The 72,089-nt window shown below is 33.7% G+C and overlaps 1 long non-coding RNA gene across 1 annotated transcript; it reads right to left on the bottom strand.

Annotated features, from left to right (window-relative positions):
• Positions 1–36,249: 36,249 nt before the first annotated feature.
• Positions 36,250–39,168, bottom strand: LOC128546343 (uncharacterized). Its single transcript, XR_008365961.1, has 2 exons — positions 39,103–39,168; positions 36,250–36,371 (listed from the first exon to the last, which is right to left on the bottom strand). It is a non-coding gene; the product is annotated as an uncharacterized LOC128546343 (long non-coding RNA).
• Between the last annotated feature and the right edge of the window lie 32,921 nt (positions 39,169–72,089).

Below are 72,089 nucleotides of genomic sequence, written 5' to 3'. Positions count from 1 at the left end.
GTATACACATTATTTACAGCAATGGTTTACTTAGTTCTGACATGTTTATAGATCAGAAGTGTATCCTAAATTTTCTCCCAAGTAAGCTGTTAAAAATATTTTATTAGGATTTAACTTGTATTCTTGAACAATAGTAATTGAATTTTAGAACAACTTTACTTTATTTTTGTCCAGCTGCGAAACAAAGAATAATAGCGAAATACTTAAATTTATTATACTTTAAATGATGTTATTGAAACAGTACTCAAAAGATCTAAGTTTTTCTTATGTAGGCTTTGTAAAACGCGCCCCAGACCGTTTCTATGTGTCATCTCGTTTGATACTGTAACAATAAATATCAACCAGATTTATACTATACACCCAGTTTGCGAGATAGAGATTTGGTTGCGTTGGCTTTGGTCAAATCTTTCTTGAGAGCTGCTCGCCGTGAATACGATGATAGTCTCGAAATCGTAAATTTGTATAGCAGATTGAAGAGTTAATTGTGATCAACTTCTTTTAAGATCCAGGTTGTCCTTTATTTCGACTGTTATATGTACTATTTGTGCACTTTTCCAATATGAACAATGAAAATTTAAAGTAGGACTTTCACAAGCGTGGTTACAGATAAACTTAAAAAATGTTCATTACAGTTTTGCTAAGTACAATTCGAACTATAGAAGCAGAGTTCCAGATTTGATATATCTGAGAAAGGATGATCTACAAATATTTTTTACGTTTTGTTTTCATTTATCTGTGTCATTAAAGCATATGTTTATTAAATATTGCAAAATGTGTTTAACCTAAAACATGAAAATACATGTATTTGTACATTATCTGAAATACTTGTTATGATATAGTCAAACACTATCTGACATGGTTGATCAATGGCATAAGAATGTATATTCGAAACAGAAATTCATAAAATATATTAGTTACACAGATAACATTTCAATGCTTTCAAAGACCTATGAAGAATGAAAACTTGTGTAATTATGTCTCCCACCACACAGTGGTGTGGGAGACATATTGATTTACTCCAGTCTGTCTGTGTGTCCGTGGATCTGTGTGTCTGTGTGTGTGTCTGTCACAAAGCTTGTCCGCACTCTAAGTCGAACATTTCTCATCCGATTTTCACCAAACTTGAACAAAATGTGTTTGAACATAAGACCTCGACCAAGTTCGATAACTAGCCAAATCGGTCCAGGCGTCTTGGAGTTATGGCCCTTGAATTACCAAAAATCGGTCTTTTTACTCTTGTCCGCACTCTAATTCGAATATTTCACATCCAATCTTCACCAAACTTAAACAAAATGTGTTTGACCATGAGACCACGGCCAAGTTTGATAACTAGCCAAATCGGTCCAGGCATTTTGGAGTTATGGCCCTTGAATTATCGAAAAATTGGCCTTTTTACTCATGTCTGTACTCTTAATCAAACATTTCTCATCCGATCTTCACCAAACTTAAACAAAATGTGTTTGACCATAAGACCTCGGCCAAGTTCGATAACTAGCCAAATCGGTCCAGGCATTTTGGCGTTACGGCCCTTGATTTATCGAAAAATCGGCCTTTTTACTCTTGTCCGCACTCTAAGTCGAACATTTCTCATCCGATCTTCACCAAACTTGAACAAAATGTGTTTGACCATGAGACCTCGGTCAAGTTCGATAACTAGCCAAATCGGTCCAGGCATTTTAGAGTTACGGCCCTTGAATTACCGAAAACATCCGTCTGTTTACTCTTGTCCGCTCTCTAAGTCGAACATTTCTCATCCGATCTTCACCAAACTTGAACAAAATGTGTTTGGCCATAAGACCTTACCCAAGTTCGATAACTAGCCAAATCCGCCCAGGCACTTTTGATTTATGGCCCTTGAATTACTGATTTGATCCACTCATCCAGACCATCTAATTGGATCCACTCGTCTAAAACATCTCTAGAGAGAAACTAACATTTTTCATAGGGGCAGTTGTGGGAGACATGCGCTTTTCTCAAAAGAATCTCTAGTTGTATCTAATTTTAGCTTATTAGACAGCTTCTGCCACTGATCTTAATTTGTTACGCCGTTGAGTGATAATAAAGTTTCGCTAAATATAGCATAAAACTGTTGTAAGACATTTTGTCCTAATGCTTTAAAATTTCCTCTATCAAAGTGAATTGAGACGTCTTACAAGAACCTGAGGACTAATTGTTATTCTAACATAGACTTCCAATGATAAGAAAAGGGACAAACAATCTGCTATAGTTCATTGATCAGAATTCTTGTGCGCATATCACATTTAGCATTGCTCTTATTTAATGTGTTTTACATTTGTGATATACTCGCATAGGCCCTCTAAAGAATTTTATTCGCACCTTTTTTTAACAGCAGTGATTAGTTTATTTCAGTCACGGACCTTCATAATTACGGATATCAGTTACTCAAATAATAACGCACAATTCAGAAAAAAGAATAAACACGAATTTTGCGGATAATCCAAGCCTTACCCACCATTATAATAAAATAACTACTTATACATATAGGATATAATAAATTACAACATTTCTCTACAAGACATTTTCCGTTTGTTGAAAAATAAAGGCACATCGGAATTGATCCATAAAATAGTGTTGAGTAATGTATAATGTTTACACAGAATGTAAATTATGTGAAACTATTTCTTACATTAAATGATCCGAGTCAGCTGACGCATTGTATATTCTATAAACAAATGTTTAGCTGTGTTACCTGAAATTTAATATTCGAAAACATACCTACTGTGGAGGTAGCCTAGATATATTTTGTGAAAATTGCTTTTCCACTATAGTTACACCAATGCCGTTTATAATTTCACCGTTTTAGCCATGTGCGTACGCCGTTGAATGAAAAAGATGAGGACACATATAACAAAAATATATTTTATACTTCCAGGTCCTGTTCATACGATGAAATATTTACACCGAGTGTAAACTCAATGCATAGGCACTCTTTACATTTCTATAACTTTCCATAATTTGGAAATCTTGTGTAAATCACATTTGTTCGACACTAATTTTCTACCGATTGTATCTTTTTCCATGAGAACCAAATACAAACGCAAAATGGTTCGCCATTTATTTTATTTCAAGAATGAATGCTAATGCATATGACCTAAAAGAGAACTTTAAAAAGTCAAAATATGAGCCTTTTATAATAAAATCTGTTTTCATGTTGTTGCTTTAGTTACCTACTGAAAATATTTATTTTTGCAATGATTTTGAAGTCCAGCGCCACAGACATGAAACATTAGTATATTGATATTAATATATCAGTTTATAAATAAAACATATTTAACACTGATGAATTGTTTTAGCCAAGTAATGAGGCAAATTTGCGTGCGCCCACAAGCAGTTTACAACATGTGAACCAGATTTTTCATCAGGGTGAAAATGACTGATCATGTAAACAGAACTTTAGTAATTTAGAACATTTTGTTCAAAAATAAACATAACATGTATGAGGTATGTTTATATCTAAACGTTCCACGTAGCCATTTGTGTTCCGAAATTTAAAATGGAAACAGTGGTTTGGCAAGTGTGCTGTATTGTGGTTCAGTTTTTCAGACAGATACTAAGTATTCCTGACATAATATGGAGATATAGCTATATATAGACTGTAACAGTGTAAAACGTTGCAGAGAACAGCTCAAACAATATAATATAATATAAATATACATTATCTGAATAGTATGATCTACCATATAGTAAGATTAACAATATAGTAACGTCTACCGCATAGTAAATGTCTACCGCATAGTACATGTCTACCACATAGTAAAGGTCTATCACATAGTAAATGTCTACCGCATAGTAAATGTCTACCCATAGTAAATGCTACCACATATAAATGCTCCCATAATAATGTCTACCCTATATGTCTACCAAATAATGTCCACATGTAAGCTACAGCTAGTAATCTACCATAGTAAATGTTACCAAGTCATCTACCACATATAATGTTCCATAAAAATGCAAATACATGTCTACCCATAGTAAATGTTACATAAAGTCCACCGATAGTAAATGTCTACCAGCTATGAAGTAAATGTCTACCACATAGTACATGCCTACCACATAATAAATGTCTACCGCATAATAAATCTCTACCGCATAGTAAATGTCTTCTGCATAGTACATGTCTACCACATAGTAAATGTCTGCCACATAGTACATGCCTACCACATAATAAATATCTGCCGCATAATAAATGTCTACCGCATAGTAAATGTCTACCGCAAAATAAATGTCTACCACATAATAAATGCCAACTGCATAGTAAATGTCTACCACATAGTACATGTCTACCACATATTAAATGTCTACCACATAATAAATGCCTACTGCATAGTAAATGTCTACCACATAGTAAATGTCTACCGCATATAAATGCCTACGGCATAGTAAATGTCTACCGCATAGTACATGTCTACCACATATTAAATATCTACCACATAATAAATGCCTACTGCATAGTAAATGTCTACCACATAGTAAATGTCTACCGCATAGTAAATGTCTACCACATAGTAAATATCTACTGCATAGTAAATGTCTACCGCATAATAAATGTCTACCACATAGTAAATGTCTACCGCATAGAACATGCCTTCCGCATAGTAAATGTCTACCGCATGATAAATGTCTACCACATAGTAAATATCTACCGCATAGTACATGCCTACCACATAGTAAATGTCTACCGCAAAATAAATGACTACCACATAGTACATGTCTACCGCATAGTACATGCCTTCCACATAGTAAATGTCTACCGCATAATAAATGTCTACCACATAGTAAATGTCTACCGCATAGTAAATGTCTACCGCATGATAAATGTCTACCACATAGTAAATATCTACCGTATAGTACATGCCTACCACATAGTAAATGTCTACCGCATAGTAAATGGTCTACTCGCAAATAAATGACTACCACATAGTAATGCTACCCATAGTAATGCTTCCAATATTAGTTAAAATTCATCCGATAATAATGCACCACATAGTAAATGTCTACCGCATAGTACATGCCTACCACATAGTTCATGCCTACCACATAGTAAATGTCTACTGCATAATAAATGTCTACCACATAGTAAATGTCTACCTCATAGTAAATGTCTACCACATAGTAAATGTCTAACTCATAGTAAATGTCTACCTCATAATAAATGTCTACCACATAGTCAATGTCTACCTCATAGTAAATGTCTACCACATTGTAAAGGTCTACTGCAAAGTAAGATCTACCAAAAAGTAATGGCCCACCATATAGTAACGTCTACCACATTTTAAGGTCTAAAATATCATCCTTGATATTGAGAAGCAAGTATATCCTTTATATAAAATATTTTCTTGGTTGGAAATCGCTGTACTAAGGCTTGCAAATGTCAGACAGAGAATGCTAAACTTAGATATTTGTTCTTCTAAATAAATTGGCTCATTTGATAAAAACAAATGAGAAAATATTATAGACATAAAACCAATTACGTTACAAGTATTGTAGTGTTAATTTATTGTTGGCTTTAGGCCTAAAAATGATCATTGCAGGTATTTATATTTAGTGTACTGCACCTTTTATATCTATACAATTGCATTTCTTTCCGTAAATAACAGTTAAGAGATATTGTTAATATTCTGTAACGGCCATGGATGTTTTTTGATGGCTCTATTTGAGGTAAAAATAATCAGACAGAATTGTCTTATGACGAAAACAAATTACATAAATTTGTACACCTATTGATAGATATAATTTATTGATGGTGTAATTATGCGAAATGCATCACAGGGTTATAAAAGTGTAATATGCATAATTTTAACGCATGGTTTCTAAGAGTCCAAATTAAACTTAGAAAAAGATAAAAGGTAAGGGTAGAACTCTTGTTCCGAAATATTCGCAGAGTGGGTGTTCCCATGTTCTCATTATCCAAATATAAAATTCGTAGATTCTTAATAAGAAAATAATTTTGTCTAAGTATGTTTCTGTTACATCGCACTATCTGATTTGCATTGCGAGAGTTTTTGTTACTGCGTAAAATGAAATCAAGATACATATCCTTGCACTGTGCAATTTCCTTTTGGATATTTACCATAATTGTTGTTAAATCACTTAGTAATACCCAGTCTTAGACTGCACAACGCGTTACTATCTCTCATCTTTGGAAAAGCTTTATTCAGGTATATATGTTTAAGTCGTTACAGAACTGAACGATAAATGAATTCACCATTACTTTCAATTGTATAAGGTTTTAATAGAAAAACGCAACGTAATTCAAAACGTTCATACGGTGGTGTCAACTCTTGATCTGAACCTGTCTAGTATACTGTCAGTAACGCTCTCATATCTTGGTAACTGGTATTGGAATTTAAAGCTTTTGTGAATAGCCCACTGTTAACTAGAATGAAAAACAATTACAATTTTAATAAAAAGACATCCTAAAATTTTAAAACTACGATTTTTCCAAAGACGTTTGATTGATAGTTTTTTCAGTAGTTTATTGACTGTAGATTATATGTGAATTTCAGACTTGCAAACAGTGGGGCTTTCATTTTATAATTTCACTGTTACGGAACTACACTAAATCGAGGAAGAGTATGAGTTACGTATACTCATAGTGAGTGAGTTGTTTTTACGGCGAATCGACACAAAAATCGCCGAGAAAATCGTAAATTGTAAAGCCTCTCTACAAAATAAATATATAAAAACGTTTAAAAGTGTAAAGGGTTAAAATTATCAATGGCAAACAATATGTGACCAGAAATATATGGTATTCAGATTTTGTGATAAACGCCTATCTGCTTTAAAAAGGATAAAATATTGCCCATTGAAAACTTTTTCAAACAACTCTTTTAGAGACTGAACGTCATAGTATGTACTGCGCTTGGAGTGAAATCCACAAGGTTACGAATTGACTGTAAAACAGAAAGTGAGTCGAAAAAGATAATCAGTAGCTTTTGCATCGGCTGAAAATATTGTTGCATTATTTAACAAACGTAATTTTGATCGATGAAGGTGGCTGACAGCGGCAGAGCCAACCTTTAAATAATTTTTTTTTCAACCGTCTGTAAGTAAATTGGGAAAGAATCCTTGTAAGTTTACTCGATAATTCTTTCCAAATCATACATACATATAGACCTGTTTAAATACCTAAGAAATCATAATGTGCTTCACTATATTAGATTGAAAAATCAAATCTAAAGAGCTAAAAAAACCAAGCTATTTAACATTTTCCCCAGTATGCATGTTTTGACGTAATGCTTTTGCCTGTGGCGTTGGTTGCTCGATGAATATGACGTTGCTCCGGTAAAAGTAGTATAATTGTTAAAGTCTTGAATTTGTTCTAACTTTAAGTTCGAAATAATTTCACTCTTGAAAAACATCTGAAAGTCTCAGTCGTGGCTGTGCCTTTTGTGAAAATATTGGTGTGATGTCCTCTCAGTGATAGATATTTTGATATAAAAGCAATACATATCCTATATCTAATCACATCACTACAACATATCCAAACATTTTTTTTGTGAAAATGCACTGTGTTTATTTTGTATCATGAGCTCTACGTGCACATGTGACAACAATCAAATTTCTAGTATCACAGATGAAACCGGCATATTTCACAAGGAAAAATGATAAAATAGTGAATATCATAACATGTGCATACAAGTTGCAAGAACAAAAATATTGCTGTATGTAGGCGGTGCGTTTTAAAGTCTTGACCGTAATTAGTTTTCATATCACAAAACGTGTCCCAGCAAACACAATAACTGTTTGATCGATATGATAAAATATATATTATTGTAACAGACAGAATAACATGCAATTATACGAGATCCCGTGTCGTGGCTTTAAGTCTTTTACTAAAAATAGCTTTATAAGGTAAAAGCTGTTACTGGTCTCGGTGATAATCGAGTTTCACAAAATTGTCATAAAATTTTACAAGACATAATGCCTTTATCGTTTCCTTAATCGTCGTATAATTGTGACATATAGCCATATAGCAAGCACTTGCAGACAAATAGATAGGTTAACATAACCTGTAAATGGTTAGATGGACGATAACAAACCTGGTTCGTTTCAGCCATTACTCTGAAGATATTTCCTTCCAGTTATAGACGTAGTTATCAATTTATCTGAAACAAAATTCCGTATTTCAAAGCAGAAATGTTAAAAACCTTTACTCGTTTAAAAGTTGAAGGGGTGATGCACGAACACCCATACTGTGATATTTTTAACAAATGAATAAATTTTAATATATATTTACTCAATATTTACCATATTATCAATATTACTACTGTTTATGAAATGTGCAAGTATAACAAAGAAATCGTTGAGTAAGGTCAAGGTAAAGTCATTTACGCAACGTCAACAAAATATCATAAACGATTTCCAGTCAACAACTTTGAACTGTTTACAAATGAAGTTGTCATTTGCATTGTAAAATCATTTGATATAATTTGCTGGAAAATTTATCTATCCATAAAGCCCCAATCACACTGTCAGGTATTAAAGGCTAAGTATAAATACGTTTGTAAAAAGTGGTAAAACAACAATATACGTTGTAAAGTAGTAGATATCCATGTATACAGGTAACGAACGTCTCTCCAGACATGTTAATTTTTTACTTTAAAACAGAAATGTAGAGTTTCCATATATGTAACATATACCTACTCAGACGTAGTAAAACGTATACAAGAACTGAAACGTATTTATCCAAACCTGACTGACATCTACATACTAATACGTATTATGAAAGGTTAAAAGACAACTATAAAACGTTTCGCCACGTTTTGGTAAGTACTGCTTGGTACATGTATCATTTCTTATCAGTACTTATTACTGCGAATATATAACTTTTTAATCCCTTTTCGTTTTTGATTTTTTGGCAAGTATCACTTTGTATTTGGGTTTTTCTACCTAGTGATCCCTAGTAAAAGCAAACTGAACCGTAGTAAAACGTAGTGCATCGAAACAGACAACTAGTAGGACGAATTCATAAGTAGCATTGTGAGCCACTTTGGTAATCGGCCTGTCGCATGATAGACCTGACAGTTCGTAGAAAGAACGTAAAAATACTAGAAACGTAGGTGAAACTGAATATCTTAATATCCCCGAAACGGGGAGAAGATCCGTAAGGGTGGTAAACCGTAGTAATACCTACCCCTTAATACCTGATATTGTGAAAGGGGCTTTATGCAACCAAACACCTACATATGTGGCGGAGGTATGTAATATCTGGCTTCAGTGTTTAGCAAAGGAATAAAATACATAGACGACATTTATGTTGGTAAGTGACAATTAGGCAACATCTTATGACATTTAGGAGTGTTCGTATCTTTTGTTAGAGAGCTTTTTCAGAAACAAAAAGACCCATTTTATAGGATTTCCTAGTAAATATTGATCTAGGAGCTGCATAGTGTAAACTAAGAGGAATCAAAGAAAACGGGATGGAACACGATGGATAACTACTTAAAAAGAAATGCTGGCACATAACGTTATGTTGAGGTCTTGTCTTGTAAACATGAACTAAGACATCAAGTCACTTACTGTGCTCCAGTCAGTAAATGGAATTACATTCAAGCAAGATAATTGATTATATTTATGATAGGCAATGAAAGAACAACACACAAAATGATCAGACTGTTGGTTGGTGCAAGTTCAGGCAGTCAATGAATCATTCTTTAGAGCTTTATCATTTTTCATTAGCTTGCTTGTCCTGCATAGGATTGCCTTGCGGTACATGACTCGCATATCCTCTCCGCCCCTGTAACGTAATAAAATGTATTAGCGTCTGATGGCCCTTTCACTCTTTCGTAGAATCAACATTTATGATACGAAATTTATTTTGAAACTATTTCTGAAATGTCTAGGTCTGCAGCTCTCAAATAAATATCTAACATCCAAGGCATACACGGACACTTTTAGACAACATCAAAATGAACCTTTTGAACGATCTGACGAAGTGCTCCGCGCATACATTTAAATGAGGTGACCCCTGCACATGACCCCTGACTATAGACAAATGCAAATGCGATTTTAGTTTTCAAGTTTAACATGTTTACTTTCAATTTCTTTACTTCCGGAAAAAGCTGATGGTCATCTGACGTCATTTTTTGTGTTGTAATAAACATATCTATGCCTGGCGAGATTGTAAAAATGTGCCAGTCGTCCTAAGCCTGTATTTTACGATAGCACACTGATTAAAGTAAAATGTTACCTGGCCGCTGTTTTTCCAGAATGTTCTTCGTCAGAATGCATTCGGTTTGTAAATGTTATGTTTAGTCCGTTGCAGCAGAAGATTTTCAGCTGCTACGGAGTACTTTCAAAGACATAAACAGGAGGTTATTAAAAAACGGAGGGAGATTTTCTTGTCAAAAATAAATTCCAGCACAGTAAGAAAATGATTCACTGATAATTTTCAGTACTTTACCAACTAACATTAAATAAAATCTTATCTAGGAATAAGATTTTAAACAAAACCTGTGCTACAACACAGCCACCAAAGAAAACAAAACAAAACTTGAATAAAAAGACCAAAACAGTTTTTTGTTTTAAGAAAAGGGAAATGGGGAAATGATTTCTTTCTTGCAGTGGCAGATAATGCAAAATGTAATACGTCATAAACATGTCATAAAGCTGGCAGATATGTTGTGTTTACCCTTACGTTATTGACAGACGTTATTAATTTGAAAGAATACATCGTCATTTGTAGAAACAGAAAAGAAATTGATATAATTGATTTGATCCTGTCTTCGCCTACGTGTATTTGACAACTTTCTTCAATATTTTTGTCTTTGAAATTGAGGATAAATCTTCAGCTGCAGGGGATTCTTTAAAATATTCAATATTTGAGTGTTCAGTATAAGAAATTAATACTGTAATAACTTGGTTCCCATTGTAAATTATGTTTAAAGTTTCTCAAGGCTACCATAGTTTGTTAAGTTAAGGTTTGTCCAACCTAATACCACAGTCACATACGGCGCGGGTAGCTAGGTTTAGCTACGGATAGAAACGTAGTAATGCGTACCGATCCGTACCGGAGCCGTACGGATTGGTACGGATTGCTCCGGGTTACTACTTTAAGGTACGGATCGATACGGATCGATACGGATTACTACGTTTCTATCCGTGGCTAGACGTAGCTATCTGCGCCGTATGTGTGACTGGGGTTTAATGGTGAATATTTTAAATGTTCAAAACAATTTTACAGCAATATACTGTATCCAGTGTGAGACTTGTATGCAAAATGTAAACAACGTGTCGTTTTTTTTTTTTACAAAGTTTGTATAATTCATGTTTCCTAAAACGCAAGTAGAGACAAATTTCAAAGTTATGGCCACTGTCCAAAATCATTATACCATTAATTTTGATAACAGAAACGTTAATACAGTTTTTACATTGTTGCTACTAGGACCAGTGTGTCTTACAATCATAATGCAGGCACGTACTAATATTTTAAATCAACTACATTGATGAAGACAGAATATAAAAATAAACAGGTTTATTAGAATATTTGTAACTGTTTAACCATTAATTCTATTAAAGGTATTAATTGTATTAAATGTATATTGCACATGTAAAAGCCGTACTTTTACTAGCAAACACGTTATTATACGATTGATATTATGACAACAAACAAAAATAAAATATAACTTCAAAGATATCATGTCATGGCTTTCATAGAGGAACAGAATAAAGTTTTTTTTCATGTAATTAAACGAGAGCCATGTTTCTAAATCTGTAGGTATTTATGACAAATGATGTAACTGACTCTAATTTTCATTTGTTTTACGTCAGTTAAAGATAATCAAGTTTTGATGAATGTGCAACAGAATGTTTGCAAGACATTCTGCTCTAATGCGTTTTCTCGATAATCATAATAATTGTGGTATCTAACAATGAAAAACAAGAGTTCGCTGTTACTATGGTTCATTGTCATTAAATGAGCTATTTCGGTTACACTTGTCACGTTTGTTTGTAAAGGATTTCAACGTTTCATGAGATAGCTTGGATAAATCTGGGCAAAGTTTGATTTTGTCAGATGATCAGTGCGGTTTGATGTATGTATACTGTTCAAAGTCAGTCATTTACAATGTCTGTCTTGCGCGTTTTCTGCAGACTAGTACACAGTGTCAATTGACATAACAAATTTGAAAAAATATGTTGAAATATAAACTCAAACCAAACGGCGAAAGAAACAAACAAAACACAAACATACAAACAAACAACGAAACGTATCACCTTGATATGACCCGTTGCAAACACAAGAAACATAAACTTTTAACAAGTTATTTGGTTTTAATTAAATGCTTGAAAACTATTTCCATCTAATTCTACAAATTGATATATTTGTTATACCCATGAGTGCATATTTACACATTTCCAGACATTTTATCACGCCATAAGAAACTACACTGTAAGGAGTAACGGAAGCATGCCTGTATAAGAGGCTTTGTTGTGCTTGTTACATCATATATTTTGATTTTGATTACAGAAACTTAGTCATGTTTATATAATGTCGTTTCAACTATTAGATAGTTCCTGTCAAGTAGAAGATAAACCTATCAATATCCCAGAATAATTTAGAATAGAAAAGCTCATTAAATGTAATGCAATTTACGTTTATATGTAAGATGTATATTTTTTAAAAAGACATTGACAACAGATAATTTTCGCTGCGGTAGGTTTCTATTCATTCATTGCTATTATTTGTATTTTATGTCCCAGACACAAATCCTAACACACAACTCATTAAGGGTCATAAGGAAGGAAGGAAACATAAAAAACCAATCATACAGAATGATTATATGATACATAATGATTATCTGTCTTGTATTTGCAGATAATGTATTTGCAGGTAATGCAAAAAAAGATATACAATAAACGTGTCAAAGAACTGACAGATATGTTGCATTTACATTAATGTATTGACAGATGTTGTTAATTAGTTATAATGAAATGTCATTTAGGAAACAGGAAGGAGATGGGTTTGGGCTATCACTGCTCCTATGTATCAGATAGTTTTCATTGCATTTTATTTTGATTAGGGTTGATGACGGTAAATGAATTGTGCTTGTTATTGAGATTTTAATAGGAGCTTTATATGGTAAACCCAGCTCGAACACAATCAAAAGATTATATAGAACATGATTTAAAAGGACTAAGAATAACAAACTTTTGATGTATTTAAATTGTATGACGAGAAGTTAAACACAAACAAATTAAATATGTCATATTTATTTATTTTATTTATTCATGTCTCATCACATGTACAGCATATATTAATTCACATAATACAAGCAACAACGTACATATGAAGCTCTATACAGAGCTATAAGAGACAGAAGACAGAATACAATTCTCAGTATAAAACACTGACTTAAAATATCACTCTTTATAAAAAGGGTAGAATAGTTACACTAGACTACAATAAACTAAAACCTAGTCACATTGTGTACAAGAATTTATAAATATTTGTTTTAGGGTTTCTATAAAACGAGCAAGGTACGGACGGTATTTACAGATAAGAAAATAATATCTATTTACAAAATAAAATACTTTTCCTACATTTTAAAATATAAAAGCAGGTTCTAGCAGCGTATTTAGTTACTTCATTATTGGAGAAAAGCCAAATAAACTTATCCTAGTCATTCATGTGTTCAAACGTATCAAAAATATCTTTCGCAGCATTGTATAACTCTTCTCTTAACTGCTTCTATAACGGATAGTAAAGTATTACATGTTTTTCAACTTCCACACAGTTCTTACAATGAAAACAATTTCAATGGAGCTACACCACATCGAAACTTTGCCATGGCTCTTCTAAAATGAGACGGAATAGTGGATTTCACATAATTTTCTGTACCAAAATCACTTTTAAATGATTTGTATGTCCGAAGTTTGTTATATTCAATGAATCCTTCCATCCCTGAATCTCTACCATTTTTCTCTACTGCTTTAACACAACTTTTAACATTTGGTAATGGCAAATCTTTGTTGTGTGAAAGACTAGTTTGTTTCTTTACTCATATGAAATACACTATTTGTACAGTTACAGGACGATTCATTCTCAGCCCATAAAACTGTTTTCTTATTGACACGATTATGAGTCATATTCTTAAAAGGACAAAACTGACGAGTGACTGCACCCCATTTTTTAACCTTTGTTGGTATCCAACCCATTTCTCCATTGATTGCAATATTTGGTGTGTATTCACCAACCCCAAGAAAATAACTCATTGCACGATTTTGTACAGCTTTAACACAAGATAATTCTTTATTCCCCCAGATAGCTGCAGAGTAATTTAAGGTTGGCCACTTTATGGAGTCGTACAGTTTGGTGAACGTAGAGCATTGGAAGCCACCAAATGTTTTACTTTTAGATATTACCAGGCCTAAAGCACAATGTATAATGATGTGTAATAATATATTATTTTTTATTTATATTTTATGCGTTTCGCAAGTAATAATAGTATGCATGACTAAGATTTACAAATAATTTCAGTTTAACCTTTCGTCAAGAAATGTAGTTAAACGATGTTTAATGATACTTTACAAATAACTACATCTCTCCTAATGTTTGTAAAAGAATAAAAAAGAAATAATTCATAACTGATTTCTTTCATCTCAGTAGAAGATGGATCTGAAACTGCCAGTAATATTATATGATCCGTATCTGATCCCATTTCCAGGTCAGGATTTGTTTATTCTGTAAATTTTGAAGTATCATATTTCAACATTGGGGAAATATCCACAAGGCTTTCTTGTATATCCCTTTTTAATTCCTAATATTTATATTATAATTATGCTTTAGACCTAACACGCTTATGTTTTTAAAGAAAAATCTATATGTTACGTACATGTAATACAGCCACAATATCTAGTGGGCTTAAGATTTCAAAAGACAAAAATCGATGAAGATAAGTTGACTGAAGACTAAATTGATACTTCGTAGATGATAAGACTGTAGATTACTAGGGATTACAATTGAAACAATTGGGTTAGTTAGTTTGCATCCAAGGAAACATGTGTTGTCTGTTGCTTGTTGGGGTGGGGGCACTAAGAGGCGTTTTTTTTATTAAAAATAATTATAATTCAGTAGTGGGCCACTAAAATATCACTAAATTGATTTATTATGTCAACACACAATTGCAGTTAAAACGACATAAAAATCTACTGATTTTGAGCAGAAATATAGGAATCACGGTGTGAAAATGCTAGAGTATTGGGGTAGGTAAAACAAATGCCAATAGATCTGATAATCATTATGTCAACAGCACATTCGTATGCTTCTGGTCGCCTGTATAGTTGTCTTACTTAAACATTTCACCTTACAATTAACAAAATAGGCAGAATTTTGTTGTCTGTGTCGAATAAGTGTTGAAAGAGAGACAGTAATGGTGCCACAATTCCACCGATTCAGTGATTCAGTGCCTGTAGAACAGATACTTACACTGAACAAATGTCAGGCAACTTTTTATATTCTATTTTGAATGTTATTCCATTCGTTAGTTACAAAGAATCTCCTCTCCTGTGGCTTCTATCTGGTTATTAACCAGTCTCTATGTGTTTTTGGTAATACGATGAGATTTAGTGCCTTGAAAAGTAGCAAATAGAAGCTGTGTAAGTCGCATTTCTTAATGAGACAAGGTCGAAGGCACTGCGTTAATGAGTAATAATGTCATGATTCGTTTACAAAATCACATAAAATTGATCTCTAAACTTATTGAAATATTAACGTAAAGAGAACTGCTTGGTTGAGATGAAATGTGTTTTGATAATTTTGGAAAGAAAGAGAACTAAACTAAAATCATTTTCTCCAGTGCTTACTTAGTAGTTCGCTTTCTGTATATTTCGTAATTTCGTCCTGTTCTACGTAATATCTTTATAAAGCGTAATCAAATGTACGCACATTTTTCTGATTGTAAGACATTAGTTAATCTCCATAATATATTATTATGTGATATAATTAAAATGATTGTTTATTTTGTGATTAATCACATCTCTTGGAGTTCTATCAGTCGTACTCACTTTTATAAAGAATGTATATTTATATATGAAAGGAGGGTTAGAAAACATCCAAGAAGTATGACAGAATTTACGACATCACTTTGTAAAGTTGTCTGCGATATATCTTTAGAAATATGAAAAAAAATCTACAGTATATGCTTTATCTAGTAACAATAATCACAATATTAAGTGGTAACTTTTTTGTGTTAAATTGATAACGTCAACTTAAAATATTAAATTGATACGACCTCAGTGTAAAACTGCTCAATGGACAGGTTAGTAATACACATTCACTAACACTAACCAAATTATTCACAAATGTACATCAGTTATTATCCATTCTGATAATTCAGGCCAATGCAAGTTTAAGATTAAAAAATGAAGTACATCATGTCAGAGATCTTATTTTTCTGACATATTAATCTGACAGTGTACATGTGGTGATGATTATCTTTGTCACAAACACTACTCAACAAATTTTCACACCTGGTTTTTTGTTCAGAACATTGTCAAATATTACCAAAATTGCCGGGAAAATATGACAACATGTTTAACGATTCTTTTTCAGTTTAATAAAGCAATTAAAGAATAAGCCTCGGGCGAATATACATCGGGCCATATCAGTAACCTTAAAATCAAAAGTCACATAATCTGTAAATCACTAATGACAGCAGTAAAAAGTAGGGAATCGATATAATATATATATCATTTCATACTCAGGTTTCAACCGTCAATATTTTTCATATTAATATATGAATTTCATAAATGGTTTGTAGCATTATAAATGACACTGTATCAATAGGTGTCGAGGCTTTAAAAAGTACACAGTTGTCGGTAATATTTTTCAGTCTAAGGAAGTACTAGTAAAAGTGTACCATTCCATAAACTAAAATGAGCATGTAAAAGAGTTATTATTAACTTTGCGTCGAAAAATACACTACATTTCCCAGATTTATATTCCCACACTCTCAAATTTGTCAATATCTCCTCTACAGATTTCATAAAATCTTAAAACTTACTAATACACACGAATAGTACTCCATGTCCGAGTAAGGGTTTATTCTAGGTCTAAGCAAATGTAAATTTGACCAGACAGTTGTTTAATTCTGCAATGACATTACTTGCTGATAGTGGTCAGCACGACGTTTTACTCATTTTATTATTCTTTTTAAAGGATACCTTATTGTAAATGTGAAAATGCAATGAAATCATGTCCAACTCATACTATTCATACGTTATAGTACTTTAAAACAATGACAGAATAGTGTGACCAATTTTACTGAAACATGTCTATACTAAACAAATAATGCAGGTAGAAAAATTGTTAAGTTCATATGAACTTATAATTATCAAACTCATTTTGGCATTCGCAGTATATAAGTCTGCACCGCGTTATTACCTCTGTACGTTTATATACTTGTACATGATCAAAACAAAACCTTTCTGTTGCTGTACCTTGCACACGATTTCTAGTAACTAAGTTATTAGGCAATAATAGACTAACTGCATACCGCCGCGTTAGCGCAAAACTAGTATATCTCATACTTAATTAATGCACAATTGCAGAAAGAAGCAAAAGGATATCCTGAAATAACACCCCATCTCCCACCCCCAAAGACAAAGATCAAAAATAAAAAACGTACGTATTGATGTGTAAATGCTTGGTTTTTACACAAAAAAAATAGAGTACTAATCACTTATGAAAGTTACTTACAAAAATATTAACGCTGTAACTACTGACAAATCTTTGTAGGAACGATAGTTATATTCATTCATATCAATTATGATTTTTACATTTTGGCACCAACTTGGTGCAACCAGTGCCAAACGTTGGAATTGAAGCGCACCAAATATTCCCTTTACTTTGTCATGTTTCAAAGTTACATATAAATTTTAATAAATGTTATCACAGCCAGATGAAACACTAACACACGCTTTGCTAACAGAAGAACTCAATTCAGAACTTTTCATAAATAAGTCTTTGAAATTACAAAGCTTAAATAGAAAAAACCAGTCGTACTTGTTTTTGTTTTATTCATTCCAGACAAGGGACCATACAGTACACACATTTTGCAAGATTTGTTGAAACAAAACAATTACAAGTTAGAGACATTGAACGTGTTTGATGGTTCTTATTGTGGACGAAAAAAGCAAATGTTATTGCCAAATCAAATCACAAACTGCCTGCACGAATTAATAACAATAAGCGCAGGTATGATTAATTTACCTATTTTAATGTATAAGTAATCTATCATGCACAATTGAACATATGTTTTAAATCTAGTTTAAATTGCAAGGATTTCTAAGGAAAGAACAGAATTTTCAAACGTGCGTTGCACATTTAATGCTTCAATTAATTTACATTCTTGCTAACACAGACAAATTCGAATATCAAAAGATGATTGTTATATTGCCATAGAGCAAATTAAGCTCACGGAATATGTATACTCTAGTAACTATTAATCACACATAGAAAAGCTGAACTCTTCTTACTCAGCTATAAGGCAAGGTTGGCAGGTTGGTTACTTTACAGTTGGAAGTTATTGTATTAGAGTGACAGGTTACCCTACCCTAAAAAGTTTAGCTGAACTCGAGAATTATTTATTCTTCTTTATTACATATTTCGATTGACTTTACACTGGTCCGTGGGCCAAGGCCAAAAAATTTGAAAGTCGTAACCCAGAAATTAGGCAAAGGTTGAGCTATACCATGGTGTTATACTATCATTCAGGAAACATTTAAGGGTGGATGTCGGTCTGAGCGACATGTCAGTAAAATTTAATGACGATTTTAGAAACGTTGGTGTCTAATAAATACGATTTAGCATTGCATAGGGATATCGCCGATTTGGATGGTAAAAGAGACATTTATGCGGCATTTCTTATAACAAATCTTATCTTTTAATGTCTGAAATAATCAATAATTTACTTGTGTTGTCAAAGAATGCTACGATATGTATTATATACTGAATAAAATGTAAAAAGTAGGGGTTGATGTATCCCACCCACCACATTAGTACATATATTTATGCGGGAAATCTTTAGAACTTTTAATCCTTTATAAAGGAACAGAATCCTAATGTTTACAGTAATGAAAACGAAATGAATGAATAATTAACTAAAATTTCAGACACCTTTACACTTTAATATCAGTTGGCTAAACCTATGGTTTATGTTTTATTTCTGTGCGAATTGCATACTGACAGACCTATTCTTTGCTAGTGCAGTAAAAATGATGAAAGTATTGCAAAAACTAAAACGACCGCAAACGTTTTATGGAAGTTCCCTATGGAGAACATCAAAATGGAAGCAGATCCAGCAATATAAGTCTTTATTCAAGATGACAGCTATTTCAGATTAATCCAAAATTATTATACATATGAGTTAATGCAACAACAGTTTTTATATTTTGATGACTTTAGTTCTCTTCTAGCTTAGGCCTTCTTAGTAGTCATTTTGTACGTAGTTATCAAATCACCCAAAATTTATGTTTGTTAAACTACCAACAAATTAGGTTATTTAGTTTAGCAGACTATACAAATTTAGACGGCCACCACTTTCCAAATTTCCAAATAACTGCTTTAAATTTGATCACACATGCACATATGAAAGAGGCGTAGCTCTTTAAAAGTAAAAACTATAACACGAATCACTTGATATTGATTGAAACATGTTACAGAGGATTTTACCGCTCACAAAATGACCACCTGAAATCAGCTATATGTACAAATATTGATGAGCTACTACTGTTTAGATATTCAGTATTATAAAACAAACCAAATAAGTTTCCAAGGATTGAAGTTTGGTTATCCAGATCAATCTAATAAAGATACTGTCCTGTCATTTTCAAACTGGTCGCCAAAAGTAAGTTTGCAAACATACATATGGATAAGATTTAAGTAATCATTGCTGTAATAGAAGTTCAAATAATTTCAATTGAAAACTACGTTACCAGTATGAACTACTTCTATTGTTTTAATTACGATGGCGCCATTTTCAAAATGCGTACCATAAAAGACATAACAGTAATATGATTTAAATACTGCTTTTATTTCTTTTAAATCTAAACATGTTACTCTCAATTTTCATTCAAAGGATTTTGAATGTAGTCAAAATGTAATATTAATTTGTATCAGAATGGCTGCCTGATAGATGTTACATATACAGTGTATCCTAGTGGAATAATGAGAAATGGAGAATGGAACTTATCATGAAATTGTCACTTTCTTCTGAGGTAGTGAAAAAGATCATTGTACAAACACTTATGTCTTTTTAAACATTTTAAAGGATTTATAATGTTCAATTGAAAACTACGTTACCAATATGAACTACTTCTATTGTTTTAATTACGATGGCGCCATTTTCAAAATGCGTACCATAAAAGACATAATAGTAATATGATTTAAATACTGCTTTTATTTCTTTTAAAACTAAACATGTTACTCTCAATTTTCATTCAAAGGATTTTGAATGTAGCTAAAATGTAATATTAATTTGTATCAGAATGGCTGCCTGATAGATGTTACATATACAGTGTATCCTAGAAATGAGCATATACAGTTCTAAACCTATCAAAGCAATTAAAGATGCATATATATTGATGTACCTTTAGGTTGTGCTTGAAAGTTTTATCTGTTTTGTTTGAAATAGAAATAGTCAGATATATCATACATCATTCAACAAAATCCTTTCAATGCGTATTCCTCTGAAATAGTGCCAAACTGTTATGAATATATATGTAGTCATGCATTTGCTTGACATAATGAACAGGTAGTACAGAGCTTCGCAGCTATAAATTGAGCAAGTCCTGGAATCAAAAAGTCGTGTATCGTATCTGTTTTTTTTTATTTGGTTGTATGAGCAATAATTATTGGTATTGTTGTAATTAATATTTAAAGTAACGTATGTTTCAATCCCTTTTAGGATGTAGCTTAATGATTTTACTACGGAATAAAGCACTTAACTAAAAAGAGTTTTTACAGATATGTCATGAAGATATCAAATTACCACTGGCGTTTTCCAAGCAAATAGTACAGACTCTGTAAGTATGTACATATGCATTTATACGTGTATGATGAACTTATTCTGATACTGATACCGAAAAGTGACTTCCACGCAACCTCTCATATCAAAATTTAGAGTATATTTCTGTCATATGGTGTACATAGGTGTTATAATGTGTCCTCTTGTGTAGTTCTGAAACATACGTTACCGAAATTAGATTAAGGTAGTTACTAGACTTAATGGTTGAAACACAGTTACATACCAAGGTAATCTAAATGTAACAGTTGAAATACACCAATTTTTGAACGAACTAGTTTCTTTGTATTTGTTAATAGTTTTGAAAATAGAATATTGAATTTTAGTAAGAACGCAGAACTGACAATAATGATACCACAATCAGGATATGAATAAGGAGTCTTATCTATGTTTCCGTTAAGGGAATGTAATATGAATTCATAGTTCAGTAATTCCGTCCCACATTTTAAGTGATATTTGAAAATCATCATGGTCAGAAACAGAACTATTTTAAAAAGCATGTTTTACAAAAAGTGTCATTTGTTTCACTACATGTACCCATGTTGTACTGTATATGTATGATGCTCCATAAGTTCAAAATGTGCCGTGTTTATTTACTTCAGGAATTATATCAGCAACTTTGAGCACATAATGCATATAAACCGATAATTTCAGTGATGAATACAATCTTACCTTCCGTGAATATCAAAACAACGCATTAAAAAATATAAAATCCTCTGTCTTGAAACCGCCTAAGTCCATCGAAACCCCAAAACTATAATAGCTTTAATGTTACTTAATGTAGCTTTAATATTACTTAATGTTCTGTGTAATCTTGGTAACGTATGTTTCATAATATATTATTCATTTCATCTTTGTAATGCTGTAAAAACTGACTGAGTTGGTGCTTTGCGATGCCAGTAAGCGTGATTTATGTATTAGCCTAGAATAATTATATACGAAATATAAAATTGAATAGGTGACCTTTAAAACCTAGGTAGGAGAGGTGGTCTAGTGGATAAGGTGCCGGCCGCTCAATCCAGTGGTTCTGGTTTCGAGCCTCACTAGGATCACGACCATGACCTCTCATATGGCACCAGTATTGGTTTCTCCAGGAAGCGGACTCAAAGAGTGTTTTCAAAAGTCTTGAAGCTTTCATTACAATCGAGCTATAACAAATAAGTATAAACTAAAACCTAGGTAACGTACATTTGATTCTAGATACCCTCACGTTCTGTATTTATTTTGAATGAAAGACAAAAATATTAAGACTGCGTACAAACGTAACCAAGTCTATTGTTAATTATCAATATGCTATCTTTTGAAGCAGAATCCATAAAATGCTATTAAATCTATGCTTTCTTTACAGTGATGCTGAAAGAGGCACCGTTGTTTTACTGTAGTTTGTCGACATCCTATAATTGAGAATAGTTACAGGGTTAAGTCCAACAAAATTATAACGGTCATGTGTGCATAGTTTATTTTAATTAAAAGCATACAAATGCAATTGCTGGAGTATTTTCAATGTTGCTAATTCTTCAAGGTGGAAAATTTGAGTGGCGGCTGTTACGTATGTTACATTTTAAAGTATCTTTATCAAATAAAGGTTAAAATTATACATGTAAGCTTACTTTGACATCTAAAATAGAAGAAAATTATTGGTACCCAAAACCTTTCTGAATGAAACACAAATAGGCTTGATTTATTGAGAAACAGCATGTGATTTATATGTATTACATTTGCATGCACGTTGTCTATAACCTAAAGTGATTGCAATATTTCATATTTTCTCATGAAAATATATAAAATTGTGAATCTTAACACAATTATTTGATGATGTCTTATTAAAAAATATAGTAATTTTGATAATTTTATGAGTTATTTAAAATGGCAAAAATGTAGCTCGGGTGGGTGGGGTATTTTGACCCCTAAATTTTGGTAGAAATCGTCAAAATTTGGAAAACTTTGTTACAGTGAAGCTTTAATTGATTTAGAACAGTTACATAAGCAAAACTCTAATATCTGAAAGTCAGTATTGAAACAATCTGTTAAGAATTCGTGTGTAGCCAACAATACTTTCAAAGAGAGAGAATTCCGCATTTTTCATACACAAGGTTTACTAAAATGTGTATAATTTTTATTTGACATACGGTAGAAAGCGACATCCGGTCTTAAACAATCCCGGAATGAATGTATTAATGGCTGAAGTGGATGAACCTTTGCCTAATTTCTGGGTTACGAAATCGAAAAACTAGAGGACTTTCAGAAACTGGCCCACAGACGATTTCCGAGAGGAAAAGAGCACTCAAAAAGACACGGCCATAGAGCCATACATCGCAAAGTAGGCCCGCAACAAAAACAAACTGTTAAAGAGAAAAATACAGGAACAGACCTAAGCGGTCACAAGTATTAAGAAAGCATTTGCCTTAAGCAGACAGACTTCCTGTATTGACTTTTTGTCTCATTTCACCTAAAGCAGCCACCTGCCTTAAACAGCCAGATTATGTCACTCCCTTGGCTGGTTGCTTAATACAGGTTTTTATTCATTCAAACGTATCATCCCCCCGCCCCACAATGTGCTTACAAACATAATTGTTTTCAATTTTTATTCTCCTTTAAAACTAATGCGAAGGTGCATATGATTTTACCTTTTCAAATATACATATGCCTTGTAATCTTTCAAAATCAAACATTTTCAGATGGCAAATTTTGTTCCAGTTATACAGTTGCTCTGTATTTTCAGACCGGGTTATACTTGATTTGATAGTCCACACATTCCACATCGACATATCAGCATAACTTCGTGCCGCTGGGTAAATACTTCGTGTCGTTGCCCTTTACTTTTTGTGTCTTCGCGCTCCAGAAGAATGATTGTAGGATGTGATGTTATATTTTATACCCAGTAACATTAAAACATGCCGAAAATGCGAACTGAAAATGTCAACTATTCTATTATCCGTTTGAATAGTAATCACATGTCTTAAATGAGATATTATCTTCTTCTTTGTGACATTTATTGAGTAATTAATCACTTCTGCAAATGGGGTTTAGCATCTGTATAAACAGAAAAGATTAGCTGTTTCGAAGCCTGCTTGACATGTTAATTCTGTAATGAAATAAAAATTTCTTATATAAAGAAAGGACTTGGCTACTTAAGGAAATATAGCCCAAAGAAGGCAGTTGTTTCAGACTAGTAAGTGTCTGGTGCTTGAAAATGTAGTAGATCTATCCTGAAAATACATTTTCTGGTAACCTATTTGTTCATGCTGCATAAAGATTTTTGTTTTTTAATTATAACTTCCCCTTCAAACACTAATGGGGTTAGCCACATTATAAACACAGAATTTTGCTGCAAAATTTCCTCCGCGATACCCATTTGGCAGATTACTTACTTCATCACCTCTGTCAATATTGGCTTCTTCTGGTGAATATCGGCTAAAGAGTCAACAATTGTTTCATTATATCAAAGTTCCTTTTTAGGCTAAACGGTAAACTGAACATATTTACCAAGTATCAGGAACAGTGTAACAGACAAAAGTTAAACATTTAACAATAAGGAAACAAAATCTTAAAGAATCACATTTATGTTTATTCAGCTGTGGACAGTTGCTCAAATTCATGTATCAAACCTTACTCTTTCAAATACAGTCGGAGGACTCTAACAGCATGTCCAGTTGCTTTCTTTGTATAGGAAGCCCCCTTTCATTTCTAACTTAACTCTTCCCTGCCTTTAAGAACGAGGCAAATATCTTTTTATTTTGTATTTGTCACTATCGTCTGCTTTTGATATTCATTTTGACAGCACAAATCAGCGAACACTAACAGGAAGTACTAACCAACCGAACATTGAGCGTCAGCTAGAAATAAGCTGGTACAGTAGATTTACAGGTGGTAAACAAGATGCTACTGAGTTATACTGGGAACCAAGTAGCGTTCTATATTTATTAAATCCACTGACCTATTTTTAGACCTTATATTTCACGGGAAGCGACATCCACTGGACTGAAAAAGACAGCGTTGACAAATCGTTCGTCTTAATTTTCCTCCTTGTTTACATTTCTTATTACACCAAACTACATTAGGGAATGTGAAACGACCGGAAATAATATAATAACATGGAGCTCCAAGCCATATTCTATTGTCTTATGATATATCAGCTGGTATTAATTATGATTGCGATAATTGTTTATCATGTGATAAAAACACCTTGCGCATTTTTACTATTGCAAAATTGTATATATTAAAAATGAAGTTTATTGTCAGAAAGGATAACAACAATCGAAATTCACATTCATTTTGTATCTAAGATATATTTAAAAATTGACTCACGTATCGTATAGTATTGAGATTATTCACATTGTACCATCACTTCATTCAATGCTGTATTTGAGCTTTTGATTTCATATATATCTTTGTAGATCTGAATTCATAAGAAATTTGAAAGCTTACGTTTGGTATAAATATAAGTAATGTAAATATAGTGCACTTGATTTAAAATTATACGTTTTTATTATATTATTATAACTGAATGCCTTCGACGTTTGACGGTACGTTACATAACTTGCTAAGTCTCTGTCTAGACAGTGAAACGTATAAAAAAAAAGAAAAAAAAAAAAGATTAGAATGTCAATAATAGATTTATTTCGTTACTTATGAGTTTATATGCAAACTGTTATTACTACCACCATAAAATTAATACTCTTGTATCAGAAAGTATTTAGAATGACTTATATCAGACTACCATGAGCAAAACGTCTTTATATTTACATTGGTTTCTCATTATGATGTCTTGATACAAACAATTCATTTCTACCAAATAAAGATTCAGATGAAAATATTAGCAATTTATCCTTTTATTTTCAAAATAAAGATTATGAACTATTCTAACACGACCAGCAAATAACCTACATACATGTAGAGCAATATCTATCTCGGGTTATTCTGCAATAAACCACTCGCGTGCGATGACGTCATCCGATTCAGGTGCGTAAGACGGTCCTTCAAAGTAGTTAACATTTTTTCTTACACATTTGATACTTGTATGTCGTGTTAGAATCGAAATAATAAGTTCCCAAGTGTGATTTATCGTAGAATAACCCGAGTTTTTCGTTCTTATGCGAAACAATATATCACTTAGGCCTACGGCCTTCGTGATATATTCTTACGCATAAGAACTCAAAACTCGGGTTATTCTACGATAAACTACGTTTGGGAACTTATTATTTCTTAAGTACTCGAATCGTAACAAAGAATGGAAAAAGGTATGGAAACAATGTAATTGTCGTGCCTGTAAGGAAGAACATTTCTTTATAAGGAAATATCGAACGTGTAAACGCTGAAAAAATAGTTTGATGAGATCATCATTCGCGCACGAATTCCATTTGAAGTCAATTTACCACCGCTTTATCAACTCAACTGAACTTGGTAGTAGCAATGGATTCTTGACTCCTGTATCATACCAAGTTAAAATCCGTCCAGAATGATTAATCTTACATTACCAGTGATAGATGTAGATGTAAATACAGGATCAATCAATTTAAATCATTCATACTCGGATTCAAACAAGCAGACACATGGCAGATGGAAAGTAATTAAATTCCTTAACTGAAAAAGTTATCGCCTCTTTAGTGGCATTGATATGAAACATCTCTGAATGACTTTCACAAACACCCCATTTTATTTAGTGTCTTAATTGATTCAGAAGATAATCTTCTTCTAAAATACCGGACATATATTATTTATAACATTAGGACACCTAGCACATTTTATGCAATCACTAAAGGCATACTTTTTTGATAGCACAGAAAATGTTATCAGATGACAGGAAAGATTATGAAAGTAAAAACAAAACTTAGAAAAAAAAGTCGCATATGTATTGGTCTACATTCAGGGTTCACGCGAAAGTGTCACTTTGTCTAAAAACATGTACGTGGACTTCATTTTGTCTTGTTTTAGTTAATCGTGAGTCAATCTTCAGCACTTTCTTGCGATTTGAAAATTTCTGGGCTTTAGCCCTGCATGACAGCTTTGAACGGAGTAAGGGTGTATGGAGATTTTGGAACTTCGTCAAATCGTTCAAAAGGCCCTTTTTGATGTTGTCGGAAAGGATTAGTTTGTTACTAAGATTTCAAATATTTATGTATTTGAGAGCTGCTGGTCTAGACATTTTAGCAGTATTTGCAAAATGACTTTCGTTTATCAAATGTTGAATCTACGGAAGCGCGAAGACTCTTTTTTACGCTATATTACGGTACAGATGCGGAAAGGATATTATAGAATAATACGACATGTAGACACTGTGTTTATGAGTGTCAGTTAACTAAACACTAAACAATGCCGTACTCTATTTGGATGTAACTGGGTAGTTCGATTCAGTACATTTTGTTATTCTAGATTTACATGTACGATGGAGAACTATTTAGATTTTATATTGATGTATTTTATACTATTTCGTTTATGCCTTTTGGTTTTAATCGTTTAAAATGAAACTTAAATGTTTAACCGTTCCCTGATTTTATATCTCACCGAAAAATGGGACAATTTATAATACTTTCACGAGCGTGTTATTAAGTGAAAATGTGAAAATTGTTTCACTTCGACATATTCCAAATGCATGAAAAACGTATGTACACATAACAGTTTGATGATATCAAATACACGGAGCGATAACGACAAATACCTTTTTATTGTATGCTTACTTAAGTTGAAATACATAACTATTTTGCAGCCCATATCAGCCTAAGAGCGAAAAATAGACGCACGTAAACGGTTCAGACATCTGACGTCTTGTGACGTCAAAAAGACGTACACGACATAAATTTCCATTTCATGTTGTTCATTTTGCTACATATAGTTATAAAGTTTAGTCAAATGACGTAATTTGAATCAATAAATATACTACACAGAACAAAGCGCAATGTCTATCCCGTTTTACATCTTCGTAAAGTTTGTAATCATATTTAAACTGTTAAGCTCATGCAGTTGTCAATAAAAATGACTGGATTCTGTGGGTTTCTCTCTCTCTTTTTGGAACAAGTCATTTCTTGTATTATAATAATATTGCAGAGGCATTTCAAAGTACTGGACTTCTTTGATCCAAAAAGCTTCTTGAATTATGTTCACATTTTGCAAGCATAGTTACAAACCAACAGTTGATGGTGGTCCTTATCGCATATGTCAATCAACTGTAATTGTGTTTTAGATTAATTAAATGTCACATAAACGTGTTTGCACACCATTCCCTCCTTAAACATATTTTTCAATTATGTTTAAGTTGTGGCATCTAACGAGATCTTGCAGACAAATGAGTCTATTAATATTGTTTACGCATTTTTTCCACTTAAATCAGCACTTTGTTTTAAGACACTGGGTAATACAAAGTGACGTCATTCTATAATGCTGACATTTTCATATCATGGCTAGACATTTCCAGTGAGAATAGGTATTAATTACTGTACAAGAATAGAATCAAGTAAGTTTTATGTTAGTAGATTTTAGAGATGAAACCTGTTATAGTAAGCAGCTCATTTTAAACTGATTTACAATACATGAAAATATGCCTATTCCTTAATAATGCTTTGAGTTAAATTTTGGGTTACTGTTATTAAAATAGAAAAATGGTTTATGCTCAATATATTTAGTGTGGGTACACCTATTGTCAGCACAAGCTTTGTGTTCATGTAGCTTTCATTAAAAACAGATGTTGGGAATATTTGGGGGTCACTCGGAGCAAGGTCATTGTTACTAAATATAGTTTGGTTAAAGCGTTTGTCTAGTAAACCTTTTAAAACGTGGAATGAACAGGTAACAGTTCAAATCCTGGTCTTGGTCCCAAATATTCCCAACCTCTGTCTTACTCTGACATAGGGTCGAGGTCAAACTTATGACGTAAGTCAGGAATTACATATTGCAATGACACATTTACGTTTTTTTTATATCTGTACTTCTGGATGGCATGACTGGATGCATTCAGATATGTACAATAGAACATACCCCGTTTTAAACAGAACTTTATGAGCGTAATGCAAAGTTTGAACACCTGTTTTTTGTAGAATTTTCACGTTTTTTGTTCTGTAATCACTTTATCCGCATGAAAAAAACTAAAAATAAAAACTAAAAATATTTAACATTACAATTTATGACTTTTCATTTACAAACTTCACTGTCTTTGTAAAACAATATAGTTTCGCTTAATGTAGTAGTTTATGTCAAACTGTTCTGATATTTTCTAATAATGTGATGCTGCTATAACTAGTTTAACACAGAAAATGCATGAACATGATGACAGAATATTGCATCCGTCCGTTCTGCTGATAAATTGCAAAAACCTCTGGTATAGTTCTGAAATCATTATTGTTTGTGCAGATATTCTGGTCTCTATCAAACTGTCAAGATGTCAAGCTGACTTTTCAATTGCAGTAGACTTGCTAATCAAAATGTAATTTGAGATGCTGACATTTTTAAATTACTGAAAGAAAGTATGAAGACACACTTAAAATGCTTCTATGTATGTTAATCCATCAACTGCGGTCATTGAATACTATTGCCTTTCATAGTCTGATCTTGCTGCCTGGAACGTCAAACATTTTGCTCATTGGAAAAGGCCAGCTTATGCCAGACATTTGAACACGTCGGAATAGCACTCTAAGCAGAATCCTGGTCATGTCGTTTATTCTAAAATAAGCAAATAAATGCTTTATATTCTCTTGTGGCTTTTATAGGGAAATAAAATTACAAATGTTCCCACTAACACACAGTAAAACGAGTTTCGACGGCTTCAGTGTAATTCTCTTTAAGACCAAAATGGAATACTAAGGTAATTTTTTTTACACTTTGCCTGGTATCCTATTTTTCTTTACTTTTAAAGTTACCATGGCAACACAGTTGTTTTGTAGCGTTTCGGCGGTAGTTTATTCATAATTTCAGTAATATCATACCATTAAGCATCAGATCGGATACACGTTAGCTTCCGGTTGGACATGCGCATATATAAATGTTAAGGTTACCTTCTTAATATTTGCAAGGCCTTGTAGTTCGAGGGGCATTCTAAATGTTTTTTCAAGCCTAATAAGTTTGTTGTAACTGATCTAATATTATGCAAGATACATCAGCTGAATGGTAGACTTTAACCTTTAAAATGATATCATATACTGGTATATACCTCAGTATTGTATAAAAAACAGCGATGTAAACTTGTTACTGAACATCCAATTAATTTTTATCTAAAAAAACCCATTCTATTTCTTTTCATTTATTCCTTTTCATCAGTGATACCGTGTATTAACTGCAGAAGATATTTATTGATACTTCTGTCTATTGTTGATGCCAATTTAGAATTAACTTCAGTTTTGATTACTATAACTTTTATGATCTGTTTGTTATAATTAAGCGATTTGTACCGCTTCTTTATGACGGAACAATTATTGTTTGTAATTATAAAGGCGCTCACCTTGTAATTAAACACACTAATTGAGCATCAACAATTAACATCAGTGAAATGTAAGTCATTAAAATAACTAGGTATCAAGTAATTTATGTTTGCTGGAGCAAGTGGTAATAGATGAACAAAGGAATGCAAGTCGTATATGATGAGGTGTAGTAAGTAGTTTGGTAGAATTTATGACAGTTCTTTGTAAGTTATGCGAATAATAAAACAGATAATTTCTGAAGCATTACAACGTTCATGGAGAAGATTGTTCAAGTGGATGTCATTGCTGTCTATCATTGTAGGTTATGGAATGACTTGCAGTTAGTTGTTAAGTAGCCATGCCTACAGTTCTTGCAAACCTAATTTCACGGTAATTAATTAATTAATTGCATATTCAAAGTATTTATCTTGATTTAAGGTGGTATCACGTTTTGAATTTCCGGTGAATGACAGAAAAAAAACAACCAAAAAAAAAACTATTCAGTTCTTTCCAAAAACCGTTATGTTTTGATTCAACTTAACAGTTTCCTTTTCCCACCAGAAAGGAACAATTCTAATATCGTAATATTGAGGTTTGGTAGCTTTATCACAGACATTAAACTAAAACAATAGAAATTCTTACGTGACTTCAGTGAGCTCTACAAAGCAATTTCAAGCACAAATATTGATGTGAAATGTAAATAAGTTACACACTACAATGTCCTACCAAGATTCTTACAAAAACAATGCTTATGCAAAATGGAGAGATAACAATAATTTTGACAGATCGTGAAAACTAATGACAAATTTTGACAGGTGAATGGTGACTCAAGACCTAATTAAAAGTTTGCTGTTATTTCTACCTTCTAGATTGATTTTCTTAAAATGGCTCTTCTATATTGTAGCTTACAACTCATAAATTAAAACAATAAAAGAATATATTGTTACCTGACTATCGTTTTGTCTGTCCAAATCACGTAAGAATTGCTATTGTTTCAGTCATTTGTCACTAACTAGAGCAACTGACAGTGTTGCAATCATACAAAACACATCTCTTATTTTCACATAGATATTGAGGCTAATGAGCACATGTATTGGATACACAATTTTAATACCAATTGTGTATTGCAATAATGCTAAAATATCGCAGCCGTGACAGGTCCTTAAGAAAGTTATTAACAAGTACCTTGAAAATGTTAAGTTTAAACTACAACAGCTCATACTTTATTTAATTGATTTGTCTTAATGGCTTTCTATAGCCTCTATTAATGAAAAACAGCTTTTGTAGGGGATGTTTGAAATGTTGCTACATCGAAAATATTTAAAATATTAAGTTATTTCTTTTTAATCGATTTATTAGAGTTTCTATAATTTCAATTTAGTGATTACTTTATCTTGAATCGACCTGGCATTGAAGATAAATTGGAGCAAACATTTGATACAATTACGATATATACATGTATTTCTATATTGTTTCGTTTTTGTAAAAATAGACTACTAAGTAAGTTATACAGTTAATTAGATAATGTCTGAGTCTGCGTCAAGGCCCATTTACCAATATGTCAAGAAAATCTATTCGTATATACTTATGGACGTCCAGACGGCCTATAGTCTGATTCAAGTACGTCTAGAAAACCTGTAGACTAATGGACGGCTGAAAGGTCTTTAGTGAACAAAGCCTCTAGACATGTAGATGCAAAGAAATTCTAAAGATTGACTCATGTACAATTAGACAGATTTTAGACGTATGGAAGTCTAATGGACGTCTAGACTTAAATCGTCTAGAAACCCTATTTACTGACTCATGTACATCTAGAAAGCCTTCAGACTTATAGATATCTAGAAAGCCTGTAGACGTATGTACCTGTGGAAAAACTCTAGACTTGGACATCTGGACAATGTTTGGCCTATTTTAATACAAACTATATGGCAAGGAAGAGAGTAAAATACACAAAATGTATCTTACTCAACCTATGTGCGCAACGATTGTATAAAACCGTGGATAATTTGGCAGTTCTCAGCTAGCCCTTTAAGACTTCTATTGGCTACTTATCAAAACCATGATCAGATCTGAATTGCTTTCTGTCATGTACCGTTGTTCTGATGGAAATACGCCAGTGTATTTGACTTAGCTTTTAACTCAATATTTTCACAATAAGCACGATTTGAGGTGCTTGAAAACTACAGAAAGGAGCTATGTTCAGTTACAGAAAGTCTTTTAATGACAAACGATAAGTACTACACGTTCGAGCCAAAGTCCATAGATACATACATCCGAGACGAAGTAAGAAACGTTTCATGTTAGAGATTTTTTACACATTGTTGCAGGAGGTATTTCAGCTGTAAATGTGTTTCTTTTATTAGTCCCCTACTGGTTGAAAACCAGTTTCGGGGACTATAGGAATGCGCTTTTCCGTCATTCCGTCCGCCCGTCTGTCCGTGCCCGCGAAATGATGGTTAAGTGACTGCATAACGGTACTTTCTCTTTGATGTCATTCATTCCGTTCTGTTTATGTGACCTTTTTCTTTTTATGTGACTGTTAGAACAATAGAGAGAACAATGGGGGTGTCACATAAATACCGTTTCGTTAGAACTTCCGTCCGTCCGTCCGTCTGCAATTTCGTGTCCGGTCCATAACTCTGTCATCCATGAAGGGATTTTAATATTACTTGGCACAAATGTTCCCCATAATGAGGCGACGTGTCATGCGCAAAACCAGGACCTCTAGCTCAAAGTTCAAGGTCACAATTGGAGGTCAAAGGTCAACAGGGCTTTTTTCCTGTCCGGTTCATAACTCTCAAAGCCATGAAGGGATTTTAATATTACTTGGCACAAATGTTTCCCATATGAGACGACGTGCCAGGCGCAAAACCCGGACCCCTAGCTCAAAGATCAAGGTCACAATTGGAGGTCAAAAGTCAACAGGGCTTTTTTCCTGTCCGGTCCATAACTCTCCCATCCATGAAGGGATTTTAATATTACTTGGCACAAATGTTCCCCATGATGAGACGATGTGTCATGCGCAAAACCTAGACCCCTAGCTTAAAGGTCAAGGTCACAATTGGAGGTCAAAGGTCAACAGGGCTTTTTTCCTGTCCGGTCCATAACTCTGCCATCCATCAAGGGATTTTAATATTACTTGGCACAAATGTACCTCATAATAAGACGATGTGTCATGCACAACTTTCAGACTCCTAGCTCAAAGGTCAAGGTCACACTTAGCAGTCAAATGTTAACATAGCATGAACAGGGTCTGTTTCGTGTCCGGTCCATAACTCTGACATTCATTAAAAGATTTTAATATTACTTGGCACAAATGTTTCCCATGATAAGATGACGTGTCATGCGCAAATCCCGGACCCTTAGCTCAAAGGTCAAGGTCACAATTGGAGGTCAAAAGTCAATAAGGATTTTTCCTGTCCGATCAAGAACTCTGTCATCCATCAAGGGATTACAATATTACTGGGCATAAATGTTCCTTATGATGAGATGACGTGTCATGCGCAACACCCAGTACCCTAGCTTAAAGGTCAATGTCACACTTTGAGATCAAAGGTCAGTAGGATTTTTTTCCTGTCCAGTCTATAACTTTGTCATGCAAAACAGGATTTAGATATCAGTTGGCACAAATAATTGCCTGGATGAGACAACATGTTATGCGCAAAACCCAGGCCCAGTGTCTAATGTCAAGGTTACACTTAGAGACCAAAGGTCAGACACAAGAATGACTTTGTCTGGAGCATTTCTTCTTCATGCATGGAGGAATTTTGATGTAATTTGGCAGAAATGTTCACCAACATAAGACGGATTGTCATGCGCAAGAACCAGGTCCCTAGGTCTAAGGTCAAGGTCATATTTAGAGGTCAAAGGTCAAATTCAAGAATGATATTGTCCGGAGCATTTCTTCTTCATGCATTGAGGGATTTTGATGTAACTTGGACTAAATGTTCAGCACCATGAGGCACCCTTGTTTTTAGAATTACGTCTCTTTGTTTTTACTATAAATAGATTTTATTGTAACTTTTTTATTACTTGCCGAAGAGAAAAATCGAGACCACTTTTCTGTGGTACAACATGCATGTTACATCCAATTTTTAGGTGTATTTTGACCTATCTCTACCTGGTAAAGAGTTTCTTGTGGACTTATATTATATAGATATATATATATTTTTTTTTAAAGATTAATTTACCTTTGTTGGCACTATAAATAACTTATATAATAACTTTTTTTATAATCGGCAAAAACATTTCAATATGAAAACAACTGTGGGTTTTTATATATGCACATTTTAATCCAAGTGTGTTGTTATAACATATTGTATATATAGTACAATATTGTTTATACATCATTGACAGATATCAGTTCATTATGTTATACTGCAGTAGAGAACATTAGGTGACTTCCAGTAGGGGACTTTGTATTGCATGGCAATACTTCATTCACTTGTTTATTATGTTAAGTTTAGTTTATGTAAAGTGTAAGCATAATTTTGATATTTCTGTTGTATTTTATGATTATCCGGATTGGTCAAAATGACATTGTTATGAATAAAAGTTTAATTTACAACGCAATTGAATATAAACTTGTATCAAATAGGCGTTTGAAGAAAATGAAAGGGTATCAGCTGTTATTACATCACGTGAACAAAAGTGAACAATTCATAAAAATGCATTGATATATTGTTCGATACTTACTTAAAAGCCACAAACCGCAAAGGTATAATACTAATATCTTTTCTAAAACACTTATAATTGTAGACTAAGGAACATACAGAATAAAAATATGTGTTATCTTTTATGTTATCAATATTTATAGAGTGTTTAGAAATCTGAATCAGGATATGCAAACATCTAAATGTTAGCAAGAAAAAGAAAATTCAGTACTATGAAATACTAACTGATAGTAATATCACGTACTGGACTATATTATCTACTTCTTGAAACATACAGCTGAATACATGGTATTCTTTGAAAATGTACGCATAAACCATTCTTTCGTAGAAAGTGGCATTTTGGCACTACATTTTAATGGCGTAGGCCAGTTACAAACCTTACCACACACACGTGTTGCAACATATTTAGAAGTTTAATCATAACAGCTGAATTTGATATAAAAAGTTTATGTTTAAATCTTTTCAAAGGAAAATGCATGTTTTTTCGTAAGTTGTAAATTACCTGTAGAATAAATCATACTATCTCCGGTAAGACCATCTGAAATTTACTAACGTTCTATATCAGCATAACATCTAATAGGACTGAAATTTATACATGTCTAACTTTATTTGTTTTTGGTATGTTGATTTACATTTCTTACTGGAAAGACTTCTCTTTTCACACTTTACATACTTATTTCATTAAACACATAATTAAACACTTTAAGTGGTAATTCTTCTAAAATGCTCTTATTTACATAATAGGTTTCGTGTTGGGCGACCTGTGGTTTCCACTTTTTTATTTTAATATCATTTATTCAATAAATAGTATGTTAAATAGCAAAACAGACAAATAAAATTGTCACATCACATTACAACTAACACGAAATGAACACAGAATTGTCAGAAAAAATGTATTTACAATGCACTACGTAGTAATAAGCATCTGTTATAAATCTATTCGCAAATGGAAGGATTGCTAGGAATTGCAAATGCACATAAAAACCGAGCTGCAAACAGACTGCACCACGGGTGAAACCATAATTTTAATATTCAAACATTAAATGCTTAAATAAATGTGCATTCTAGTGCTCAAGAACTACAAATACGCAAGAAAGATCCGCGTTTAACTGTATGCTATAAAGCGTTATGTAAATCGTATATTACCAATTTAAAACGCAGTATCCACTGTTTAAATGCTGGTTCGTCTAGACAAAATATCAGGAATCGTAGAATCGGCATTATTTCCAATTTTTGAAGTAGAAGGTTTCGAAAATGGTTGATGATACCTGAAAGTGAACAATATAATAATATCCGCAGTACTGATAATTATTCATGCCTGTTATTTTAATTCGCACTGTTTGCGATGGTATTAATTAATTGCATTTACTAAGTACATGGAAACTGAGAAAATTTCTCTAAAGAATGAGTATCCCACTAGAATTTGGAAGTTATTAAACTGTCATTAATATCATACTCTAAACCATATAATGGTTACACATTTTCTGCTCTCTGTTTGAGAACGTTTGATGTTCACCTTGAGGCACGGCCATTTCGCGGGAAACTTTACACTATTTATTGATAATACTCAGACTGAATCATGAATAGTTATTTACGTGTTCCATTTCCAAGGAATGGAATAATGATTGCATCATTTAAGGTGGAATGCGCCTAATTTGAAGATGTTAGGTTCCGTTTCGAAATTTTGTTTAATATAAATTTCAGCATAAACCTCATCGAATGCGTATTTTACGTTTTTGATATTTCTGTAACTTTTTTCTCTACAAACCTTCAAACACGGCCATTGACGTCCATTTTTGATGAACCATGATTTCACGTCTGTCAGACTGTTTTCTTAAATCGTTCTGTTCAGTCAATAAGTACCAATTTGCTTGTTTCTCATCATATTTTCATTTTAAAAAAATGTCTTTGAAATGGTGGAGATCATTTTAACGTTGAAGCCGATATTTACGTTTAAGTGACGTCAGAGTGACAAATATAACGTTTAGTTTTGAATAAAAAGTTTGCGTTAATCTTGTCTCATGTAAAACCAAAACGATAGATTTTGACAAAAAACTAATATGATCATAAAAACTTTATTTTCTGTCGATTGAAGGAAACAAATATGGGGTCACCGAATTCATTTTCGCGAAAAGTTACGTTACGCTACCCCTACCCCCAAATAACAACATAGCTTAGTTTGGCTGTCTTTTCGATATACCTCTTTTCAAATCTTAGTATTTTACATTCTCACTCATCAGTTGTTCACTGCAGGCGTGAAACGAATCATGGAATGTGAGAAAGAGAATTTTCATTTCAAAAGAGGTCCTTATAACTGTAACTTGAATTGGCGATTTCATTGAGAAATGGTTTGAATGCAGAATGTATTACATACGCCAATACGACAACTTTGCTTAAAATACTGATCATGTTAATTTTGAAAATCGCTTTAAATATATTTTCTATATGATAAAGCTTTTTTTTCAAATATTTCTTATTCAAAGTATCAATAAACACGTTTTCCGTTGTAAAACACTGCTAACATGAAGAATATTTGCATATGCAATTGTGTTTCTTGTTCGGAGTTTTCACACTTGAAACACAAACAGAAAGCATCATTATTGTACAATATCATTGATCAATATTATACAACAAATTCAAATATTCTAAAGGTTGTGATTTCAGACGTATGACCCTTGACTCAACCGCCTCTCCAAGGGAGTAAAGGTTGTTTGTATCTTGTTTTTCTTAATATTATCCCTAACCTCCATAAGTACGCACACACGCACGCATGTACATCCCGAGGTCTTACAGTTTTACTATTTCGTTTCTTACTTCATCACCCTAGTAACGTCTGACCATAAGATAAGTTGCCATGGGCTTGCCCGGTAAATTACCCGCTCCACACAAATCGATACTTATTGACTGAACAGAACGATTTAAGAAAACAGTCTGACGGACGTGAAATCATGGTTCATCAAAAATGGACGTCAATAGTCGTGTTTGAAGGTTTGTAGAGAAAAAAGTAACAGAAAAATCAGAAAAGTCAAATACGCATTCTATGAGGAATAAGCTGAATTTTATATTAAACAAAATTTCGAAACGGAACCCAAGAACTTCAAATTAGGCGCATTCCACCTTAAGCAGAAAGGAGTTCTCAAACAGCAGATTATCTGTACAGCATCGCAGATTACACTACAAGTGTTCACCTTCTTTTGAGTCATTTTTTTTCTTATTTGCAACATTCATTTTCTACATTTTAGAACAATTCTTTGAAAATAATGCAAAGAATAAATATTATATTCCTTGTGTTTTGAAAAGTAGAAATTTGATGCAAATTTTCTTCACTTTAACTCATTTACGTACTAGAAATATCTGAAACAAACATCCGTTTTTATATCGTTGTCTCTGACATATTTTAAATTTGGTCGGTCGCCATGAAAATGATAATTGATTAGTTTTTTTTATCATATATATATTAGATACTGTTTCTTTTATGGTTTTGATTTTGAGTAGTTTTGAACATCAAACGCAATATTGTTTCCTAATGAGAAGAAAATATTTGATAAAAATGTATTTTATGTATACATAGTGCACTTTAAGTACAAATTACGTGTTTACTGTAAAGGCAGTCAATGTTATACCCAGTCTCTTGTTAGACAGAATGGCACATAGAAAATGGGATGTTAAACAAGACTGTCAAAAGGAGATATTTATTTCGAGGACATACGAAGCATGCAAATATTGTAAAATACAATATAACTATATAAGCATCATAGTGTATTAACTGTGAAACACGTTTAAAATTTGCAAAATGCTTATTATGTGGGTGCCGCCAAATTCCTGATATTCAAATACGTTAACATGCTGAAATATTTGCAAATAATATAAGTATTATCTTTAACATTTCTAAATACTCCATTTGGTTGGAGTATCCGCTTTCTTGTTGAAACTAACAAACTTTTAAAATTCTATACAAAACTCCCGGACTACATCATTTGAAGAAGTATCAAAACTTACTGGATATGTTTTTGATCAGGCCCTCTTGCAGTATTGTCACATATCGGACTTCTTCCAAACACAGCTATAAGACAAACGGTTGTAGTAGTTGATCGTATTCAGTAATATCAATCAATAGTAATGTAGTTTTTAATTACCTAAATGTGTCATTCTACTTCTGTAAAACTATCTGTCCTAATGCATTTCCTCGGTAATTGTGGCATCTAACGAGCACTTGCAAAATGAATCTTTTAAAATAACCATGACATACAAGCATATTTGCTGACATTCTTTTTTCCAGACTGGAAGAGCAACATTGTTCTTTGTAAAACATTTGTCGTGAAATTATCTTATTCTGTCTAAACTTTCAATGAAACGTGTAACTACCAGTAACATATTGGAACCTAATATATAATGTTTACTTACGAATTTCGCTTTCATTATTGAATTTAATCAAGAAAAATGTCTATATGATGTAGCTATTGACTATAGATACCCTTTGATGTTGTTGATATTATTGTTCCGCATAATGAATAGTGTTGAACTGTTAATACATTATTACACAGTAGTTATTCGTTACTATTGTAGGTGTTTACATTGTAATTACTCTCTTCTACGAAATTACCAACGATTACTTTAACATAACGTAATCCCTACAAATAAGCATTCATTGTAAGTGATAAACAAGATCTCATGAAACATGGAGCCGGTAGAATTACAATCCTTTGCAAGTATAAAAGAAAAGAAGGATTACAAGACGTGTAGGCTAAATTGCAGTAACTAGTCCGGCAAATTTTTGACGTAGGTTATTAACAAAAGCATTGAAAGTATACACTCTTTTACCATTCAGTAGAAGTATTGAAGGGTCATTGTTTTACAAGTTATCTATGCGTGACCCAACAGAATTTGTTTGATCCTGTCCTTGTATATAAACACAGCTACAGGGTTCTTCAGGACAGCTTAAAACACGAGAAAGCCAAATGCTTGTAAACTTTAAAAGTTGTCAAAATACGTCTATACTGTTAGAAATGCAAAAAGCACTTAAATGATATCAGATCAATGATATCATATATATACCAGATTTAGCTAGCGCCATTTTCATGATAAACACGTTCAAATGCGCTTAACATTTATACCGTTTTATACAATTTCATCATTTTCGAAGCAACTAGTAAGGGGATTTAAACTATCAAACTTTTGATTCCGGTAAATGTTTTAAAACTAACCCTGTTGTGTTAGGGGCGCGAAGGGTGTAACACTGACAAACAGACTCAGTCAAACTAGGCTATTGTTTTGGTTGGTTGATCGTTATGCTCTTTAAGCATCGTACTTGAACTTGTTGTTATTTCTTGACATGTGTTTCATGTCAAAGTGTTCATTCAGTGTTAACAAATCACAAAGTTATGTTTAAGCTGACGCTAGAGGACTTAAAAGAAACACGCGAAAGAAACCTAAAGGTATCTCTTTGGCAGGAAAGTGTATGATACATTTACGATTTAGTACCTCGATTAAACCATTGCTCTTTACCAAACAGCTCATTTAGTTGCTTTGTGTAACACAAAAACAATCACGATACCCATTCATCTAGATACCCAAACGGGGCATAATCTTCCTTGGTATGATTTAAGAAAATGCATTGTCATTAGTTAAATACTGATCTTCTTCAAAGCGTATTATTTTGTATAGTATTAGAAATAAGTGAGTGAAAAGAGATGTGATTATGCCATAACGTTTTAAAGAACATGCTCAACCTCATGCATCTGACAATGTATCCAACTTTACAGGAGTCTTCTCTTCGATCTATTTCAACTTGCATACGCCATTTCCTGTAATATATTAACATTTTAGACGTCTTCTCCATTACTTGATCTGTTTTTGATCCAAATCGTCTGTAGCAGTATAGCTACATCTCAAAGATTGATCTCTATCAGTTATTGTAATCGATAGTAATTAGTTATCAATAGTAACTGAGTTTTAAAATGCTTTAATGTGTCATAAAACATATGAAGACATTCTGTCCTAATTCGTCTAACGCGACCTTGCAGACGAATGAATCTGTTTAGATAGTGAGCAGTAATATTTATATCTGTTTTCAATTTAATCAACACTTTGTTTAAAAATATAGAATAATACAATGTTGCGACACTCTGAAATTCCCTTATTGTGATATGATTGAAGGGAATTCGTTATTAAATCCTAATTTTTGACCGGTCTCGTAGTACATTTCCTTTGCGATTGGTATTTATCTTGAAATAAAAATAGTATATTGGATATTTAATTCTTATCTTTATTATCAGTTAGAATGCTTATTATGTCTCCCCCAGGAGACATATTGTTTTTGTCCTGTCCGTCCGTCCGTACGTCACACTTCATTTCCGAGCAATAACTGGAGAATCATTTGACCTAGAATCTTTAAACTTCATAGGGTTGTAGGACTGCTGGAGTAGACAACCCCTATTGTTTTTGGGGTCACTCCGTCAAAGGTCAAGGTCACAGGGGCCTGAACATTGAAAACCATTTCCGATCAATAACTAGAGAACCACATGACCCAGAATGTTGAAACTTCATAGGATGATTGGTCATGAAGAGTAGATGACCCCTTTTGATTTTGGAGTCACTCCATCAAAGGTCAAGGTCACAGGGGCCTGAACATTGAAAACCATTTCCGATCAATAACTAGAGAACCACTTGACCCAGAATGTTGAAACTTCATAGGATGATTAGTCATGAAGAGTAGATGACCCCTATTGATTTTGAGATCACTCCGTCAAAGGTCAAGGTCACAGGGGCCTGAACATTGAAAACCATTTCCGATCAATAACTAGAGAACCACTTGACCCAGAATGTTGAAACTTCATAGGATGATTAGTTATGAAGAGAAGATGACCCGTATTGATTTTGGGGTCACTCCGTCAAAGGTCAAGGTCACAGGGGCCTGAACATTGAAAACCATTTCCGATCAATAACTAGAGAACCACTTGACCCAGAATGTTGAAACTTGATAGGATGATTGGTCATAAAGAATAGATGACCCTTATTGATTATGGGATCACTCCATCAAAGGTCAAGGTCACAGGGGCCTGAACATTGGAAACCAATAACTAGAGAACCACTTGACCCAGAATGTTGAAACTTCATAGAATGACTGTACATGCAAAGTAGATGACCCCTATCGATTTTGGGGTCACTCTATTAACAGTCAAGGTCACAGGGGCCTGAACATTGAAAACCATTTCCGGTCAGTAACTTGAGAACCACTTGACCAAGAATGTTGAAACTTAATAGGATGATTGGTCATGCAGAGTAGAAAACTCCTAACGATTTTGGGGTCACTCTGTGAAAGGTCAAGGTCACAGGGGCCCGAACATTGAAAACCATTTCCGGTCAGTAACTTAAGAACCACTTGACCCAGAATGATGAAACTTCGTAGGATGATTGGTCATGCAAAGTAGATGAACCCTAACGATTTTAGGGTCACTCTGTTAAAGGCCACAGGGGCCTGAACATGGAAAACCATTTCCAATCAATAACTTGAGAACCTCTCGACCCAGAATGTTAAAACTTCATAGGATGATTGTTCATGCAGAGTAAATGACTCTTATTGTTTTTGGGGTCACTCCGTTAAAGGTCAAGGTCACAGGGGCCTGAACATTGATAACCAGTTCCCATCAATAACTTGAGAACCACTTGACCCAGAATGTTGAAACTTCATAGGATGATTGACCATGCAGAGTAGATGACCCCTATTGATTTTGGGGTCAGTCTATTAAAGGTCAAGGTTCTGTTACCTTTTGATGTTTAAGTAGTTGTTACCTTTATTTGTTGATTTCTTTGCTTCTATCTATTTGATGCCACACCAATTTTACCTCTAAGAATTAACTTTTGATGTTAACAGTATGAATTACTTTATGACTTGGTTTGCCTAATTAAATGACTTGACCTCTTCTAAATGATTTCTCATTAAACAGTAATTATATGTATTTTTTGTATGTGTTCAGTTTAAGTAAATCCCAATGATTAACGTCCGTAAAACTTAATTCCTGGTAATGACTGTCTTTACAAACTGGATATTGTGGACTGTTTATGATTACTAGAGCAAATCTTAATAATATTCTAACAGCATGAACGGATGATATGTATCATATTGTAATTAAGGATAAAACACGCTCTTTGTATATCAATGTCTATAGAAACGGGGGGGGGGGGGGGGGGGGGGGGGGATTGTTGGCCACTGAGACAAAGGCTTCGGCAGACGTTAATATACGAAACAAACCTGTAATCTCGCCATTTATGCAAACGCTAACTATATCGCTTTTATAAATGATGACTGAACGATCCCGGTACAATTCTTTTAAAGGTCCAATACTAAGGAAAGTGAACATTTTAATTTATTTTAAAAAGCACAGAAACTATTTCATTTTATTGGAAAATGAAAGTTGGTATGTAGAAATTCGAAATAAATCGCAGTATATGTACAATTATTTTTCTATGAAGTATGAAGAAAGTTAAAAAGACCTGGGGGGTCATTCTGTCGATTCATTGAAATTTCAACATAATACACATACATTTCTTTGAGTTCCAAAGACCTTCTGTAAATTTTGACCTGCCAATCTTCATTATTTAGTGTCTTGCAGAAGTCTATGCACTGGCTATGAAAAAAATTGCCAACTCACTTTCCCTTAGTAATGGACCTTTAACCATTCCGATTGTTCTTAAAAACGGTCAACATATCTTAAAGGTCCATTACTAAGGGAAAGTGAGTTGGCATGTAACTCTTGAACTGCTGGAAGGATTTTAAAGAAACTTGGCAGAAATGTTAACCACACTGAGACGATGTGCAGAGCGCATGTTCCGGATGACTCGCTTCAAGTTCAAGGTCACACTTAAGGATCAAAGGTCATGTATGACTTTGCTTTGTGTATATTGCTCTGCATTGCAGTGCTTTTGTTTTTATTTGGCAGATTTTTTTTTTGTACTTATAATATTTGTTTTTGAATTACTTCCCTTTTATGTTACTATAAATAGCTTATTTTGAAACTTTTCTATTATTGGCCGTAGGGAAAAACCGAGACCACTTTTCTGTGGTACAACATGGATGGTACCTCCAATTTTTAGGTCTATTTTTACATACCTGTACCTGATAAGGATTTTTTTGTAGACTTTGAATATTTTTTTTTGTGGACTTAGATTTGTTTTTTGAAGTTTTCCTTTTGTTGTTCCAGTCCTTTCGGCTACAACAGTCAAGTTTTTAAAATTTTGCTCCCATCCTATGATGTAAGCCTTCGGGCGTATATTGCCCCGCTTGGCGGCGCTCTTGTTAATCAATGCATTTATTTCTCTTTATTACACGCATGACGTGTCGTAGAGTACAACTAAATGATATACACGTATTACAATCATGAAAATACTTCGTTTGTTTTTGAGGGGCGGTGATACATTTTTATAAACAGGGACAGAATTTCACTACAAATTACCTACGATATCGAACTGGCCTGCACGCAAAATATGTTTTGTGAGAAATTAAGTTACAACCTACGGGTTAATACTTCCACCTATCGTTAATATGATTCCTAAAATGAAGTTTTTATGTAGGAATGAGCGACGGTTTTTTGACAGCACTTTGTTAGTTGTTAGTTGAGAGAGTTAAGTATCTTTTAATAATATAGACACATTAATTCATAAAATTGATAGGGATTTAGTAGGAAAAGTTCACAACTGTATTATATATAATTAACGTAATTAAACAGGAATTATTTGAAGGTGTTCACCTTTTAATTTATAACTCTTAATGATTATTCTTTATAAACTCCATAACACATAAATTCCTACAAGCAAGTCGGTATTGCAAGAGAGTTATGATTACTTGAGTAAGTGGTTATAGATCGTATTCGAGCATAAACTGCCATTACAAGTCGTGTATCCTAAGATGCAGTAAGTAGTTTGGTAGTATTTTATGACAGCACTTTGTAAGTTATCTGAATAAAATATCTCTAAATAATAAAGATACATTACAGGATATTCCCCTACATTCTACGGGAAGATTGTTAGATATCGATTAAGACGTTTTTAGATTATTGCTTCTATCAGTACAGGGTCCGAGGTCATAAAACGGAGACTGAAGACCAGTCTCTGAATACAATCTTTCAATTGGTCTATTTAAAAAAAATGCTGTAAAACAACCAATCAGATGCAAGATTTTTGAGACTAACGTCCGAATGAAGTAGTTTATAGTATTAACATTCTATTTTATTGTATATTCATTTTACTTGTCTTTATGAATATGAACTTTTTGGTCCTTTCACCTTAATGATATTAATTTCGTATAAAGTAAAATGTAATATATATTATGAGGCATTATCTGTTTTTAAAGGTGACTTTCTAAAATGAATTGTCTTATTTGATTATTTTTGTTTCTCTTATTTTGTAGCTTTCTATCAAATGTTATTTGGATTAAAAAGATTTATTGGCAAACTGCCTCTTAATGGTGCATTCTTCATGATTCCCCAAATATTCAGTAAAAACCCGGTTCTTATTTCGTAATTTTTAACTGACAGGTTTAATTGGGAAGGTCATGATAAGACCACAATCAGGTGATAAAGGTAATTTATTTATCAGACTCATTTATTGTGGTGTACTTTACAGGAATGCAGTGACATACTGATATTATGAAGTGTGAAAATATTTAATTAAACATTTAATTCTTTGCTAAACATAATCCTTTGAAACAAACTGAAAACGGTCCACCATTTTGCTAGGCATTCACATCTGTTTTGTCACCAAAAATTACAGACAAAATAAATGACGCAATTCGCAATCGGCTTACCTCTGAAGACACAAATGTGTTTGACAACAGCAATTTCATGGTTAATTAGGAAGGTCAGATTTCTTCCCCCCCACATATTTGCCAATAAGTAGGTAAGAAGTTCTGATCGCCCGGTTATCAGAACCTCTTACCTATACTAAGAATGAATTAATTTCTATCATAATTTCGTTCGTGTTTTTAATTTCAGTTTATACAATGTATGATACAAAATTCAGAATCTACCCGTAATGTAGAATGATAAAGAAAACGTTTGATATACTTTTTTAAATTTTCCTACAAATTTTGAACAAACTGTTACGCAATACCTGAAAAATGTCTCATGATATACAGTATAAATATCAAACTGAGAATATTATATGAACCGTGCAAAACTTACAGTTTTGCATAAAAACACCTTATGCTGATTAAAACAAATTGACAAGACATCTCATAGCCTTGTGACCCATAACCTGAACAGAGGCCGCAACGTAAATGAAAAAAATACACCTAAATTTATTTGATATTCACGGTTTATTAATGTATGTAAAAAAAGAAAGTGCTTCTGTCAAACAATGTTTTACTTATATGGGAAACGAGAGCTGGAATGGTTCATTGATCGTAGTTCTATAAGACAAATGCTTCTGAAAATTTTAAATTCAAATAAACAAAAGTGAATAATTTATGCAAATAATCTTTAAGATTGGTTGAATGTATGTCCCGCAATGGTGTGAAATTAAAAAAATCTTGCTTTACATGCTTCTTTTCTAGGCAAACTTTCAAAGATAGTTCCGAACGGTTATAACATTTACTGATCTAACGGTATCATCATATATATTTTGTGGACTTTAAACTTTCAACATACACATATTTGTTTCAATCAAAAAACAATATATATATATATTGTTTTGTGTAACAATTTCCGTACATTAATACTCCAATAAACTGTTACACACTTTTATTTTAACATGCATTTTCAGTCATTTATGCGTTCAGGATTATTATTGCTGTTAACATACTAGGAGCATTACTGCTTTAACATACATAAGTACTCGGCACGTTTTAAGACTGTAATGCACTGCTAAAAATAATTATTTCAACTTATCTTAATCTTTCATATTGATCGATGGTAATAAGATATTACTAGATGTGCTAGACACTTTGTCTAAATGTCTTATGTCTTTTCTTATTTAGTATACAATTGTAAACTCTAACGAGAAGTTGCAGACATATCAGCATACAAAGATGACTTTCAATAATATTTATCACCAACATCGTTGCACAACTCAAAATTATTGTGTTTCAGATTATATTGTCTCCTCCAATGTGAATCAGAACAAGACTTGATTATTTTATATTTCACTAGAAGTATAATGCCGCCATGACCTACGTTTAAAAGATTAATTACTGACTTGTTACCTTAAATAATTATCTACATATCTGGATTCTTAAAATACTGGTTGAATTTCAACCAAACCATGTTCGAAAAGATTATCTACATATCTGGATTCTTAATATACTGGTCAACCAGACCATGTTTGAAAAGTTAGTACCGATGCTAGATTTGCATGTTTTGTATTACTTCTTTGGTAGACATTCAAAGCTTATATGTTTTTTTTCAAAATTAAACTCTTATGCCACAGGTTAGATTTTGCTGAAACTTCATTGAAATGATAAGTACCATACATATCTGCGCATTTCAGACGGGCTTTGGTTTTATCTAATATTTAATGATGTGACAGTCGTTTGGAATACCAATTTAATAAATATTCACGTAACTATTTTTGTTAAACTATTAAGTTTTTTAAGTAAAAAAAAAATACACATTTCTTTGCCAAAAGGAATTGTACAGAAAGCTAACGGTTGTCCTTTTCTGTGCATTTGATAACAGGCATTTAGAAAATGGGTTCATATTTCTATTTAAACTGTACTTTTAAAATATATCTGCTTCGTCATCTGACTTCTTGTGATTTGTTCAAGTTGAAAAAGATCATCAAGTAGTGTATTAATTCCCACTGTATGGAGCATCGCAAATTTCAAACTGCTAAAATCAATGCTCCACAAAGTTAAATTACACTACCGATATTATTGTGTTCTTTTCGCCCAGATACCTTTTCCATCTCATTGCACATGAAAATGTTCATGGAATGTGTATTTCGGTCAGCTCTGAGTCATTATCAAACAATTTCCATGCATTTTTATGTAAAATGAATAAAACAGATATTAGAAACTGAGATATTGTGCTGTGAAAAATGAGACATTATTATCATTTGTTTGAGTTGTTTCTGTAAGATATAATATTTTGATTTTCATTAAGGCACTTAGTCGTGTTTATGTAATGTCTTTTCAGCTATTACACTTCAGAAATTGGCTGTCATAGATAAGATATCAGCCGATTTATCAAAACATTTCAAACGGGAAAGAATGATTTGAGGTAACAAATCCTATTTCTCATTTTCAGATATACAGCGGAAGACTGTAAAAAATCTGTTTCTATTTTAATAGTGTATAGTGTAAGATCTGCACGTTTGCTGAACCGGAAGTAACGGCGAAACGTCATTATCCAGGAATCGGTTACGGATATGAAAGTCGTTTCTTGTTGCAAAGACTGATAAAATGTAATACTACGTAATGCTGTTCTCTTAAATCCAAAACAAAAAAGGAACAACAACAAAAAACGAACGGAGGGAGTGTGGAATTACAGCTTGCTTCATCGTGTCGTTAATATTTAGGCTCTTGGTGCTCTGACTTCAGAAAATTTGTTAAGTACATTGGTGTAATGATTCATTAGATTGACCGTAGTTACATGCTTTGTTTTATATAATCTGGTATGTTGTCACTGATGTTTGAGGCTTTCCCAGCGGGGAGTTATTTCATTTAGTGAAAATACACTGTGTTGAAATAGGGTAAGTACGAGGCTAGGGATACTACGTTTTTTTGGAGCTTGGCTTTTTGTGTTGAATATTCATCCTTGCTTTTACCACTTTCCCCAACATCCACGAACTTTTATCTACCCTTTTTTTGCATTTTGCGAATTATTAAAATGTACTGGTTGCTGCGTCTGGTGTATGTTCCACTGTAGTTTCTTTTTGTTGGGGGCATGGATCTCCTTGTGTTTAGGGTGGTCATTGCTTCCGGAATCCCCTATTAATGATTGACAACTGGAGTAAATTTATGACCGCATCATTACTTTCTTTAAGATAAAGTATATATGAAACTCGACACGAAATACTAACAATATCTTAAAATTAAGCTACGTGTGTATGCTTTATCAGGCAAACTCTCAAACAAGCACACGAAACCTTCATTGAGTCACCGTATATAGATCATACGTCATTTACGACTGTAAAAAGTTTCATTTTAATATACATTGTAGCAAAATTTCAATTCACAAAAATGTTATGAAAATTGTGATTTTCCAAAGAACGCCCATTATGAAACTTGAGGTCCATATTTTTTTAAAATTAGTCTGCAAACAATCAGGCACATGACCCTATCTTTTTTATTTTCGAACTTTTCTAGGTATATTCCAAAGTTTTAAGCTTCAGGGTTTATTCAAATTCTACAGTAGACAAAATTTTCAATTGCAGATACCTTAAGATATTTAAAATATACGATGCTCGATTGTTTACATTTAGAAATTATAATTGGCAATTTAAGACAACTCTTTATTTTGCACTTTCCTGACATTCTGGCACGGGTTGTTCTGTAACAAAAGTCGTTGATCTCAGCAACATTTCATATAACTTGCAATAAACCCACAAACTTATACAAAACTATTGCTAAAATCAATTACTGTCAGGTTAGTTATAAAACTTTGCGAGAACTCAACGCTTCTTTTCAAAATAGGTCCGCTCATCCAACAATTAAATCACGATCAAACAAATTATGACTACGCGATTGGGCGGGTTCAGCTGTACATCTTATACACTTTATGTAATATATAACCCAAATTATATTTTAAATTTGTATTCTGACATTACTGTCAGGTAGTTAGAAAATTGGAAAAAAACGTTTTATTTTATTAAAATTTACTGGTTTTTGCTCATTGCAGCAACCCGTCTACTGTATATCTTTGCACGGTATTTTCTATTGCGGTAGGACTACCTTCGTGTTTGTTTAGGCTATGCATATCTTCCTATAGACCTTCCTTTTATTTCAGATAACAGACTCCAACAATTATCTAATCATGACTGAATTGCTCTTAGAAAGTTGCCTTGGATTTGAACTGATTTCGAATATCAAATAGTTAATACAGCTGTATATAATTCATAATTTTAGAAAGAAACATTACTTGTATGAAAAACATATCCAGAAAATAGTCTAAAATCTTAACACATCTAGCGTAAATAGTGTTTAAATGACAGTCTATATTAGGTGGAAACAGGCTTTCATTAGATTTGGTTTCTATTTCAAATTATGTTTGCAGGCATAATGTCGATTCTATGTAGTATTCTAATCATATTGCTTGTCTATCAACTGCAAAAGCTAATTTTAAAACTTCCTAAACCTAGCAATTAAAGACAATTTAACTTGACTATTTATAAGTTGTAAGCAATAAACTGTCTGTTTGCTTCTATTATTAGAGTGTAGTTTGTTTTACATGGCATGTTTATATAAGGCAGCTTGGTATATGTTAGTTATTGCCGCGCTCTAATGGATTAACTTTGCATTTCGCTTACATATTTGCAGGCAAGAGTTAAAGGTCAAGTCGTTTTGACTAATGCCTTATCAAACGCTGAAAATATTACAACATGGTGAGACAATTTAAGGCCGCCACATATATAATAAAGGCTATGTAAAAGCGCCTTTTAACGTGTTTATCATGAAAATGACGCTACATAAACTTGTAAAAATATATTAATCACGGATGGACATTACTGTACAGGCTATAATATAAGGAAAGTTGCAACCAAATTGTAACCAATTTATATATCTATATTCGATACAGAAAACTGCTAACGAGAGGATCGACCATTTGCAATTGTCTTGTATCATCTAACATTGGTAAATTAATTAATTCGATTTATAAAATAGCTTGTCATTTCTAATAATGACACATTAAGAGAACAAGTCGAACACAACACCTTTGATAGACGTTCATTTATGATGTCATATACACGCGTACGTACTTTTCCGTCTTGATTAGGAATTACTTCTTGCATTTCAGTACAATTATGTTTCAGTATAAAATACATAAACTGTCGTTCAAACTGTCTGTTGGATAACGGTAGAGGGATGCATATTTAGGAGATACTAGACATTATTCTCTTTGTAAGGTTTGAACCTGTATAAAAATGACTCTTTCAGTACATGTGTTCACAAAAAAGTTTTCTGTTGCATCGTGTCTGGAAAATAAGAGTTTGGTTATTTTCTGTCTTGCTATCATCTCGGTTTTAAGTATAAAACTCTAACGAGAAATAGAAAAAATTTAAATGGTTACATGGGAACGTTTACGAAAAAATGTTCTTTTATGCTTATTCCTTTGATTGCTGAAAAAAGAAAAATATATGCATGGTCTCTATGATATATAAGTATGTACAAATGTACACTATGCACGTACTGTATGTAGATAATTCACAATACAAACAAATGCAACTTTCAGTATATCTGTCGGACAGCACGCAGAGCTCAACCAAGCTAACTCATGGCCGTGACAGATGTGTTCTAAACTAATTTGAAACAATATGTGTGATCTAATATCCAAATATAATGATAATATTTACATGATAATCAAGAAGGTTATACTTTTCGTTCTTATTAATATATCTATACAATAACAAGTATAAAAACTAAATACAGAGACATGTTTTTTTTAAAAGGACCTTAGACAAAATCATAACAGTATATAAAACTGTTAAAAATAGATACCTCCAGGATCATTGTTGTAAGCTATTTTGAATGCCTTGCAGTTTTGGAACTTTTGTGAAGCATTTGTATAAATCAGTTTACGAGTTATGGCTCTACTGTTTGTGCGTATATTTCGTCAAAGGATTAAAACGATCGGGAAGTTTGAATAATAAAGCAAATTGTCAGTAACTACAGCATGTATTTAAAGTCAGCATCATCATCTTTTACCTCCGATTAAATTTAACAACTTTTGCCTTCTGGTTCACATGGCATCTATTGACCTTGAAATATTCCAGGGGCAAAACACTCACTAATTGCCATGTTAGCTGATACGTCATGTTACAAGTGTATGTATCTCACGTATAAAGGTAAATTATCAATGTGAAAATATGAGTTGCATCAAGTCACTTATGTAGCATGAGATTCCCTGCAGAATATATACACGACAATATGGTAGAAACTTTCTAAAAACTGACATCTATGTTACATTTATATCTATGTACTGACATATAATGTTAATATGTAATAAGTCACTGTCATTTCCCATTCAGAAGGGAAAATAGGCGCGATCTATGTGGACTATCATCGTCCATGCGTATCTTACATTTTGTTCTATATTTGTCTTTGAAACAGAATGTGAAGTGTATTCCTACTGGTAATTCGGTAAATTATCCAATTGCGATGAAAAACCAACACATTACCGCTTATACATGCTCTGCTTCGCTGCGATTAAAATTTGACTTTTATAACATTGAATTAACAAACCATCACAATGCAGTAATTTCAAGCTTCTGTAATATTAGAAGCGGACTATTTGTATCACTCCTTCGAAGCATTAATGAATAATCAAACAGAAGTATTTCATTTTCTTCGATGCATAAGTCTTGCGAGATCTTCCCAACTTAATATATTCCACAAACGTGCAAAATCTAATCTACATCTAATTTCAGCTTACGTAATGAATAGCTTTCTTGCAGTTGTAAAAAATGACAATATTCATTAATGTCCTATACAACAAAAAGGTCTGTAATATTAATAAGGTATGTAAGAAGATTCTTTGAAAGAACTAAAAATAGCAGGCTCGGTTTATGAGAGGTAACGGAACGTGCAACACCCCTCACGCCTCCTAGCACCTGCTTAAGCGGAATTCTGTTGCATAGGTATTGAGTAGACTCATGATCCTATAGGCCAAGAAAATATATGAAAACTGTTTTTATATTTGTGCAATAGATTTTGAAAATTTGTTATTTACAAGCATTTTAGAAATGAAAAGAAATAGGTGTAATCCATTTTATCTGTCAAAGCTTATGTATATGTGACATTGTGTTCTATAACTGTTTTTAAGGCTTATTGAATGGTTTTTAAATTTGGCTGTAAAATATTTACTGCCACTCTGTCTCAGATTATGACATTATACCATAACACATTGTCTTCCATGAGAAAAAAACAATTGCCTTGTTTGATACCAATATTTCTGTTTGTTTCTGTTCGGTTAAGAGTCACGCCGTCACAAGTTAGGCTGTATGGCAACTAAAATAGTGTTTGACTGTAGTGCCAAACCACAGCTGCCTATTCAGGCAATGTTTTGGCTCGAGCGGGCCCCTAGGTAAAACCATCATCTCTTCTTAGGCCAACGCAGTGATGATTTTTGTATACGAAGCATTCTACACACTATGCATGGTTTCGAAACCACAACGCTGAGGGGAAAGTTATTCCACCTTAAACACTCGACAAAGGAGAACCTTTCGGGCTTCACAGATGAATAATGGCCAGAAAGTATGTTTACTTCGGATAACATTTTATACATTTTGTACACTTTGTACTAGACTAGTGTTTTGTGCCAACTACTTCACACATTGTTTACCTGTTGTAGTCTTTTGTGTAACTTGCTCTATATGTGTATCATCCAATAAGACCTTCACAAATTCTCCACGGAGGCCCCAACTGCGCTTTCTGATACATATTGTAATCAAAACAATAAAGTGATATGGCCAGTTAACATTACAAATTAGAAAAGAATAATCATGATACTGTCAATACTTTGTACTATCAACACGTGTTATGTACCTAGAATTCTAGAACTCCAATATGTATTGAAAAAAGGATTGTTCCACGGGTGTTGCCGCGTAATACTATTCAGATATTAATGTTTAAAGTAATATCTATTCATGTATGTAGTAAAGTATTCTTTCGCAAATTATTAATAGTTAACACACTAACTTAAAGAGGCTGAATGAAAATATTCCGAGGAAACCATAAGCCACTTGCATTTTCTAACACAACTACAAAAACATCAGGTTCAGTCGCTAGACCGACCTGTATTGATAGAATGTTATAAAGTTTAAAAGAAACTTTCCTGATTAGCAGTTATTTGAGACTTTAAATTAAATGATAATTTATATATATACGAATCTTTTAAGATCACCTACCACCCGCTCATTATGTATATATACAAATTCTTAAGCCAATGTTTTGTCTAGACACATAGTTGCAACGTTATGTTATATCATGTGATTTTTTTAACACTTACTTTTGATGAGTTAAAATTGTACATGTTATTATGCTACAAAAACAAATACAAACAAAAACAAATACTATTGCTGGCAGCTAGACTAGCATGATTTGCTGTTCAAACACCAATTATATGCTACTACTTGATTTTACATTTAAATAATCATTCTGCTGAGTGTAATGTTTTTTCTAATTTAGGGTAAGAATCAGGAAATTTCGATTCTTAAGTCAACGAGTTTCTTTAATTTAATTTCGTTTTAGCCTACGTATTCTGCTTTATACTGAATCACGAAAGCTGTTTCTTTGATCGATTTCCAAGAAATAGCTCTCGGCAAAGCGACAGGATATACACAAAGCAAGTGATCACCGATAAATATTCTAAAATAGGCAATTATATATACGGTATTGGCAGTATTTTAAAGAGAATTTGTTTTTTTTAAGTGTCTTGACTAAAAAAGGAATGGCAGCAGAATTTTACCGATACTTAAGTGTTATAGTTAATAGTTTACTATGGAAAAATATATCTCTAACGGACAAACATGAACATGTCTTCTTCTGTCCAATGTTATATTTCCAAACGGAATGTCGTGTACACCTTCCTATTCCCTGGTTCTCTTTTCTTTTCTATATTTACCAGTCAGGATTTAAAGTAAGCATGACAACAAATATTTGAATATTCGTTCATTACTGTTGTACTATCCGAATATTCCAAAAAAAAAATAATTAAAAAAAAAATAAATTCATTACAAATAAATAAAAGCTAATTTAAAACACCGAAATATTTGTTGATTGATTATGCCATATGGGGCCGCATTCATTAGAAATACGCGCGAAAATCGTATCTGTCGTTGTTAGACGTAACATTTTGTATATAAGCATGTCGAAATATTGCGTCGCTATGGCGATGACAGTGTACCCTGTCGGTTACAAATCGCCTGCAAACCTCTGGTAATTATAAAACATCGATCATCGCTTGATCTAAAGACTCTGATTTCAGTGAAAGATTTTAGTAAATAACCGAAATACGCACGAAAACGCTTCCGTCGTTGTTAGACGTGTCATTTTGCATATTAGCATGCCAAAATGGTACAATATTTCTTTATATTTTCCTCATTAGACTCTTGGGCAATTTACAATAGCTCATTTGATTGAAATAAAAGTTCATTCTCATAAGTTTATCTGTTGTCAGTTAACTATGCCTTCTGTATTTCGCGCGATCGTCTACGTGTAACCTTACTTACAGATGTTACATACCTGTAAGAAATAAAACTCATACATTAAAATCTAAATGAGGGCAGATAATAATATGTTATATTTCAAAAGATTAACCAGTGACGAAAACGATTAGTCGGCCTTAATTCATCAATGTTTAAATCACTTCCAGTGAAACGAAACTAGAATTTACGCAAGTCGCTGATTAGGGTTGGATAAACATAATTTTTGTTGATCTGTTGATGACCATATAGTCGAATATTCGTTCGGAAAGTTGACCTAATATTTGAATACCATGCCATCCCTAATTATTATAGGCTGATAAAAAGTCGCCTTAAGCATTTTTATCGAAGATCTTAAAATATGATCGGTATGCAGTTCCCTTTAAAATATGTATTCTAAATTGAAAAGTAAAACAATTATGCGATCCGTGTTTACATACACAATTTTTTCTTGTTTCTTTAAAATCATAAAAGTTTCTCGTTCTTAAGTTTCTTTTGTTTCGGGCGAAAACAATTTAGTCGAAGAATACATTAGATTGTTTAAGTGTAAGACAAAAGTTTCGTCAGTGAATTAATAAAATGCAAAACATAACTTTCTCAAAGTGATATTATGAATTATATATTTCAACGAACATACCAGTAAAGATGTAAGTGTAAGCCTTTTGTCTATATTGCAAAGTAACTTATCCTAAACAACAATATGCTGTAGTTTTGCAAAAGAAGACAAAGAAACAATGCATGCAGATATATTTGAGCTAACTTCGCGTGATGTAGGCACTTGAACTTCCTATTACGTAATAGACATATTCAGCATTTGCAGATAATGTAAAAACAATGCTATAAACTTGTTATAGAGCTGACAGATATGTTACAGTTACATTAGCGCATTGACACATGTTGTAAATTTGTTATCATTCATTGTCAGTTCAAGAACAGATAGGAAATAGATGTCATCGATCTAGGCTATCATCACTCATGTGCATCTGACATATTTTCTTTTTTTTCTGTTGTAAGACCTACTTCGATAGGAAACTACTTATACAAATCGATAATGACGAGGAGAAAATACATTGCAGTTAATATATTGTCTTAAAAGTTTTAGTTAGTGTTATCATGTGTATCTATGAATATAAGCTGAACGAAGAACACTAAGGGGCCCACCATTTGAACTTTTTGGGGAAGGGGACCTGGAAGTTAACTTGGAGACAAGAACTTTTTTCGCTTTCTATGAAGTCAATGTTTTTTTTTTCAGAACTTGAAGGTCAGAATAATTTTTTCAGAGTTAACCAAAGATAATTATTTTAAAATATATGTTTTTAATTAAGAAACTAATGAGCACATTAAAGAAATAAGATCTATATCGAGTAATTTGCTTTAATAAATACACATAAAATAATGAAATGCAAGTCTCTTTGATTATATTTTCTAAATAACAAGCAGTTTGTTTCAAATTATAGTTCCTAAATTTGAGCATAAGTCATATACAGTGTGTGTGTAGCAGTTCCGAATCACCCGACAGAAAACGTTCAATATATCAATCAGAATTGTGTCCTTTGGGGTTTAGTGTTCATATGACAAGATGTAAAAATAAAAGGTATGGTTTCATTACTAGTTTGGCCACGGGGTACATACTGTTTTCATCGAAAATTTGCAATTAAAGGTCAGTCAGAAGAAAGAAAATGCTGAACTATGAAAAATATAAGATAAACATTTCAAAACATAGTCATGACAGTTAATTATGTCTCCCCCCCACCCCCACCTCTGGGGGAGACATATTGTTTTTGCCCTGTCCGTCCGTCCGTCCGTCCGTACGTCACACTTCATTTCCGAGCAATAACTGGAGAACCATTTGACCTAGAACCTTCAAATTTCATATGGTTTTAGGGCTGCTGGAGTAGACAACCCCTATTGATTTTGGGGTCACTCCATCAAAGGTCAAGGTCACACGGGCCTGAACATTGAAAACCATTTCCGATCAATAACTAGAGAATCACTTGACCCAGAATGTTGAAACATAGTAGGATGATTGGTCATGAAGAGTAGATGACCCTGTTGATTTTGGGGTCACTCCGTCAAAGGTCAAGGTCACAGGGGCCTGAACATTGAAAACCATTTCCGATCAATAACTAGAGAACCACTTGACCCAGAATGTTGAAACTTCAAAGGATAATTGGTCTTGTAGAGTAGATGACTCCTATTGTTTTTGGGGTAACTCTGTCAAAGGTCAAGGTTACAGGGGCCTGAACATTGAAAACCATTTCCGATCAATAACTTTAGTACCACTTGACTCAGAAAGTTGAAACTTCATAGGATGATTGTACATGCAAAGTAAATGACCCCTATTGATTTTGGAGTCACTCCGTTAAAGGTCAAGGTCACAGGGGCCTGAACATTGAAAACCATTTCCGGTCAGTCACTTGAGAACCATTCGACCCAGAATGTTGAAACTTCATAGGATGATTGTTTATGCAGAATAAATGACCCCTATTGTTTTTGGGGTCACTCCGTTAAAGTTCAAGGTCACAGGGGCCTGAACATTGAAAACCATTTCCGATCAATAACTTCAGAACCTCTTGATCCAGAATGTTGAAACTTCACAGGATGATTAAACATGCAGAGTAGATGACCCCTATCGATTTTGGGATCACTCTGTTAAAGGTCAAGGTCACAGGAGCCTGAACATGGAAAACAATTTCCGATCAATAACTTGAGAACCACTTTACCCAGAATGTTGAAACTTCATAGGATGATTGAACATGCAGAGTAGATGACTCTTATTGATTTTAGGGTCAGTCTGTTAAAGGTCAAGGTCACAGGGGCCTGGTCATGTAAAATCATTTCTGGAAAATAACTTGAGAACCACTTGACCTAGAATGTTGAAACTTAATAGGATGATTGGACATGCAGAGTAGATGACCCCTATTTATTTTGAGGTCACTTGATCAGAGGTCAAGGTCACAGGGGCCTGAACAGTGACTTGAGAACCACTAGGCCAATAGTGTTGAAATTTAGCGGGATGACTGGACATGCGAAGTAGATGATCCCTATTGCAGCCAACCATCAGTGTCTCTTTGGCTTTCGCTCCTGACCCCTATTGACTTCTTGCCTATAGGACTTTGCATTGGGGGAGACATGTGCTTTTTTACAAAAGCAATTTCTAGTTTCAATCTGCAAGAAAAGAATTTTTGAAAATAAGAAAGCCTTCAATTTTTATGAGCTCATTTCAAAACATAGTCATTCATGTAGTTCAGAATCACTTTTTTCAACATTTATTTCCCTTGGAAGAACAACATGACACTCAACTTCTAAAAACTTTGTGAAATTATTGCTTTAATTAAGGGACATTCTAAGGACAAAACATTTAATTTTATTGGCAACATGTGAAGAATAAAATTGAAGTGATCTGGACGTGCTCATGATTCGGAACTACTACACACACTGTACTTCTAAAACCAAAATATACTGTTTATGTAGATAATATTAACTATATGATTAAAAAGATAAATGAGTTATAAGGGGCATAGCCATCCAAAAATTGGTGTTTAGGAATGATTCAGGGGGTACGGGGGAATCCTTCCCCGGAAAAAGTATGAATTGTACATGTAGCTCTGGTGCATTTTGTATTTGGAAATATAATCTCCACACTTTTGGATTCATTAATAAAATAATTATGCCTGTGAAAACCATGTGCAAGCCCAGGCTTTTGGAACTTGTTGGTAATTATGCGTGTTCAAGCGTGTGGCATATCTGATATAAATTCCAGCAAAAATGTCTAATAAAGTTCTTGCTTTTAGGTAAAAAAGGTCTTGTTTTTAGGTAAAATAAAGGTCATAACTATTTAAAAGTAGCAGTCTGGTGGGCAGAGGAAGGGAGAAGAACCAAAATAACTTGAATGAATAACTTTGAGACAGTGGGTCTCCTGGACCGAATCAGATAGCGTTTACACAGAATGCCAGGGTGTGGGAGTTTTTTCAAAGCTGGTGGCCAGGATGGGGGAGACTACGGAAGAGGAGTCCCTATGCTGCAAAATTTTGGTATTTTAAACGCTAAACCCTGCACTCTGCTGAGTTTTGAGAGAAAGAAGTTTCTGTCATCAAGTGTTTGGGGCTTGTTTTTGTTACCAGAAGAAATGTTTGTGTTTTAACTGATTTTTTCATTATAAAGAGTAAAAAATGATAAATATTGTTATTTCAATTTTCTGTCTATCTGTTTGAGAACTTGTTTTAATAAAATGGTCATCCTGTGTTTAAAAATAGTGTTGCAACCTTTCTGCAGGGCGGGGGTACAGGGGGTCCTCCCCCGAAAAATTTTGAAAATTGTATACTCTAAGCGGAATTCAGTACTGAAAATAAGACGGTCGGTTACTCTAGGTTTAATTATATTATGTCCAAGTATCATTGAAATAAAGATATATTTGAGTACGATTTTTATTTTTTATTAGGGTACTAGACCCTTGTAAGAAGTGGTACCACTGATGATTGTTCGAAAGGTCAAATGCAGAATTCTAGTAAGCTTTTAGGATAAAAGTATCTATATATTCTTATCTATAAGAAGGAAACAAATATACACTCAAAAGGTGGCGCTCCCCTTCTCCACCTCTCTGCTCTTATGCCTGTGCCTATGTAAAGGTTACTGTTCATACATTGAAATAATTCAGCTAAAACTACACCTTAGAGCTTTATTACTTTCAGTTAATCTTGCACACTTCAGCAGTGTTTAATAATTAAACATTGATGGAAATGTTGTTCATCCTTAATAATAACAAAGAATGATATGTAACGACACAATATAAAATATTAAGTCTAAAACCAATTCAAAAGGAAAAAATATGGCTTTCAGAATAAATGGAAATGTTGTTTTTTTAATCTACCCTAGAGCCAGAATTGTTTTTTCATTGATTTAGGAGTGAGTTTTTTATCACTTGAAGCCAGAAACGTTTAAAACAAATCCCAGGCCCGCACCCCACCAGAATATCAAATGGTCGGCCCCTAAATAAATCAACTGGTATTTATTTGTAGTTAGTGTCTTATTATTCGCACGGTTAGGTATCCGTCTGTTACAAGGCTGGCTAAGCCAGGAAGAAAAGTCAGCAGAAATTTATTCAAAGCAATCTACAGAATGCAATATTGTAGGATACTTTGCAGAACGTTATGATTTCGAAGCACTGAATAAAAATCTCCTTTGATCCTTGATTTTTAGTTTTAGTAAGAAAGATTAATTCACACAAAATACTTTGCATGAACATCAACAATTACAACAAAATATCATTTTACAACTGTATTCTGCGTAGTATGCTACAAGATGAGTATCATTTTTGCCGTGGGTGTCTCCTGCCAAGTACACATAATTATGCTTTGATTTTAAGTAAGACTCAAGTATGAGAGACTTTTAGTGCTAGGTCCTTAAATAAACTTTAATAAATACCTTTACTTCAAACTAGTGATATTCAGGGTTATGACAGGTGTGTGATTTTAAAGAGGTTTAGTGTAGTATTTTTATGCCCCCGAAGGAGGGCATATTAAAATCCCACTGTCTGTCCCTCCGTCCGTCCGTGCGTGCCGCCGAATTCTTGTCCGGGCTGTAACTCTGCCCTCCATATAGGGATTTTGAAATAACTTGGCATAAATGTTCACCATAATGAGACGACGTGTCATGCGCAAGACCCAGAGCCGTAGCTCCAAGGTCAAGGTCACACTTAGAGGTCAAATCTCAACAGGGTCTGTTTCGTGTCCGGTCCATAACTCTTCCATCCATGAAGGGTTTTTGAAAGAACTTGGCATAAATGTTTACCATAATGAGACAATATGTCAGGCGCAAGACACAGACCCCTAGCTCCAAGGTCAATGTCACAATTAGAAGTCAAAGGTTAACAGGTATCCGGTTCATAATTCTGCCATTCATCAAGGGATTTTGAACTTACTTGGTATAAATGTTCCCCATAATGAGACGATGTGTCATGCGCAAGATCCAGACCCCTGGCTCTAAGGTCAAGGTCACACTTAGAGGTTAAAGGTTAACATGGTTTGTTTCTTGTCCGATCCATAACTCTGCCATCGATGAAGTGATTTTAAAATTACTTGGCATAAATGTTCCTTATAATGAGATGACATGTCATGCGCAAGACCACGACCCCTAGCTCCAAGGTCAAGGTCACACTTAGAAGTCAAGGGTTCACATAGTCTTTTTCTTGTCTGGTCCATAACTCTGCCATTTTGCAAGGAATTTAAAAATAATTTGTCACAAATGTTAACCATATTGAGAAAGTGCTTTGTGCTTATGACCCGGTCTCTCAGGTCAAGGTCAAGGTCACAAAACTATTCTGGCATATTTTGCGCTGACAATTCTAGCATTCTGGGGCACGCTTCGAGGGCATTTGTCACTAATATTTACAACTCTTGTTTCGATTCAGAAAAAAATATTTTACAAAAAAGAACATTACGCTACAATGACAAAACCAAACATGAACTTACTTTGCGTCTTTGAAAATTCATGACGTCATTGCTGTTATGTACGTTATCATCCTGTGCTTCTTATTAAAAGAGTGCAACAAAAGGTAAAAGGTAAGGGTAGATTGATTTCCAGGAAGCACAGAGCACCCCAAACACAGCCATAGAACCATACGCAAAGTAGGCCCACAACAAAATGTAGAACCAGTTGGTGACCCATGGACCACCAACCGCGCATACAAATGCTCCAATATCCATAGAAATCAGTAAATCTATAAAAGCACCTAGACATAGTACGGGGTAGCTTTTTACAGCTACCACACGGCACTAAATGTTTTAACTATAATGAAAGATAAAAGGTAAGGGTAGATTTCCCAGAAGCACAGAGTACCCCAAACACAGCAACAGAGCCATACATCGAAAAGTAGGCCCACAACAAAATGTAAAGCCAGTCGGCGACCCATAGATCACAAGCCGTGCATACAAATGCTCCATGATTCCTAGGAATCAGTAAATCTATAACAACACTGGTTTATTTATTCTTTTAAATGCAAGAAAAATATACACAAAATTAACACAATTATTGAAACGCTCCGGTATACACCAATGATCAGGACTTTTAAGTAGTGATCAAATCATACATTGATTATCATTCTAGTTTAGGCCTGACTCCGAAAATAGTAGCACCCCCAAATACAACGGTATTTTATATCAGTACTAAACATAACTCTTATATAAATTGAGAAATAAATCTGAAAATCGAAAGATAAAAAGGCTTTAAAACTGACAGTCTTCCATGTAAAAGAAACCCTCTAGTTACTAGAAAATTAGATAAATCTCAAGATAAATTGTTACAGACGTGTTTTGACTACATGATATATCACTAGTCAGCTCTTTAAAGATATATCATGGACATGGAAGGATGCATTTAATTCAATTTATTGGGGAATTTTAATATGGTTTTACATTTAGCGGAAGTTTCTGGGCTCATTACAGTAATTGAATAAGGCAAGATAATTTTCTGATTATTGATCGCCTAGAGGATGATGTGCAATTAAAGTATTTTACATAGAAAAGGCATAAATCATTTAAGTTAGGGTTGAATTATTTCCTTGTAAGCTTGTTAAAGATTCAAAATGGTAATATTCTTTCTCAGTGAGCTTTACTGCAAAACACATTAACAGAAACAATTAATCTTATCGCTGTAGTTACTGTACAAAAAAATTTTTTATGTAACGTTTATCGCGAAATGTTAGCGCTTATTATAATTATGTTCTATAAATAACCTAAATTTCATTGGCCGAAACCGCTCATCATGTTTCAAAATATATTTCATGTTTAATGGTTAGTGGGTTTTCCTCATTAAACATGACTTCCAAAAAGTATAATGGAAGTTATTAATTGTTACTTTCAAACACTATATATGTGGCAACAAATATTTGTTACTTATTTATAAAGTTGAACCCATATAATATCGCCTCGGTCAACATTGCCCTCTTCCAGTGAATATCACTTCATATCCAATGGCTCAAGAGTCAATAATTGTATAATGTTTAATACTCGCAAATTGTTGTAGATTTATTATATATCAGAGCTAGTTCAAAACCTGTCTAATGATGTGTGTTATAATAAACACTTCCTACAACTAACATATGATAAGGTATTGCATAACATAGAAATATTAAATGCATGATTCAGATGGAGTTGCTTCGCTCCTTCTCATACTTTGGGAGTATTGATTTTTATGCTTTTAGGAAGTAAATCTAAAGTATACATCAAGTAATTCTGTTTTGTAAAGCTTGTAGTTTTAATTTGCAATGTCTTATTCAGACCGGAATACCTTGATGAACAAGAATAATCTAAATAGTACTGAACAAGGGCAGACGCTAACTTTATTAAAGGTCAATGCTATTTTAAGTACTGGCAGATTTCTGGGTGAAACTTAACTTAGGAGTTGACCTTTTAATAATACTTTGACTTTTTAATAATGCTATCAACAAATGTCTCTATCATGATGTTTCATTTCTAAACGTTACTTAACCTGCTTGTCCATTATCAAACTGGTCTTAATCGCTCGATCGTTTAATATTGTTTGTTTCTTAATGATGGATGCAATAAGAAAATTTGATCACAAAGATGTGTTGTGTAAGAAATCTAAAGTTTCCATGATTGTGTTGACGTTATAGTATGTCTTGCATCTCTGTTTAATAAATCTGTCCAAAACGAGACGATCATATAATGAAATTCTTTCTCTCGCAGTAAATCAACTGTCTCATCCTTATTCAGACAGAGTTTACTATCTATAAAGATATTAGTAATGTCTCTATGATGCAGCCATTAAAGAAATATCATATCTTATCTACACTAAAGGATTTTATAAAAGTCTCACCTAAACATCACATAAATTAATTAAGAGGACTATCGTAACATATATATTTATGAAGTTTTCACAATAAATAAGGTGGCATTAAGCCTGAGCTCACAATCGGATTAGTTTTATTTAAGAAATAATTTATAGCAAAAGATTGTTTTAACACTATTTATACATATATAAATAGCGTTAAAACACGGTTTTGCTATAAATTATTTCGATTCTAATATGCCCTTAATCTAAACTAGTAGATAAGATATTATAGCGCTCTTTCTTGGTATCAACAAAAACATTGACGTTAACGTGACGTCATTGTAGCGTAAGGGTGTTTTATCAGAGAAAAGCATATAAGAATAAGAAATATTGAATATCCATTTAAGTCGTTACATCGTTAAAAGATAAAGTTGATTATTAAAGTGGAACTCAAAATCGCAGCCTGTGCCGTATAATTTGGGTGTACACCGGTACCGAAATAACATGATGGCGTTATATCGTTTCAGTAAAAGATTATGAGAAACGACTAGTTTTGACGATAGAATAACCTGTTAATAGTTTTAATAAATACACCTGTTACTCAAAAAAAAAAAGGCAGAAAATACTGACAAAATGACTGGTCGTGATGGCACCATTGTGTGTTTTAAATTTTGCGTTACATAAATAACAAAACGAGCTCCTCGTGCACAGCCGCTTCAAGTATCACAAAATAAGCCATCATGTTGGTTCGGATTAAATGAATGAAAAGGAGTAAATATTAATATATGTGCATACAAGCTGCAAGGATGAAATAATAGCCATATATGGATGAGTATTGCTGTTCAACAAATGTCCGTGTAAATTATGAAAACGTGAAGTGTATGTATAATATCAATTCTGATACTTATTGTGTGTCAGTCTAATATTATCTTCGGAAAAAATCGATTTAATTTTATAAGTTTCATTCTTTTAAAAGGGACCTCCGTGCCTGAGTGGTTTAGGTCGCTGACTTTGAATCACTTGTCCCTCATCGATGTGGGTTCGAGCCTCTCTCGGCTCGAGCCGCTTTCAGGGAGTTGAACTCTTCATGTAGGCTTACAGAAGGTCGGTGTTTCTACCCAGGTGCCCGTCCGTGATGAGATAATGCAAAGAGGGGCACCTAGGGTTTCTCCACCGTCAAAGCTGCAAAGTCGCCATATGACCTTTAACTGTGTGTCAGTGCGACGGAAAACCCAACAAAACAAAACAGTGTCTTTGTTGAGCATACCAGGTTTATTCAATACAGTATTTATATGAAGACCATAATTCTTGCATTGTCTGAATTGTACCATCGGTTAAATAGGGCGCACATTTTGCGATGTGCCTCTAATTAACGATTAAAAATCACATATATTCATAAAACAAAGATATAGCACGAACCATTATTATATGTTTAATATTTAAATTGAAATGTTTATCTGAATTGAATAGCAAAAATTTACCATTGGCCGGACGCAACCTTTCTGTATTTCAAATACGACGCTAGAACTATTAAGTACAAATAATACATTCTGGGAGTATTCAGAATAACAACTTCTTCAGTCCTGAAGTTTACACTGATGTCTGGTTTCTCCGAAATATGAATTAGGCTACCGCTATTGAACAGACTGTTTGAAGGACAGCTGAATTATTTCATGGTGACACTTGATTATGTTGAATTGCAGTTTAGTTCGTAAAACAGACATTATCTTGAAGGGAAAAATAAAGAAAGGACATTGAATATGTAAATATACGGCTATCACAGGTATTGTGTCTGAATTTGGCTTTCAATATGCCACTCGAGAAAATGAATAGGCAAAATAATAAAACGGTTTGGTCATCTCAAGCTATTTCTAGAAAAGTGCAATAACAGTCAATGAACTGATCATCGTCTGACTCTTTTTATTAGTTGCTGTTTTTTTGTGTTTTTCCCCCAGATAATTGCTCTGCCTTGGTATTTTTATTTTATAAAGTTTATTGTCAGGAAGTCAAGCACTAAATTTATCAAAAATAAATTTTGATTAGGCAAAAATACATTGTCAGTGGCTAATTATTTCCACTCCAATAACTGCCAGAATAGTGTAACAAAAATTTTACCGTTTTAAATTTATACGGCGAGTTTTTGCTTGCTGTCTTCCATACGCATAGTTGTTATAGATTGAATATATTAAAAACCAACAGATTGACTACATGAGAATGGCGGTCATAATGACATCATGTATGCGCTTTAAGTGAAATTCCTGGCGGAAAAGCAAATGACCCTTGAGGTCGTTTTTCATCGAATACTTTACGGAATTTAAATTATATATGCGCAAATAAAACAGATTACATCATTACACGTTTTTTATGGTTTTGTAACTACTGATATTTCAGAAAACTTGAGCGCTTTTGTTCTCTAGAAGCAACGACTGCATAGCAGATTCGGTTTGATTAAGTTTGTTCATGACATGTAATGTAACTTGCAAACCCCTACCTTCATGCCCCTAGCATCGCTTTCAGAGAAAGTCCATGTATGTTTATTAGTCCCCTACTGGTTGAAAACCAGTTTTGGGGACTATAGGAATGCACTTTTCCGTCATTCCGTCCGTCCGTCCGTCTGTCCGTGCCCGCGAAATGATGGTTAAGTGACTGCATAAAGGTACTTTCTCTTTGATGTCATTCATTCCGTTCTGTTTATGTGACTATTTTTCTTTTTATGTGACTGTTAGAACAATAGAGAGAACAATGGGGGTGTCACATAAAGACCGTTTCGTTAGAACGTCCGTCCGTCCGTCCGTATGCAATTTCGTGTCCGGTCCATAACTCTGTCATCCATGAAGGGATTTTAATATTACTTGGCACAAATGTTCCCCATGATGAGACGACGTGTCATGCGCAAAACCAGGACCCCTAGCTCAAAGGTCAAGGTTACAATTGGAGGTCAAAGGTCAACAGGGCTTTCTTCCTGTCCGGTCCACAACTCTCCCATCCTTGAAGGGATTTTAGTTTTACTTGGTACAAGTGTTCCCCATGATGAGATGATGTGTCATGCGCAAATCCCGGACCCCTAGCTCAAAGGTCAAGGTCACAATTGGAGGTCAAAGGTCAACAGGGCTTTTTTCCTGTCCGGTCCATAACTCTCCCATCAATGAAGAGATTTTAATAGTACTTGGCACAAATGTTCCCCATGAGGAGACGACGTGTCGTGCACAAAACCTGGACCCCTACCTCAAAGGTCAAGGTCACAATTGGAGGTCAAATGTCAACAAGGCTTTTTTCCTGTCCGGTCCATAACTCTCCCATCTATGAAGGGATTTTAATATTACTTGGCACAAATGTACCTCATAATAAGACGATGTGTCACGCGCAACTTTCAGACCCCTAGCTCAAAGGTCAAGGTCACACTTAGCAGTCAAATGTTAACATAGCATGAACAGGGTCTGTTTTGTGTCCGATCCATAACTCTGACATTCATTAAGGGATTTTATATCACTTAGCACAAGTGTTCCCCATGATAAGACGATGTGTCATGCGCAAATCCCGGACCCCTAGCTCAAAGGGCAAGGTCACAATTGGGGGTCAAAGGTCAACAGAGTTTTTTTCCTGTCCCGTCCATAACTCTGCCATCCATGAAGGGATTTTAATATTACTCGGCACAAATGTTCCCCATGATGAGACAACATGTCATGCGCAAAGCCTAGACCCTTAGCTCAAAGGTCAAGGTCACAATTGGAGGTCAGATGTCAATAAGGTTTTTTCCCTGTCCGATCCAGAACTCTGTCATCCATCAAGGGATTACAATATTACTTGGCATAAATGTTTCCCATGATGAGACGACGTGTCATGCGCAACACCCAGTACCCTAGCTTAAAGGTCAAGGTCACACTTTGAGATCAAAGGTCAAGAGGATTTTTTTCCTGTCCGGTCTGTAACTTTGTCATGCAAAGCAGGATTTAGATATCAGTTGGCACAAATATTCCCCTGGATGAGACAACATGTCATGCGCAAGAACCAGGTCCCTAGGTTTAAGGTCAAGGTCATATTTAGAGGTCAAATTCAAGAATGACTTTGTACGGAACATTTCTTCTTCATGTATGGAGGGATTTGATGTAACTTGGACCAAATGTTCACCACCATGAGGCACCCTTGTTTTTAGAATTACGTCCCTTTGTTGTTACTATAAATAGATTTTATTGTAACTTGTAACTTTTTTATTACTGGCGGTAGAGAAAAATCGAGACCACTTTTCTATGGAAGGGAATCTCCGCCAGGACATGCATGCTGCTAAATGACATTGCTATGTTATTTACTTACATATGCGTTTTGCAACATTGCAACTGCATTTTAGTTTCTTACATTTGCCTTACAAGAAATTCATCTTTAATACTTCTTAATGCTAAGAAAACAGTCCTTTCATGAGTATCGGTTATTCTTGCATGTTATTGACAAGTGCGTTCAACCTTTTTGTTTGCTTACTGCAATATTGAAATGTATACTCATGCTATTACTAACTGTAATCTATGTTTTCTTACGCGTATTTGACTTTGTTGCTACTGAATGTAACGAGCTATTAACAACGTTGTGACTTGTGAATATTCCGAAATTTTCATAACTTGATTGTTACTGCTTTTTGGATTTAACATTAGTGATGTTTGCAACCACTTGGTTCTTGTTTATATTACAGTTTCCCGGCAAAAATAATATACTAAAACACATGGCTTTAATAAATATTTAAACTTGCAGTACAACAAGAATTTAAGCACGGTAGTGCATTACAACATTACAGGGAACCAACAAATCAAGTCAAGGCCCATAAGGGCATCTGACAACAATTATAACAATAACAGTTATAGTAACAAAATCAGAACAGCATGCAAACCATGACAAATTATTGCAGAAGTAACCGATAATGTGGAGGATGAGAACAGCAAATTCACGTGTTCGGTAGTCTCCGTGGGTTAAACGGTGAGAATGTCTAAACTTACCCGTGTACTTGTGTTGTTTTCGGTGTTATCGGCAATGAAAATATTTCTATTCCTGACAAGTTCTTAACAGTATTGTCACAATCAAATTGTATGCTTTTTGAACAGAGAGCCAGCTGAAATCCTTTACCTAAATACTGTCTTCAACAGAAATTGAATTGTGTGTGTGCGTACGCGCGCGTGTGTGTGTGTGTGTGTGTTTGTGTGTGTGTGTGTGTGTGTGTGTGTGTGTGTGTGTGCAAATCGTATTCCACTTTTCTTTGTTGTAGCGATGACCGCTTCTGTGCTCAAGGGCGTAGAAGCTGGGGTGGCAGGACGGCACCGCCGCCCCAATAATTCAGGAGCGGTGAAATGCCGAACTCGTATTTTTTTGAAAATGAGAATAATACAGCGGTATTCCCTTGTCAATTTATCATGAAATGCATCGGCGACTGATATGTACACAGAATCTTGTATCGCTGACACTTTGCTAGATCACCATGGTGACAGTGTATTGTACCAAAGTTGCTGTATTTTCACACCCCGCAGACTCGGGTTATAGGCGATACATTAATTAATTGCATACTGCCGAACAGATTATAGACACTTGCAATTAATGTTGTGTCTCAAATTCTGCCGACTGAGTAAAACACAAACGCAAATCGGCATCTTTAGATGTCTTTTCATAAAATTTATAAAATTAAATATTTTGGACACTTAAACAATTTGTTTTAAATATCAAAGAAACCAGTCATAATGAATCTACGCATCAAATGTAGAAACATCCTCATTGACTTTACAGATCTAGTTACATTAACAAGTATTACAGCTTCAATATAAAAATGGAAAAACCCAATTAGCCACACCATTTTGCGTTTCCAAAGCGATCATTCGGAAAAAAGAACCCTGAACTCCTTTTATTCAACCCTCAATTTTTTCAGCATATTTCCATGGATTCACTATGATATAAGTCTTCTGCTCGATCCCCTACTTAGACAGTATTGGTTCTACCCTGGCAATACATTGTCCGTATCTAACATAGTACCGCCGTTTTAGTGTTTGAACACAGTAAACTGTAAATAGGGGTGAAAAATCGAAAAGAAACGAGTATATTCAACAGCTACTGAGCAGTCCAAGAAGTCGCCAGATTGCACTATTTATTCTAGTTATATGCAACATTTTCACAGGGCCAACCGTGACCCCGTTCATTGGAGGGAGATGGGAGGGGTACCCCCCTCCCAAACCCACCCACCCACCGCCGCCCCAATTCTCAAATCGTCCCAACGCCCCTGGTGCTGTATCGTTGTCATCTCTGGTTACTGTTACTCTTATTGTGCTTATTCTCTGTTGCTTTATACAAAAATGTCTTCTAGTATTTTGACTTAATTTTAATTTGAGGGAAGTTGTTCAATTTACATTAATCAAATCTCCCTGAATCTGTTATGTATTTACTGAAAGCTTTGACCAGTACGGTTTTTTGGAGGCAAATTCGTTGGGTACTTTTTTACTGAAAGACCGTTCATGGTTCACTGATTTTACGGAAACGGCCGGAAATTCTGGTTCCCAGCTTTCTACGAATTTCATATTACAAATGTTAAAGTCGCATTTGATTAACTTCGTGCTGCTTAGTGCTTACTTAGCTCTGTTTTCGCCTTGCATAAATTTCAATCATTGCAATATTTAGAATCCGTGAATTTAAAGTAGGGACCTACATAGAAAAGGTCTACAACAGGGACCTATATATCAAAAACAAAAAACAACGGGCAACAACTGACTGTTAACATGCATGTGTTAGTTTTATATAATGGAGTAACGATTTAATCAATTTCAGAAAGTAAAACGTACAAAACACTTAGAACTTGTTCACATAAACATTTTAATATGCCACAGAATGGATGCATATGCCATTTACACGCACGAATATACGTTTTACATACATGCAGTGACGAAAGATGCAAGGTATGTGCCACTAACGGATGGAAGGTAACACAAAGACGCATGGATGTTGCATTTAGTTTAAAACGAATAACACAAGACAACATGCATTTGTCATTTAGCAGCATGTATGTCCTGGCGGAGATCCCCTAAAATGCAGTTGCAATGTTGCAGAACGCATATGTGAGTAAATAACATAGCAATGTCATTTAGCAGCATGCATGTCCTGGCGGAGATTCCCTTCCATACTTTTCTGTGGTATAGCATGCATGTTACATCCAATTTTTAGGTGTATTTTGACCTATCTCTACCTGGTAAAGAGTTTCTTGTGGACTTATATTATATAGATTTCTTTCTTTTTTTTTTTTTTTTAAAGATTAATTTCCCTTTGTTGTTACTATAAATAACTTACATAATAACATGATAACATTTTTATAATCAGCCAAAAAATTCAATATTAAAACAACTGTGGGTTTTTATATATGCACATTTTAATCCAAGTGTGTTGTTATAACATATTGTATATGTAGTACAATATTGTTTATACATAATTGACAGATATCAGTTCATTATGTTATACTGCAGTAGAGAAAATTAGGTGCCTTCCAGTAGAGGACTTTGTATTGCATGGCAGTACTTCATTCACTTGTTCTAGAAGTTTTTACTATCTAAAATGAAACTAAACACTGGTTAAGTTTGAAATATCTTGCAACTGATTCCTAAGTCGATGGTCAGTACAGCAATTGGCAGGGCAGGATTAATATCACGACCAAACATATGCTATACAGACTGAATAAATAAGTATGAACTGCCTCTAGTGTACTACTTGTGACGTTAAACTGTTAGCACCAAAAAGAAAAAATGCAGATATAATTTTGACCAGGAAAGAACATTGCGAGACATATTATGATAAGAACAATATAGGGAGTAGTCTTTACATATCCCTTGTAT

This window comes from Mercenaria mercenaria, chromosome 10, assembly GCF_021730395.1.
Source record: "Mercenaria mercenaria strain notata chromosome 10, MADL_Memer_1, whole genome shotgun sequence".
Lineage (NCBI taxonomy): Eukaryota > Metazoa > Mollusca > Bivalvia > Venerida > Veneridae > Mercenaria > Mercenaria mercenaria.
Note: the sequence above shows the minus strand (reverse complement) of the source record. Positions and strands in the feature narration are given on the sequence as shown.